Source organism: Zingiber officinale, chromosome 4B (assembly GCF_018446385.1).
Source record: "Zingiber officinale cultivar Zhangliang chromosome 4B, Zo_v1.1, whole genome shotgun sequence".
Lineage (NCBI taxonomy): Eukaryota > Viridiplantae > Streptophyta > Magnoliopsida > Zingiberales > Zingiberaceae > Zingiber > Zingiber officinale.
In genome coordinates this window covers 117,174,898-117,246,986 of record NC_055993.1, presented here as the reverse complement: position 1 = coordinate 117,246,986, position 72,089 = coordinate 117,174,898, and the positions used below count along the sequence as shown (strand labels likewise).

The window sequence follows — 72,089 nt, the reverse complement described above, 5'->3', positions numbered from 1 at the left end:
AGGATCGAAGGCAGCAGCTGGATCAGAAGGTAGGCCTGGTGTCAACTCCTGATGCAGGGCTTCCAGGACAGCAACTGCGGGCGTCTCTTGGCAGGCGAAGGAATGGAGGATAGCAGCCGCTACAAGAATAAAAAAGAAAAGGCACCTCAGTTAGCGAAGAGCGGCGTGCAAGAATAGACAACTTACCAAAGGGAGCTCCGATTTCGGCAGGAACGGGACTAAGACCGAAGGTGTATAAGATGCCTTCCAGCATCAACACAGACAAGCGAACAAGAACACCGGTCAACTTGTCCGCAGCTGCAAAGCAGGCAGATTCATGAACATGTGGGGGAAAAGCCGAAGTCGGGAGGGGGCGCCACTGAGAAGACCCAGCCAAGGGGGAAGGCGGTTTAAGAAAGAAAAAGCGGGACCTCCAACCCTTATTGGAAGAAGGTAGGCCATCAAAGAACTTAAAGCCCGGCTTGGCCTGAACGTTGAATATCCCCGCCTCGGCTCGCCGGAAAGAGTAGAAGTGCTGGAATAGGTGAGGCGTCAAGGAAATTCGATAGATACGGCATAAGATGACGGTTCCACAGATAGCTCGAAATACATTGGGAGCAAACTGGGAGATGTCGATGCCGCAATACTGGCACAAGCCTGAAATAAAGGGGTGCAAAGGAAAGCGAAGACCGCCCACAATCTGATCTCTAAAAACAGTGATAAAACCTTCAGGAGGAGACGAAGGATTCTCATTGGGTGATGGGAGTCGAAGCTCATATGAGAAATCCAATTGCAGAAGGGATTGTAATACCGACAGGTCACGGTGGTCCAAATCCGGAAGATAGCATGAATACCAGGGGAGGTCCTTACCAGCCATTGTCGCGAGGGAGAAGCAAGCAAGAAGGTTAGAGGCGAGAAGGATCACAGGCCAGGAACGATCAGAAAGGCAGAGGGGTCGCGAGCTCAGGCCGGAAGATGACAAGTTGCACTAGCAAGGACGAGCACGGAGGAGGAGGGGAGGAGAACGAAGCGTTGGAAAGGAAGCGGCAGATGACCTTTAGGGTTTATAAAGCCCATTCATGCCTAAGAAGCATCAAGAATCGGGCCGAGTATCTTTTTGGGTAACCCGCCCCGCGCCGTCTAAAGGGAAGTAAGCACGGAGGCGTACGAAAAAGGTATGGAAACTGACGTCAGGAAGCGTGGACCATAAATGCAACGGACAGGTGTCAGTATAAGAATAAACCTATTAAAGATAGGCGCGGCGGAGTAATCATGACAAGGTATGGCTCTAAAAAAGAGGCATCCCTCGGTAAGGTCGAGTGGGAGATTTTACAGAGTTGCAAGGGCCAGGCAGTCCAGTAGGGGTCGCGCAGGGAACAGGGCTGATCAGCGGAGGTTAGGAAGGCACGGGTTGGCAGTCAGGGGAGCTGCTTACTCGGAGTAGCTAGGCAAGCATCTCGGTGGAGACAGCCCCCAGGCCGGTTCGTTACCACACCAGCATGCAAAGGCACGCGAAGCTCCCACAAGCTAGAAGAGCGTTGCGTGCCCAGGGCAGAATAAGGTTCACGTTCCCTCTCTCCCGCCCACATCCTATACTATGCATGATATGCTTGCAGGAAGACGAGGGATGCGGCAGAACGAGCGCAAAACTGGCGAATAACGCCCAGCCGGTAGAAGTAATTAAGGTGGTTTAGATGAGGCAAATGGAGGCTGAAGAGTGCGTCACATCTGTGCTACTAGCAAGGAGGGTCCAGCAGGTCTCGGACCAGCGCCATCGCCACCGGTCTCGGACCGGAGTACCCAGACTCTCGCCCCAGTGTGAGTTATAAGTGAGCTCTGTCCTCACGCCCAACGACCTTCTTAGGTCGGCTCCCATGCGAGAATTAAAAGTGAGCCCCGTGCTCACGCCCAACGACCTTTTAGGTCGGTAGTCCCAGACTCTCGCCCCAGTGCGAGTTATAAGTGAGCTCTGTCCTCACGCCCAACGACCTTCTTAGGTCGGCTCCCATGCGAGAATTAAAAGTGAGCCCCGTGCTCACGCCCACCGTCACATTCAACCGGCAGGCCCGCCCTCTCGCCCCAGTGCGAGTTATAAGTGAGCTCTGTCCTCACGCCCAACGACCTTCTTAGGTCGGCTCCCATGCGAGAATTAAAAGTGAGCCCCGCGCTCACGCCCAACGACCTTTTAGGTCGGTAGTCCCAGACTCTCGCCTCAGTGCGAGTTATAAGTGAGCTCTGTCCTCACGCCCAACGACCTTCTTAGGTCGGCTCCCATGCGAGAATTAAAAGTGAGCCCCGCGCTCACGCCCAACGACCTTTTAGGTCGGTAGTCCCAGACTCTCGCCTCAGTGCGAGTTATAAGTGAGCTCTGCTCTCACGCCCAACGACCTTCTTAGGTCGGCTCCCATGCGAGAATCAAAAGTGAGCTCTGTCCTCACGACCAACGGCCTTTTAGGTCGGCCCCATGCGACGAGTTATAAGTGAGCTCTGCTCTCACGCCCAACGACCTTCTTAGGTCGGCTCCCATGCGAGAATCAAAAGTGAGCTCTGTCCTCACGACCAACGGCCTTTTAGGTCGGCCCCATGCGGGAATCAAAAATCAGCCCCTCTTTGAAAATCATAAGCGAGCTCGGTGCCTATGCCTAACTACCTTGCTGAGAGATGTGCCTCACCTTGAGCAGGGCGTTTTCCATAATCAGGTCAGCTACATCTAACTTTACTTTGCGTGAATTTCAAATATGCAGCAAATACGCAGGGCAAGGGATGCGGAGCACCATCTACCCTACTCCTACAGCGCCAATATTAACTACGAAATCAGGTTTTACACGCTCATCACAGTTGCAATTTTTAAGCACTACATTGACTTTATTATCCAAAATACATGCATGAAAAGAAATCATGAAGCGACTCTAGGCTCTTACACAAGGGCCTATTTCTAAAAACGTGTTTGCTAGATGAAAATTGAGCAGGAGAAACTGGGCCAAAAGGGGACGGATCTACAAGCGTAGTAGCGCAGTTCAGCAAGGGAGGGATACAGCCAAGGCTACAGGCAGAAACGCCTCCTGACAAAGGAGCCACCGCGACAACTATTCCCCAGGCCAGCTTTGACTCGTGGAAGGAATTGGTCCTGGGGAACGAGCACTCCCGCGTGAAGACCTGTCGGGAGATTCAGGCGCGCTCACGGCCCGGGCCAGCTCCGCGTGAAGGGAGTCGATGACTGTTTGTTGTCGGGCGAGCGTGTCTTGTTTGTCCTCAAGAACCGCACGGAGGAGAGATAACTCTGTCTCATGCTCTCGTTGCAAACGGTCTTGGCGGCTAATTTGGTGCTGCAGATCAAACTGGTATTCGTCTTTCATCGCCTTTTCTGCATGCACGCGAGATTTTGTAAGACGATACAGGGCGTCCATGTTATGCAAGGCAGCCAGCAGACGAGCTCGGTCCCTGGACAGGCGCTCCAGTTCGCGTTCTTTCTCGGCAAGTTGCGAGGTGAGCTGATCTATCCGCATTTGGGAAGGTAGTTGATCAACTTCGTCAAAGGAAGGAGAAGGCATTTCGGGGGAAAAGAAGCAGTTAAAGCGCGGGTGAACAAAAGATAGTAGGGGAGCAGGAATGAAGAAGGATAGAGCGAAGAAGTGACCGTGAGGCTCTTTATAAAGAAGGCGGGTGACCAAGTCAAAGCAAAGGCATGGGCGCGACACCCCAAGCGACTGGTAAAGTAAGGAAGAAGGCATGGTATCCCAAGCAATGCGACACAAAAGCTGATGCGTGACGCAGGAAGCAGGGTGCGCAGAGATATGCTGAGATCATAGAGATACGCTGAGGCAGATACACGGAGATCTGCTGAGATCACAAAGATATGCCGAAGTCACAGAAAGGTGCGGAGGTCTAGTCAGTCAGACTGTCGTCCTCCTTCGACTAGACTTGTGGGGGAGGCTTGTGATACGGTTAGTGATGGAGGGGCCCAAGAGGAAAGGATTAGAAAAGTCCAGGCTATGTGGCGGTCAAAAGTCACGAGGAGGTGGCGGTCAATAGTCATGGCGACTTGGCGGTCAAAAAGGCAGGCTGACAGGGCAGTCAGGGCTCAGCATAGGTAGAAGCGGGTTGGGATCGGCAGAGCTGAGTGGAGTCAGCTCGATCCACAGGCCTGCAGTAGAGGGCCCGAAAATACAGAGCACATAGGCCGGTTAGGATCGGCAGAGCTGAGTGGAGTCAGCTCGATCCATAGACCTGCGGTTGAGGGCCAGGAAGTACAAAGCGCAGGATGCAAGTCGGGATCGGCAGAGCTAAGCAGAGGCCAAGAACTGGAAGTATAGGCCAATGGGTCGGAAGCGACAGAGCTGATCAGAAGTAGCCCGAGCTACAGACCTGTGGTTGAGGGCCAGGAAGTACAAAGCGCAGGATGCAAGTCGGGATCGGCAGAGCTAAGCAGAGGCCAAGAACTGGAAGTATAGGCCAATGGGTCGGAAGCGGCAGAGCTGATCAGAAGCAGCCCGAGCTACAGACCTGCGGTTGAGGGCCAGGAAGTACAAAGCGCAGGAGGCAGGTTGAAGATCAGCGTAGCTATGTCTAGACAGTTAGGGCTGCAGGTCTGCGAGTTGGAGGCCTGGAAATACGAACCACAGGTGCAGGCTGGTGCGGGGACACAATGGATAGGAGGAGCTAAGTAATACGGGAGCGGAGAATCTCAACGGTCCGTCAGGGGTAATCATTACATACCAACGATGCGGGCGAAGGCGAAGGTTCCTGAAACGAAAAGATGCCCTCATAGCCAGTAGTAGCCTGCCAGCTGTCCCTCATTACAGGACAAAACTCAAGTGCGAAGGCGGAGTTTCCTAACAGAAATATGCTTTCACAACAAATAGCAGCGCGACAGGTGTCCAGGACTAGAGGACAAAGCCGGGCGTTTAACGTTTTCTGACAGAGGGGCAGGTTCCAGCAGGAGGATGCATAAAAGGGGAGAAATCCCTCGTACACAGGTACGCGCACACACTCCCCCGTCACTTTTTTCCGCAACTGTTTTCCTTTTCTCCTTCTGTCTGCTTTTTTCTGGGGAAAAAGGACCTGACTTGAGCGTCGGAGGGCCGGATCCGGGGACTTTTTCCCTGGGTTTTGGTCTCTAACGTGAGGGGGGGGATCGTCTGAGTGTGCGCAGGGTCCTGCAGCCGCATCAGCCACCCGTGGGGAGCCTGCACCGCCCGCGACTTTCCGTCAACGCCCAGTCCACCGCGACCGGCCTCCGTCCGACTCAGCTTCCGGACGGGATCAATACTCATGCTCTCCTAGATATAGGTCTGAGCTAGAGAACTTAATAATACTAGCTCACACTTTGAACAATGTAAGTTTGTTATGATAACTATTCCATCTTAAACGAACGTTAAAAATTCCATATGCTCATCTATATCTTGATCATGTATAAATTTGTACATGATGGAGTCCTTGGACGTCCTCGGGTGGCTCCTCTCCTGTCCTCCTTGGAGCTACAGTTGAGTCTGTCCTTTGACCGACTGAGCCTTGGCACTCTTCAAGTCAACATGTGTCAGCGGGCATAGCCGACGTGATCCTCCAATGGTCAAGTTAGTACTGAATTGAAAGTTGGGGTTCGCACAGGTGTGCGAGAGAAGAAAGCAAGTAGCTCAAGTGAGAAGACTAAAGAGTGACCTCTACCTATGAGAAGAAAATTATGCCGTTACTTACTCATCACTAGACTTCATATAGCTAACGGAAGAGGAGATTCACATGGATTTATTAGAAATACAATCAAAATTTTACATTGAAAATATATGAAAAAGATAATAAGTTATAAAGATGAAAGATATTTTCATTGGTATAAAGTATTTTGGGTAGAGCCCAAAAATAAATCTATTAACGCTTAGGTCTAAAGTGGACAATATCATACCATTGTACTGAGCTAAAAGATATACGTATGAGATGAAAATCATGCCTTTACTCATACATCGTCTGACCTTATATACCTAATTGAAGAGGAGATCCACATGGACTTGTTAGGTAAACATGAAAGATATCTCTATTAGTATAAAATCTTTTGGGTATAGTCCAAAAATAAATCTATGACTTAGGCATAAAGTGAATAATATCATATCATTATACCGAGCTAAAAGATAGGATTACACGTGTGTGAGAGAAGAAAGTAAGTGCCTCAAATGAGAAGACTAAAGAGTGACCTCTACGTATGAGAAGAAAATCATGTCTTTACTCACCCATCGTCTGACCTTATATACCTAATTGAAGAGGAGACCCACATAAACTTATTAGGAATATAATTAAAGTCGTATATTGGAATATATAGAAAAGATCATGAGTTTAAAAAATGAAAGATATCTCCATTGCTATAAAACTTTTTGGGTAGAACTCAAAAATAAATCCATTAAAACTTAGGCCTAAAGTGGACAATATTATTAGGATCCTCGACGGCTGGCTAGCGGAGAGAAGGGGGTGGTGAATAGCCCCTGCACAAAAACAAACAAAAATACCTTTCTCGAACTTATAATTTAATATAACACTTGCATAAAATCATAATAAAGAAATTAAAAAGAAAGAGTCACCGAGAAGTTATTTGGTTACAACCAGAGAGGTTGTTAATCCAAGGAAGTTAAAGCGTACTAAAAAAATCTTTTTCGGGCGAAGAAGTCTCTTTACAGCAATGAACACACAACAAGACGAAGCTAAAATAGAAAAAGAAAAGCGCACAAGTGTTGTTTGGATATTTCTAGTTGTTGTTAGCTTCTGGGAGCAAGGCAACTTATATAGCTCTGCTCGGGGCACCTGGAAGAGTTCCAGACGCCTAGAGGGGGATACAATTTTATCCCCTTCGTAACGGATTGCAGTCAAACATGATCCGGATAAAATCCGATTCCGGGCGGCCGAACTCAGTCCGGGTGCCCAGACTAGGAAAGTAAATCGAGTTGACTTTTTCTAGTCCAAGCCTTCCACTCCGATTTCGCTCACCTCGGTTCAAGTCTTCCGCTCTAGTTCCTCTTGCTTGAATGATCTTGGTCATCCGGAATAGGGCTCACCCAAACCCAACTTCCAGTCTTCTCGAGCAAGCTTCCGCTCCTGGCTTCTCGTTCCTCGAAAATGTCGCGCACCTCCTTCTCGTCCACCCGCATACTCTTCTGCAGCACCTCGTCCCTCAGACGCACCGAGCTTGTCGGCTCTCTCTCGTGCCGTTCTTCTCGCTAGCTGTGTCTTTTGCTCGACATCCTGTGCTCCTAAGTTCCTGCACACTTAGATACAGGATTAAACACAACATGACCTAACCTAACTTGTTTGATCACATCAAAACAACCTTGGGGTACCAACAATCTCTCTCTTTTTGATGTGAACAACCCAAGTTAAGTTAAGGTAAACTAACATAAAGTAAAAGAGATAACTTTTGCAATAAAAGTGCAAAAAATTGAAAAAGGTCAAACTACCTCCCCCTAGACTTAATCTTCTCTTCTCCCCTTTTTGATCACATAAAAAATGGGGTACCAAAAGAAATTTAAGGGTAATTTTTTCAAAAAATAGGAAAGTTTTTTGTTGAAAAAAATGATTTTCAATATTTTGAAAAACTTATCGAGTTTTTGAAAATTTTGAAAATAATTTTGATAGCACTTAAAAAAATTACAATAATTTTAGAAAAAAATTTCTAAGTAAAAAATATTTTTGATATCACCAAAAAAACATCAATAATTTTCTAAGTTAAACAAATTTACAAAAACTAATTTTGGTAAGTAAAGCTGATACTTCCAAAAAAACTTTAAGTCTTTAAAAAAATTTCAAAATATTTGAGTGACTATTTAAAGCATTATTTAATTACAATTAAATGCTTTATCAGTTAGTTAATTAAATATTTTATTTCATTAATTGACTTCCAAATTGTGGTGAAATACTAAGTCTTCTTAGTTATTAGAGTAACAACCACTTTCTAGATAAAACCTCTTAAGGAAATTCAAACATTTAATTTTCTTGTTGAAAGCCTTAAGTCTAATTAAAGTTCAATTTAGACAAGACTTTGGAACCCAATATAGGTTTCTGCCAACTGGGTTAATTAAAAATCTCTTAGGAATATATTGTTGGTGTGGGAAGCATCCGACGATCGAACCTATGTTTTGATTATGTCAAATGGTTCAAAGTTAAGTTTGTGAGGGATCGGTGGCCGGCTTGAAGGAGAGTTGGATAGCTAGGTCACCCTCAATTCACTTTCTTCTCTACAAGGTGTTAGTGCGTAGCGGAATATACTAAACAAAAAGAATAAGAACAAGCAAGAAAGAACAAACGCTAACACAAATCCTTTACGTGGTTCAGAGATTGCTTGCTCCTACTCCACGGCGTGTCCTTGAGGCGGACGAACCCTTGATCCTTCGGTGGATCAATCCCCGGCAATCTCATGCTAGCTCTTACTCCTTCTCGGTGGAGTACAACCTCTCACAAGGTTCTCTTCCTCTTACAAGATAAACTTAGGTTTAAGACGAAGAGAATAGGCTTGGAAGCTTTTAGGCAATGACAAGAAGTGATTCAATAATAAATCGGTAAGTTGCTTCTAGCCCCAAAGCTTCCTTTAAATAAGAGGAGAGAGTTGATCATCATATTAACTCATCTCGGCACCAGTCGACTGGAAAAACCATCAGTTGATTGGTGCTACCGTTGGAGGTAGCCAACGGCTACTTTGCAGCACCAACGGTCTGCTAACGGTCATTTACCAGTCGACTGCTAAAACTAGCAGTCGACTGGTAGCTGTTTGCTGAGCAAACAGAATGCTTCTGTTCGCTGCCAGTCGACTGCTAAAACATGCAGTCGACTGCTAAAACATGCAATTGACTGGTGCAGTTGACTACTAAAAGTTACAACAGACTGGACTGCACCTTGTTACAGACTCACACTCATCCTCTCCGGAGTCGCCCTTAAAGTCCTCTTCCTCGGCCTTCGTCCCTCAAATGCACCCGAGCCTGCGGCTCCTCTCCGTGCCATCCTTCACGTTGCCTTGAAGTCCACTTCCCTCAGCTCCACTCGGTTGCTCCTCGTCCGGCGATCCCTCGGATGTCTTCCATACCATCCTTCACCGACTCAAGGATCTGAGCCCTAGGATGAGCTTCCCAAGCTTAATTGCACCAAGCTTCTCATGTGTGTTTCACCAAGTCCTGCAAGACTCAAACACACATATCGAATACATATGAAAGCCTAACTTAAACTCTTTGACACACACATCAAAATCATGATCATACTGATCAAGCATAGGTCGATTGCACCAATAATCTCCCCCTTTTTGATGTGTGGCAATATGTTTAAGTTAGGCATAAATAGCAACATGAAAATTAAAAGCAATAATTAAACATGAAGCATAATACCCAAGCTCCCCCTTAACATATGCTCTCAACCTTAATTTTCAAGTTTTGCGCACAATTAGGTCACACAATTAGGTTTCTAACTTAAACCTTTCCATTTCTCCTCCTTTGACACCATCAAAAATTATACCAAACATGTACACATACTAAGGTATCAATGTGGACTTAAAGTTACCCAAAATCAGATCTTGAAGATGCTGAAAAAGAGCCACCAGTCGACTGCTAACTGTCACAGTCGACTGGCACAAACCCAAACTGATTTTCAGCATTCTGAAGCCAACTTCATAAATGCATAAAAAATTTCAGAAAATTCAAAAAATCATGAAATTTTGAACACATATTTCTTATAATGTTCTTTAACAAGGAAAAATATGTTTTCATGAAAATTTATCATATTTTTGAAGTTTTTATAAAAACTCAAATACCTTGAAAGTCACTCAAGTTTGTATCAAATTAAACCTTAGTTTTGAATTCATATGTTTCAAAAATAACTATTCATTGTAAATAAAACATAAAATTATTTTCAAAACATTTGAAATGTCCAACTATAATCTATGGGCAAGATGTCAATTAATTAAATATTTGTTTTCCCCATAGTTGGTTTATGATCACTAAAAATTGATACATTTCATAACTCATCAAAAATGTCATAAGCATATGTGAATTATTTGTATCATCATAATATCTCACATTTATGGTTAGAAAATAATGGGAATCATTGTGAGATAAAGGTAACCTCTACTTAGTCATTTTGATCATGAATTTCTATCAAGGCTAAGTGCTCCCCCTTAAGGTCTCAAGTCAATCATTTTTAAGGATTTGAAATATGATTTCCATGGTTGACTTGACATAAAATCCTCTAACCCTTGAGGATTGATTTTGGCACCCAATAGAAATTCTTTCTAATTGGGTTAACCAAATATTCCTTGGGGATCCATTTTCTATCTATGGTCTTGATTTTTGATTGCCCCTAGCAAGTAGACAATGGTAGGTCTTTTCATTGTTGGGTTCATTGTATCCTAACTCATTTTTATTAAAACTTGCCCTTTGGCTCCCAATTATCATATTTAGGGTTTTAGATCCAATTTTAAATTTTCTAAGGGCATTTGTAAGGTATTCTACCTTTTCCCTTAAAGCCTTATTTTCTTCTTCTAAACATGAATCATTTGAATTAGTAGAAGAAGCATGCATATCATCATCCCTAATAGACATGGATTCTAATTTTTCTTTAAGCATGCAAATGTTATTTTTCAAGGTTTTATTTTTCCTTTTTGCCTTGAACAAATCATCATTTGTACTTTTAATGATCTTAATTAAAACATGAGGAGGAAGATTGTATACCTCAATTACCGAGACGTCCGAATCCGAAGTTTGTCCTCCCCCTTCACTTGAGCTCCCTTCTTCATCTTCACTTGAGCTCCTTCCTTCTTCTTTTTCGGATGAGGTGGAGGCTACATCATCAATTTCCATGAGAGAAAAATGGGAAACATGATGCTCTTCTTCCTCCGATGACAATGGATCATCCCATGTTGCTTTTAGGTTTTTTACTTTCTTCCCTTTTTCTTTTGACTTCTTCTTCTCTTCCTTCTTCTTTAAGAGGGGACAATCATCTCTTATGTGCTTCTCCTTGACAATTGTAGCAAATGACCCTCCTTGTTCTACTTTTGCTTCTTGAGCTTTTCTTGACATGAGATTTGTTAGTTGAAAATTTTTTAAATGCTCTTCTCATTTTCCTTACCATATATGCCTCTTAATCGCTATCCATTGAGGCGCTTGATTCTTCGGGGTCGAAGGATGGTGGAGATAAAGATTTCTTCTTCTTTCCCTTTCCCTTGTTTGCCACAAGGGCTACTCCTCTTGATCTATGAGCTTCTCCATCTAATCCTTCAACTCTTGTTTCGTGAAGCTCCATTGTTGAGAAGAGTTCATCTAGAGATGATTTCTCTAGGTCCTTTGATATGTAGTATGAATCTACAATGGAGCTCCAAGTTGTGGTTTTTAGGAAAGCATTTAAGGCTTTCATCACCATGTCTCAATTTGAAAGTGTCTCACCTACACTTGTTAGTCTATTAATAATTTTCTTAATTCTAGAATGTAAAATTTATACATTTTCTCCTTTCTCAAGCTTGATATTGTTGAGTTGAGTTCGAATGAGGTCTCTTTTTGCAAATTTTGCTTCCAATGTCCCTTCATGAAGCTCCACTAGCTTTTCCCACAAATCTTTGGCACTTGTATAGTTTTCAATTCTTGTTACTTCTTGTTGTGGAAGAACATGTAGTAGGTGATGCATTGCCTTGAAATTTACTAGATGCTCTTCTTTTTACATTTTGGTCCATCTTGTTATGTCAATTGTCTCATTGTGTTCATCCTTGGGCTCTTTAAAACCACTTCTCATGATTAGCATAATGTCAAAATCGGTATTGAAAAATACCTCCATTTTCTTCTTTCACCAAGAGAAGTCCCCTTCGAATTTGGGTGGATGAATGTTTGAGCCGGCCATTTTGATGAAGTGCTCTTCTTGGCGATTAGTCCGTTGAAGGACATCCTTGCTCTGATACCACTTGTGAGAGATTGGTGGCCGGCTTGAAGGGGGGTTGGATAGCTAAATCACGCTCAATTCGCTTTCTTCTCTACAAGGTGTTAGTGCATGGCGGAATATACTAAACAAAAAGAATAAAAACAAGTAAGAAAGAACACACGCTAACACAAATCCTTTACGTGGTTCGGAGATTGTTTGCTCCTACTCCACGGCGTGTCCTTGAGGTGGACGAACCCTTGATCCTTCGGTGGATCAATCCCTGGCAATCTCCGGCTAGCTCTTACTCCTTCTCGGTGGAGTACAACCTCTCACAAGGTTCTCTTCCTCTTACAAGATAAACTTAGGTTTAGGAGGAAGAGAGTAGGCTTAGAAGCTTTTGGGCAATGACAAGGAGTGATTCAACAATAAATCGGTAAGTTGCTTCTAGCCCCAAGGCTTACTTTAAATAAGAGGAGAGAGTTGATCATCATATCAACTCATCTCGACACCAGTCGACTGGCAAAACCATCAGTCGACTGGTGTTACCGTTGGAGGTAGTCAACGGCTACTTTACAGCATCAACGGTCTGCCAACGGTCATTTACCAATCGACTGATAAAACTAGGAGTCGACTGGTAGCTGTTTGTTGAGCGAACAGAATGTTTCTGTTCGCTGCCAGTCGACTGCTAAAACATGCAGTTGACTGGTGCAGTTGACTGCTAAAAGTTGCAACCGACTGGACTGCACCTTGTTATAGACTCACACTCATCCTCTCCGGAGTCGCCCTTGAAGTCCTCTTCCTCGGCCTTTGTCCCTCAGATGCACCCGAGCCCGCGGCTCCTCTCCATGCCATCCTTCACGTTGCCTTGAAGTCCACTTCCCTCGGCTCCACTCCGTTGCTCCTGGTCCGGCGGTCCCTCGGATGCCTTCGATACCATCCTTCACCGACTCAAGGATCTGAGCCCTAGGATGGGTTTCCCAAGCTTCTCATGTGTGTTTCACCAAGTTCTGCAAGACTCAAACACACATATCAAATACATATGAAAGTCTAACTTAAACTCTTTGACACACACATCAAAACCATGATCATACCAATCAAGCATAGGTCGATTGCACCAACAAAGTTGTCTTGTTATCTAACAAACTTTATTGAGCTTGTAGGAAAATCCTAAGTTATCTTAGGCAAAAGTCCTAGTGGATTCTAGGCAGGTAGAAAATCTTAGGGGGTGATAACCCTAAGTTCTAGGGGACGGTAATCGTTATAGTTGAATTTCACAATTATATATTATTATTATTATTTTAATAATTCATATGTCTAAATTTAGTTGATTAATTTTGGAGTTAAATGGTCTTTTTTATAGTTTATTTAGCGGATAAATTTAAAACATAATTTATATTTAGAGGTTTCGATTGAATTAATTTTTTTATTTGTTTACTTAAATGCTTTATTACTTCACCATGGCATAGTAAAAAAACTTTTAATTGTAAAATACAATAGTATTATTGTATACTATTGAAGAAGACACTTAGCCATTTAGTGCTAAAATAATGGAATGGCAGGCAATTAAAAAACTAATAAAAAAGATTTTATTTTTTCATCGTAAAAATATATAATATATAATTAAACTAATTCACTTTGCATTAAAATCTGAATGGGTAATTTATAGTGGACAAAATATTTAAAAAAACACACATAACGATAATATTTACCAAACAAGTACTCATTTTTCAAATACTTTTATTTAAACAAAATATATTAAATTATTGTTTAAAAAAATCTCAGAACAAGGGATTGGCTATGGGAAAACCACACTCGACAGTGAAATTGTAGCCAATAACAATGATCAATATAACTGACTCCTCGACGACTATCCGTAACAGTCAATCACGGTAACATTGCAAAATTGCGATCGACGACGACCACAATCTCCAAATTGTAGTTAGGTCCAAACTGTGACCGGCCTTTTTTTTATAATAAGTTTAATTTTTTTAAAGAAAAATAATATCTAAAAAAGATTAATGTAAAAATTAAATATATTCTTTTTAAAAAATTGGGTGCGACCTTGAATAGATTTAAATAGATGGTTCCAAAAGCCCCCATAATGCTAATCCGGATAATGGTATAGTGATAAAAGGTTTTTTTTAAGAATATAAGTGGATGTTATTACGATTGAATACCTATCCTTTCATTTTACCTTGATTAATTTTTCATCTCTTTCTTTTAATGTTAAAAGATATATCATTTCATCTTCTCTTCATTAATGTATTGTGTATATTCTTAATCCTATAAATAGGATATGTACAAAATTATTGGAATATACTTAATTGGAAATCAAATAAATATCTCCCCCTTCTTTTCGCATGTTCATCTATTACTCTCTCGTTATTATGCTTTTAATTTTATAATACGTTATCAACGAGAAGCTTTCTTGTCCGAGAAAGTTAAGTTGCTTGAGGTAGTCAACAGTAATTTTAAAAACATTCATTTCTTTTGTTTCTAAAGTCATCACTAATATTTCTTTGAATTATCATGTCGAACCTTATGAAATTGGAGTTCATGGCTCTTGATGTTACCGGCAAGAACTATCTCTCGTGGATATGAGATGTTGAAATTCACCTTGCTGCCAATGATCTTGGAAACACCATTAAAGACAAAAACACGACATCCGACCAAGAAAAGGCTAAAGAAATGATCTTCCTTCGCCGTCATCTTCACGAAGCTTTGAAAATTGAATATCTCACCATGAAGAACTCACTTGTTCTTTGGGAAAGTTTGAAAGAGACGTATGATCATCTAAAGATAATCATCCTCCCAAAAGCTCAATTTGATTGGATGCACTTGCATTTGCAAGATTTTAAATATGTGAGGGAATATAATTCGACCTTATATTAAATTACTTCTCAACTGAAATTATGTGGAGAAATTGTTTTTGACAGAGATATATTAGAGGAAATATTCTCCACTTTTCATGCATCAAATGTGCTCCTACAACAATAATATCGTGTAAAGGGTTTTGAAAAGTATTCTGAATTGATCTCATGTCTCCAATTGGCCAAACAAAATAATGAGATTTTGATGAAAAATCATGAGGCTCGTTTGACTAGATCTACTTCATTCCCTGAAGTGAATGTGACAACATATAACTTTGGAGGTCAATCTCGAGGTCATGGTCATGACCCTGGTTGTGGTTGTGGACATGGATGTGGACATAGTCATGGTCGACAATATGTTCATAATGATCATCCTTGCTATATGAAAAGGGGAGAAAGTACTACAAAGACACATGAGGGAAAAAGGGTCAATGTAGTAAAAATGTAGAAAATTTATGTTATCATCGTGCATAAAAGGTCATTGGTCGCATACTTATCGTACGTTAAAACATCTTACTAATCTCTATCAAGAATCAGTGAAAAACAAAGGAAAGAATGTGATAGAGACAAATTTTGTCTCTAATGATGACAAAGTTGATCATTGTAATGATGACAAAGTTTATCATTTTTATGATGATATCTCCTAATTTGATGTGCAGATTATGACAATGATACTTGTCTCGTAGATAATTTTGGAAGATTATTGGTGCAATTGTTGTCTGTATAAAGGTTGACTAGTTTGACTAAGCTCAAGTGTAGTCAAACTTGAGTTTCAATATTTGGACAATATGTTGTGGATAACATGTTTGGACAATATATTGTGGGGCATATGAGAAAGAAATCAAGTAGGTCATGGAAGACCGATACTTGACTGGTAAAGTCTTAATTAGATATTAGGCAATAGTAAAGTCCTAATTAGGGATTAGATAGTCGCAAAGTCCTAACTAGGAGTTAGACAATGGTAAAGTCCTAACTTAGAGGTTGGCAAGGAAAGTCCAAGTGGTCAAGGAGAACTGCACGTTGACAAGGAAAGTCCTAATTGCGGTTAGGCAAAGGAAAGTCTAAGTGGGTCAAGGAGGCCCGCATGTTGGCAAAGGAAAGTCCTAATTATGATTAGGCAAGCAAGTCCAAGTGGATCAAGGAGGAGCACACGTTGGCAAAAAAAAAAACCCTAACTACGGTTAAGCGAAGGGAAGTCCAAGTGGGTTAAGGGAGACTGTACGTTGGCAAAGTTAAGTCTTAACTGTAGTTAGGTAAAAGAAAAATTCAAGTGGGTCAAGGAGGATCACAATTAATGATCGGAAGTCCAACGAAAAGTTGGCAAAGTTCAAGTGGGTCAAAAAATTAACCAGACACTTGGTGGAGAAGTCCCAACAAGTCATAGTTGATCAGAGATTGGACAAGGGAATCCTAGACTCCGGTTAAATGAGCTAGAGTTGGGCAATCGATTAGATAATCAATTGTGTCAAATCTAATCGATCAGTGGATCAATTGGGAGCATGAGTTCGCGAAGCAGAAAGTGTTCGGATCGATTGGGCAATTGATCAAGGTCAAACCCAATCGATTAGGTGATCGATTGGGAGAAGTTTACGAAACAAAAAGGTGTTGGATCGATTGGGTAATCGATCAAGATCTACACCAATCGATCAAATGATCTATTGGGCATATTTTCTTCTCGACGCACAAAATCATGTGAATTGATCAGGTGATCGATTCACCTTGGATCCAATCTACTCGATAATCTATTAGGAAAAGTTTGTGACAAATAGAGAGCTTCTAAATCGATTAGGTGATCGATTGGAGATACTTGATTGATTGGGAGAAGCTCGCAAGTTAACAAAAGACTTCGTAATCGATTAAGAATGCTCATAATCAATTAGCTAATCGATTAAGTGACAAAGAAAAGAGTCGTTGAGAGGTTTGGACAACTAGATGCGCTCAGATCTGGTGTGATAATAGATTGGGAATAAAACTAATCAATTGGGGGTAAGGTCAATCGATCGGGAGCCCTAATCAGTGGGATATAAAAGCGATGACAAAGATTCAAATGCAACACTTATTCTTTGATTCTTTCTGCTAGTTCTTGGAGCAAAGTGATGTTGTATTTCCAAGCATCAAGAGGCGATCCACAACAACAAGAGATCAAGAGCAAAGGTCCTTTATTATTTTATCTATTTCCTTGTTATTTTTGTATTTCTTGTTGTATCTTGTATTCGCTTGTACAAGGCTTTTCCGCCTCCTAGAAGGAGGATTTCATAGTGTACTATGAGTGATGAGAGTGGACCCTTGGATTATTCACCTTAAGGAGATGGATACCAAGTAAAATCAAAGGAATTAGCATTTGCTTCGAGTTTCTACTATAACAAATCATCAACAAAATCATTGGAGTGAATCACCTCCTCTAGCTCGTCGGAGTGTCCTAACAAGTGGTATTAGAGTGACACCACTCTTCATTGAACTAATCGCAGAGAGAACAATGAGCTAGAGGAAGAAGAAGATATTGAAGCTTGAAGCCCGAATTTCAAAGTTAAGAAATTATCATCAAAAGAAGTTAAGTTCAAAAATGAAGTTTAAAGATGGATTCGGATATGATATCCGAGCACCTCGACCCTACAGAATTGGAAGCTTCGATCTTTGGAAATCAAAAGTTGAAAAAAAATTCATGATGAAGATAGAGCAATGATTTGTTTTAATGGACAAATTTCAAGCTCTAACAGATAATAAAGGAAAGCTCCTCAAGAAAAGAAAGTGGACCGAGGTGCAACTAAGAAAATCCGAGGCCAATGATGAGGTAACTAAAATTTTGATCAATTTATTACCTAACAATATCTTGTGTAATATAGGAAATTATAAGAGTGCAAACGAGTTATGGAGAAAGTTGGTCAAGTTCCATGAAGATCCCTCCACTTTGCCAAATCAAGAAAAATCCAAAGAGATAGACTCACTGGATCAAAAAGATGAGGATTTGAAAGTTGAAAGGTGTTTAACATCTGAAGAAGAAATTAAAGAAGCATCCACTTCAAGGATTGAGGGGGAGAGATCAAGCAAAATTCATGAAGGTATAACAATTTTAATTTATAAGGATAAAAATCATATAATTTATTTTGAGTGTAGAGAAAGAGGGCACTGCAAGAGTAAGTGTCTAAAGTTGATCAAGAAAAAGGGTCAAGTGGCACCCAACGACAAAGAGAAGTCAAAGGAGGTCAGCCTCATGATACACAAAGGTAAGAAGCACACTGTGTTAGGATCGATGATCGCGGCTAGAGAGGGGGGTGTGAATAGTCGACCCCAAATTCTTTCGTTTCTTCCTACGATTAGGGTTAGCGCAGCGGAAATAACTAAATAGAAACGAAAGCGGAGAATAGCAAACCTCAAACTCGTCGATGTAACGAGGTTCGGAGATGAAACTCCTACTCCTCGGCGTGTCCGTAAGGTGGACGAAGCCTATCAATCCGTCGGTGGATGAGTCCCCGGAAAATTGGCTAATATAAACTCCTTATGGGTGGAGAAACCTTGCCACAAGAACTTTGCAACAGCAATAAGGAGTACAACAGTAGAGAAAGCAAACAAGAACAATCGAAATGTAAAACCCTTTGCTTGCCTTCTCGTTGTCGACTGGAATCCTGATGAAGCAGCAACTTCTCGGATCCAAGCTCAGCTAGAAAACCAGCAGGAAGCTCACCCGAAGCTTCGGCAGTGAGAGATCAACAAAGCTCGCAGAAGGAACCAGGAAGAACTTGCAAGAAGCAAGAAGAAACGGAGAGAAAGAAGAAGAGTTGTAGTCAGCAGCCCTCGATCTCTTCTTATAACCTCTGATATCCTGAGCCAACCTGCGAACCTGCAAGAAAAAGAATGAATACGAAGTTCGAATAACCCAGCCGTTGAGTCACAACGGCACTGACCGATCAGCTCCAACCTGATCGGTCCACACTGTCCCTGATCGGTCTTGGGACCGATCAGCAGGAAGCCCGATCAAGCTATGTCCTGATCGGTCCAAGGAGTCTGATCGGCCCCTTGGACCGATCAGCCTTTCTCCTTCTTCTTCGTTGCTTCCGATCGGCCTTCGCACCGATCGATAATCCATGAGCAATCTGTTGATTACCGATCGGTCACCGCATCGATCAGCAGATCACCGATCGGTCCCGATCGATCCAGAGCTTGGTTTTTGCCCAAACCAAGTCCCAAACCTTCCAAACCAACATCCGGTCAACCTTGACCTGTTGGTACATCATGCTTAGCATCCGGTCACTCCCTTGACCTGCTAAGACTCCCCACCAAGTGTCCGGTCAATCCCTTTGACCCACTTGGACTTTTCTCTTCGTGTCAAGTATCCGGTCACTCCCTTGACCTACTTGACCTTCTCAACACCAGATGTCCGATCACCCTTGATCCATCTGGATTTTCCCTTGCCCGGCTTCACTCACCAGGACTTTCACCTAGCTTCACTCACTAGGGTTTTCACCTGGCTTCACTCACCAGGATTTCCAATCTGCCCGGCTTCACTCACCAGGACTTTCCAACTGCCTGGCTTCACTCACCAGGACTTTCCAACTGCCTGGCTTTACTCACCAGGACTTTCCCACTGCCTGGCTTCACTCACCAAGACTTTCACCTAGCTTCACTCACTAGGGTTTATCCGTCTGCCTGGCTTCACTCACCAGGACTTTCCACATCCGGTCCAGAGAACGAGCTACCGAGCCCTCTCTGACCACAGTTCGGAGAACGAGCTACAGAGCCCTCTCCGACTTCCATCCGGTCCAGAGAACGAGCTCCCGAGCCCTCTCTGACCACAGTCCGGAGAACGAGCTACCGAGCCCTCTCCAACTTCCCATGTGCCAAGCTTCCATACTTGGACTTCTCCGTGCCAAGTCTCCATACTTGGACTTTTCCCGTGCCAAGCTCCCTGCTTGGACTTTTCACCATGCCAAACTCCCTGCTTGGACTTTTCTCATGCCAAGCTCCCTGCTTGGTCTTTTCCGAGTCAGGTCAACTCACCTCGGGTCAACCAGGTCAACCTTGACCACGGGTTGCACCCACAATCTCCCAAGCTTGTATCCTTGTAAAACATCAAGGTACAAACATTGTCAAACATAACTCGTCAAACATCAAAACACAACTCGAGTCAAGTCAACTCGAGTCTGGTCAACCAGGTCAACCTTGACCTAAGGTTGCACCAACACACTGCATGCTTTTCTTGCAATCAAAAGGGATATTATCGAATCCAATAACCAAAAGGAAGATATCCGACCAAGAAGAAAAGAGGAAGCTTAAGTTAAGGGGGAGTTTCCAAGAATAACACTAAGGTACTATTAGTTAATGATATTCCTTTTTGTCATGATAAAGAGTATGTTATATCTAAATTTTATCATTTTAATGTAATTTATCATGAAAATAAAAAACATGAAAACTCTAGGGTCAATTATAAATCACTTCATGCTAAGACTACCTCATATAAGGTTAGGAAGGTAGATAATATTACCTCCTCCGTATTGGTCCTGTGATAGATTGGCGGGGGTGAACGTATTCACCTTTTGCCACTAGGAAGGTAGATAATAATTTAGGCAAGAATTCTAAGGATTTTAGGTATATACCTAAAAATAAAAATGGCCAAGGAAACCAAGAAAAATCCAAATTTAAGGATTTAAGGAGAGAAAATCAAGTCTTAAGGTCAAGACTTGATAAATTAAAAAAGACCCTTAAAAGGATGAAAAATATTTTTAAGAGGTCAAATGAATAAGATCTAGGGGTAGATAGGCAAGAGTCATTCAATAACAAGAGAGGTTTGAGATACAAACCAAAAACTAAGAAGAATGTGGTCTCATACCATAGAGTTCCATATACCTATGAAACTAATCCTAGGTCTAGGAGTCAAGTCAAGGTAACAAGGAAAGTTATCCCTACAAGTAACCTTGAAAAGACTAGTGTGACTAAGGCTTCTAAGAAGCTTAAGAAAGTCACTAAGAAAGTCACAAGGGAAGTTATCCCTAAAGTTGACTATGAGGAGTCTAGTGTGGCCAAGGCTTCTAAGAAGGCTAGGAAGGTTATTAAAAAGTGTTAGACCCCGTGGTAGTTTTGATGTGATCAACCAAGTTGGTTAGGTCCTGCTTTGTGTTTGATCCCTATGTCTGAGTGTGCAGGAGCTTAGGAGCACAGGAAGTCTAGCGGAAGACGCAGCTAGCGAGAAGGACGGCACGGGAAGGGAGCCGACGGGCTCGGTGCATCCGAAGGACGAGAGAGCTGCGGAAGAGTACTCCGGTGGGCGTGAAGAGCGTGTGCGGCGTTCGAGGGACGTTAAACCGGGACGGAAGGCTGCTCGAGGAGAAGACCGGGAATTGGGTTCGGGTGAGCCCTATTCCGGTTGGCCGCTATCACCCAAAAGTTCAGAGCATAGGAAGCCCACGCAAAGGAGTTGGAAAAAGGAGCTGTGTTGGAAAATCCAGCTCAAGGCGCCTTCAACAGTCTTGAAGGCGCCTTCAAGGCTTGTTCAAGGCACCTTTAACAGTCAAAATTGACCGTTTGCGCAGCGGATAAAGTTTTATCTGCTGACCGAGCTGGAGGCGCCTTGAACCCAGTTGGAGGCGCCTTGGACTCTCGGGATAAGATTTTCAGGACCTATATAAAGGCCCCTGGAGCTAGGAATTAAACAACAACTCAAGCAATCAACTGTGTACTCTTTCCTAGCAATAGTTCTAAGCTTCCAAAGTGTAAAAGGTTTCTCCGCCTTCAGCAAAGGAGATTTTTCTAATGAGCTTTTTCTATTACCCTGGATTAACAACCTCCTTGGTTGTAACCAGGTTAAATCCTGTCTACTACTTAATTTCTATTTCCTTGCTTGTTTTAATTTTACTATTGCTTTTCTGAGTTGAAATCCGAGAAGGGTATAGTTAATTTTTGTCTACAGCAATTCACCCCCTTCTTGCCGGCCTCCGCTGCACCTATAATTGGTATCAGAGCATGACCGCCTCAGAAGGACTAACAGCCGACTGAAGCACAACGATCAAGACTATGGTCGGAGCAAATATTCATCCCCCAAAGTTCGACGAAGACTTCGTCACATGGAAGCGTAAAATGGAGGTATTTTTTAAAACTGAATTTGACATTCTTTTAATAATGAAATATGACTATGCAGTTTTGAAAGATAAGGAGGAAAACACCTGGACGAAAAAGGAGCAAGCAGATTTCGTCGCCAATGGAAAGGCTGAGTTCCACCTGCTCAGCGTTCTGCCGCCTCAGGAGGTAAATCGGATCGGAAGTTACGACTCCGCAAAAGATCTCTGGGAAAAATTCCTGGAGCTTCACGAAGGTACCTCCGAAGCAAAGCTAGCGAGGCGCGACATCCTCCGGACCCAGTTGACGAACCTCTGGATGAACCAAGGCGAGAAGGTAGCGCAACTCCAAGCGAGGATCAAAGAGTTGATCACTCAACTCAACAACCTTGGAGAAGAAGTAACGAACCGGGACTCGATCTGATACGCGCTCAACGCCTTCCCGAGAACTCTCGATTGGGCTTCCTTAGTAGATGTGTACTACATCTCTAAGGATTTTCGAGGTAAGTACCTTAGAACAATTGTTTTCGACTTTTGAACTTTACGAATCTCAAGTTGCAGAGCCCACTGGAGTAGAGAAAATCAGTCAGAACATTGCCCTAAAGGCAAAAGTAAACGGTTCTGACTCTGAAGCCTCAATCGACGAATCCGAAGCGGCACTACTGGTAAGACACTTCAATAAGTTTTTCAGTATTAATAAATTTAAATCGCAGAGGCATCATCGAAAGAAGAGGACGGTTCGTTGCTACAACTGCAACGAAGAGGGGCACATCAAAGATGACTGCCCAAAGCTAAAGAGAAAGGAGAAAGAAAAGGAAAAGTCAAAATACAAGAAATCAGAACCCTCCAAGCTCAAGAACCTGAAGGCTGCTTGGTCAGATTCCTCATCCTCTGAGTCAGACATCGAAGAATTCTCGGGGTTAGCGCTAATGGCGAACCATCAACCGGAAGAAGACTCAAGCTCAGACATGAGCATGGATGAAGGGGGAGGTTCATTAGAAGAGGAAAGCTGCAGTGAAGGGGGAGCGTCACCGAGTAAGGTAAGTAAGGTACGTAATCTAACCTCAACTTAGTCTTTTCGCTTTATTAAAGCACTTTCTAAAGAGTTAGATCAATTAGAAAAAGAAAATGAGCATTTAAAATTAGAAAATGCAAAGTTGAAAAATGAAATTGAAAGTTTGAAACATGATGCATGCTTAAATAAATTTCCAAACTCAAAATTAAGAATTTATGGAAAATTGAACTGGTACATTAGAAACCATCAGGGGCAACTTAGAAAAGTACCCAAAAATTATGTACCCCCTAAATATCTTATTAATCCAGTAGGAAGGAACCTTTATTGGGTTCCAAAATCTGTGCTAAATTAATTTCTTTTAAGTTAAAAGCTTTAAAGAGAGAAAATTAAACATTTTCTTTATGAATGCTTTGTCTAAGGAAGTGGTTGTTGCTCCAATAACCAAGAAGACCTAGTGCATCGCCACGACCTGGAAGCTGAAATATTGAAATAAAATATTTAATTAACTTTCTGAAAAAGCATTAAAAACTAGAATTAAATAATGATTTGAAAGATTATCAAACATTTTTTAAAAATAAAAAAAAAATTCTTTTACTTAGAATTTTTTTTTGAAAATTCTAACTTAAAATTTTTTTTTCATATTAGTTAGAAATTTTTTCCTGGAAAAATTCTAAAAACCTTCATTTGGCTTAGAAATTTTTTTGGGAACATTCAAAAATTTAGTTTACTTAGAATTTTTTTTTTAATTCATTTTTGCTTAGAAAATTTTTCTGAAAATTCAATTTAAACTTAGAAATTTTTTTTGCTACCTTAATAATTTGCTTAATTATCTCTTATTGGTACCCCATTTTTGCTGTAATCAAAGGGGGAGAGATAGATACAAGTTTAGGGGGAGTTAGGAAAATTAAAAATTAAAATATTTTTAACATTTTTTACTAAAGTGTGTTGCAATTTTAGTTATTGCAAATTTATGCTTAAATATGTTAGTTTGGTAATTTCCTTTAAAATTACTATTTATGTCTATTTTAACCCTAACTTGAACTTGGGTTGATACATATCAAAAAGGGGGAGATTGTTAGACCCCGTGGAAGTTTTGATGTGATCAATCAAGTTGGTTAGGTCCTGCTTTGTGTTTGATCCCTGTGTCTGACTGTGCAGGAGCTTAGGAGCACATGAAGTCGAGCGGAAGACGCAGCTAGCGAGAAGGACGGCATGGGAAGGGAGCCGACGGGCTCGGTGCGTCCGAAGGAAGAGAGAGCTGCGGAAGAGTAATCCGGTGGGCGTGCACGGCGTTCAAGGGACGTTAAACCGGGACGGAAGGCTGCTCGAGGAGAAGGCCGAGAATTGGGTTCGGGTGAGCCCTATTCCTGTTGGCCGCTATCACCCAAAAGTTCAGAGCATAGGAAGCCCACGCAAAGGAGCTGAAAAAAGGAGCTGTGCTGGAAAATCCAACTCAAGGCGCCTTCAACAGTTAAAATTGACCGTTTGCGCAGCGGATAAAGTTTTATCCGCTGACCGAGCTGGAGGCGCCTTGAACCTAGTTGGAGGCGCCTTGGACTCTCGGGATAAGATTTCCAGGACCTATATAAAGGCTCCTGGAGCTAGGAATTAAACAACAACTCAAGCAATCAACTGTGTACTCTTTCCTAGCAATAGTTCTAAGCTTCCAAAGTGTAAAAGGTTTCTCCACCTTCAGCAAAGGAGATTTTTCTACTGAGCTTTTTCTACTACCTTGGATTAACAACCTCCTTGGTTATAACCAGGTTAAATCCTGTCTACTACTTAATTTCTATTTCCTTGCTTGTTTTAATTTTACTATTTGCTTTTCTGAGTTGAAATCCGAGGAGGGTATAGTTAATTTTTGTCTACAGCAATTCACCCCCCCTCTTGCCGGCCTCCGCTGCACCTACAAAAAGGTATTAAGGGAAGTTATTCCTAATGAGTACCTAGAGTACTCAAGGAGCACCAATAGATTTTGAGTTCCTAAGAGTGTATTTTCAGCACCCTAGATGGGTTTAGAGAGTATCAACTCTAATTGGAATGATAGTTAACCTAATCTTTGTGAAGTTGATCCTTTGGGACATTTTCAAGGTATTGCTACACCTTGAAAATGAAGGTTTAAATGTTTACTCTTTAGAAGAGTAAAATATGTCAAAATTTGAAGATTTAGATTTAATTAAATTGACACAATTATGATAGAAGTCAAAGAATTACCAAGTTGAGTTTTTGATAAATTTCTTAAAGGGATAAGGACAACTTAGGTTTATTTTTCAAATTTAGCGATTAGTTAGTGATACTTGGATAGATAATCTAGGTATTTTCTTTATGCTAAAATTGCCATGATTTTATGCCCTACGTATGTTGGTACGGGAAGCATCTGACGATTGAACCTGTGTTTTGATTATGTTAAAGGGTCCAAAGTTAAGTTGTTTTGTTATCTAACGAGTTTGAATAAGATTGCAGGAAAGTCCTAAGTGTACTTAGGTAAAAGTCCTAGCTGCAGTTAGGTAGGTAGAAAACCTTAGGGGGTAGTAACCCTAGGTGAGGAAAAGTCCTAGCTACGGTTAGGAAAAGGGAAAACCCAAGGGGGCAGTAACCCTAGGTCCTAGGGGGTGGTAACCCTAGGTGGAAAGTCTTGACGGGTCGAGAGCTTCGGGCAAAATCTTAGGGGGTGGTAACCCTAGGTTGAAATCCTGGTGTCGCGAACTGAGTGGAAGACCAGACGGGTCATAGAGCGGACGTCCAGCATGAAGACCAGAAGCTTCGGACGCTGAGTAAAAGTCCAGTTGGTTTGGAGCATCAACTGACAACAGGTAAACTCTCCTGAGTAGAATAGGTGAGGACGTATTCCCCGAAGAGGGAACAGTAGACGTCTATTCGACCTAGAGTTTTGACGAAATTCAAAGTCAGAACCGGATAGTCAGATATTGTCATAACTTCATATTATATGTATATTATTTTTGCATGGACTAACTTTATTTTGCAGAAAACTAGGAGCTGGAGACAGATGGTCCGGGCGCCCGGAAGGAGTCCGGGCGCCCCGAGCTGGTCCGAGGCCCAGAGTCGGTCCAGGCACGCAGAACCCAAAGGTTATCGCTAAGCTGATGTGGCACGAGCGGAGTAGCCGAGCCACTTATTCCAGGCGCCCGAAACAGCCTATAAAGGCAACTTCGACCAAGAGCTTCGGAACAACACAACGAACGACTTCCGCTTCTTCGAGTTGCCCAGAAAACGCTTTTACGACGTCCAAAAGCTCCGACAACTGTTTCACTGAAGATTTTCTGTTGTCGGTATTCTTTAAATTGCTAATTATTTGTAATCTTTCGATTGATTAGTGATTACTCATCGAAAGCACTCTTACGTACGGGCCTTGGAGTAGGAGTCGACACAGGCTCCGAACTAAGTAACCGATCGAATATAAATAGGTGTTTGTGCGTAAACGGAATGAGAAAAATGAGATTGTCATATATAAGGCACAACTTGTTGCTTAGGGTTTCTTTCAGAGACCATGAATTGATTATGAGGAGATATATTCTCCTGTGGTACATGCAACAACATTTCGATATTTGTTAGTTTGACAATCCATGAAAGATTGGAAATGCGATTAATGGATGTCATTATAGCATATTTCTATGACTCACTTGATAATGACATATACATGAAACTCCTTGAAGGATTCAAACTCCGAGAAACATATGATTCATGTCACCGAGAATTATACTCGATCAGGTTATGTAGATCTCTATATGATTGAAATAATTTGGACGCATGTGGTATAAACGTCTTAGTGAATATCTGTTGAAAAAGGGATATCTAAATGATCTCATATGTTTATGTGTATTTATTAAGAGATCTGGATCCAAATTTGTTATAATCACAGTATATGTCGATGACCTAAACATTATTTGTACTATCGATGAGTAGATTACCTAAAGAAAGAGTTTGACATGAAAGATTTTGGAAAAATAAAACTCTGTCTTAGTTTGCAAATTGAGCACCTTGAAAATGGATTATTTGTCCATCAAACTGCTTATACATCAAAGATGTTACATCCATTGAGTAGTCCAATGGTCGTAAGGGCTATTAATGCAAATAAGGATCCATTTTGACCTCGAATGAATGACGAAAAATTTATTGATCCTGAAGTATCATATCTTAGTGCTATTAGGGCACTAATGTATCTTGCCAGTCGTACAAGACCCGATATAACATTTGCTATAAGTTTATTAGCAAGATATAGTTCTTCTCCAACAAGAAGACACTAGAATGACATTAAACATATATTTTGATATCTTCAAGGTACGATAGATATGAGATTATATTATCCTCGTATGCCTGAAGCGGAATTGATTGGGTATGCTGTTGTTGGTTGTTTATCTGACCCCATAATGGTAGATCTCAAATAGGTTATGTATTCAGATGTGGTGACATAGTCATATTTTGGAGATCTTTGAAACAAACGATTACTGCTATGTCTTCTAATCATTCTGAGATCATAGCAATTTATGAGGCAAATCGAGAATGTGTATAATTGAAATATATAATACATCACATTCGAGAGACATCCAGTTTACTTTTAAATAAAAATGTACCGATGATATTATATAAGGATAATGTTGCATGCATTGCTCAACTAAATGGAGGCTACATTAAAGGTGATCGAACAAAACACATATCATTAAAAATTTTTTATGCATAATCTTCAGAAGAGAAGTGATATCAATGTTCAACAAATTCGATCATCAGATAATTTGGCCGATTTATTTATAAAAGCTTTGTCTACTTCAACATTTGAAAGAATGGTATATAACATTAGAATGCAAAATTTGAAAGATATAAGGAAATGTGATAAAGAGGGAGAGTAATTATATTGTACTCTTTTTTCTTTTATCATGATTTGTTTTAAGGCTTTTAATGAGACAATATCATAAATAACATCTAAGGGAAAGTGTTAAGAATATAAGTGATTATAACTGAAAATATATCCTTTCATTTTACCTCGATTAATAATCGAGACTTATAATTTTCATTTCTCCTTTAATATTCAGACCTATCACTTTATCTTCTCTTCGTTAATTTATTATTTACATTCTTAGTCTTATAAATAGGGCATATAGAGAATTATTGATTTGAAAATCAAATAAATATCTCCCCTTATTTTCTCATGTATGTTTATTTATTACGTTCTTAGTTTTATAATATCTTTTTAATTTTCTAAATATAAGAATCGAGTTTTAATTTGTCACTTACTAGCAAAATTTCGAGTGAGGATCCTTTCGTCTGTAAAATGCGAATAAAAAATGAGTCACTTTCTATCATTGATCGAGATTGAGGACCCTATTCATCACTCTCCATTAATATGATGGAAAATGACCTATCTTTTAATTCACGTTTTACGGATCAGAGATATGAGCTGCAAAATTTGTTGCATGGACCGAATCGGTCGCACTCGTGATTAATCGGCGACTAAAAACAACGTGGATCACGAACGCGCGCCACATTTACCACCGAAAGATGACAACATTTGGTGGCACTCTTGCTGCAAAGGTTGGAACCGTCAACCCAGCGGTCCCCTCATCCCGGTCCCATAAATATGAGAGGGAGTAAATCACGGTGAATACGGGCCCGGCTATGACATAGTGATCTCAGGTGTTTAACACGGACAGATATTGATGTTATCGCATTTGCTGTCGCATACCTTCGACCTCTCGACTCATGCTGCAAGAATCCATGTCATAATCGGTTAATCCCGCCCGTGGGGGCATTTGGCGGCACTCTTGGGCCCACCTGGAAGAGAGAGAGAGTGTGCGCCGAAGCGGACCGTTTGTGGAAGGCGGCGGCTCCGCCGAACACGTCAGTTAGCCGGTTGGGCTTCGCCTCTCGCTCTCTCTGTCTATCGCCCTCGCCCTTTTCCACTTTTTCTCGCTTTATTTCTTTCTCCTCTTCTCCTCGCCGGGGATCGGAAGCGGATCGCCGGATCGGAGTTGGTACTCGGGTGGTAGAAGCGGAGCGGAGAGAAGCAGATAAGAGGATCGGAGGAGGATGGACTTCTACCAGGAGCTTCTACTCACCGGCCTCATCTCCGTCCTCATCGCCTTCCTCATCCGCAAGATCGCCTCCGTCGCCGCAGACGACGGCGACGGCGACTCCGCCCTCGCCTCCTCCGCCGGTCCTTCTGCACACGGAGCCAGTGCGCATCCGATTGCGGGGGAGGAAATAGCGCGCAACTCGCCTCCTGCCCCGCCCTTCGATGTCGAGCCACAACGGCTTGATCTGGAGAAAGAGGAGATCGCGGAGGAGGTCCCCCAAAAGGGGGATTTCATCGAGCAGAAAGAAGGGTTTGCCCGGGATGAGGAAGCTGAAGAGGACGTTGTGGAATTGGGTGGAGCAAATGCTGTAGAAAACGAAGATGTGATCGCAGTGGAAGAGAAAGACGGCCTTCTGTTGGATGGGGAGGACGATTGGGAAGGGATTGAGCGGAGTGAGCTGGAGAAATTGTTCGGGGTCGCAGCGGAATTCGTTTCTAGTGAGAAAGGTGGAGATGCTGTGTCGAAACTGAGCGATGAAGCACAACTTCTGTTGTATGGGCTGCACAAGGTTGCCACTGAGGGGCCTTGCTATGAGCCAAAACCCATGACCTTGATGGTTTCTGCTCGATCCAAATGGTCAGTATGTGGTAGCCTCTTCTTCTTTTACTTTCTTTCTTTGTCTTTTTTCTTAGTTTGGATTATTATACTTATCTTAAGGTATCAAATCATTTAAGTATGACTGGTCCAGGGTTTGAAATCTCAAGTCATACTGTATTTTGATCTTTGACTAGAAAGATATTATTTGTAGATGGTAAATTGAAGGTGGAAGTAGGAAAGAGATTAAAAAGGGAAAAAAAAATAAGACAACTATATATAGCTAAGTTCATTATTTGCTTTTCATATTGAATTTTATAATTTTGACAGTATTTTGTATTGAGACAAACTCAATTTTTGTATATATACTAAGGGGTGTTAAGTGGTGACATAAAATGATGCTCGTTGTCGACACGATTGAGATAATGACAGAGGAGTGTCTCAATGCCAAATAGTAATTGTATTTTGTCAATGTCGTTGGAATTGTATGGTGTTGGTGGTAAATTGAAGGTGGAAATAGGAAGGAGATGAAGAAGGAAAAAAAAGACAACTATATATATAGATATATATATATATATATCAAAGTTCATTATTTGCTTTTCATCTGGTATTCAATATTAGCATGCTAAGGGGTGTTGAGTGTTGACATAAAATGATACTCATCATTGGCACGATTGAGACAATGACACATGAGTGACTTGGTGCCAAATAGTATAGAATTTTGATAATTTATCGGAATGGTATGTTTTGACCATTTCATCCGGTATGGTATGAGATTTCAAATCATGGGTGCATTGGATTAGTCTTATTTTAGTAACATTTGAGTAAGAATAGATATGATTATCACTAAATTTAAAAACCCTATCATGTTAAGTAGACGATTTCATGAATGTCAAATGGATCATTCAACTATGAAACAATGAGGGTCATTATATCAGCCAAAAAAGTGTTTTCTTTTACATCGTTCAATCGTGTTGTCTAAGTGATGGCTTTCTATTGCTCCTTTGTCTTCTTCCTCAATGTTTACATTTTTGCTTGAATTTGAGTCTAGAAGGTTACTAGACACTATACTAGTTGAGAAAATAGCAGAAATTACATATACGGAGATATGTTGTTTTTAAAAAATAAAGTCTATTGGATGGAAGTACCAGCCAAAGTGGGCTTTGCTTTCTCTGATTGATGATGACTTTGATTATGTACCTCTTTTACTTACTTTGGTACCAATTTAATGATGGTATAACATAGGTTGGTCAGAAGTATGAAGAAGCTATTATGAAAAGAAACATACCCAAGTTATCAATTCATAGGCATATGCTTTCTTTGAGTAATTTTGATGATTGTGATCATCATGTGTCTCCTCTACATACTTTGGTGCCAATTTAATGATGGTATGACATAGGTGTGTCAGAAGTATGAAGAGGCAATTGAGGAAAGAAAACATACTCCAGTTCTCTCAGTAATGTCAGTTCCGATGCACCTCTATTGCATACTTTGGTACCAATTTATCATGGGTTTATATCTGGAGAAGCTAGCGAGAAACAGAACATGACCTAGTTATGGTTCATAGGGTCATGCTTTCTGTCCGTAATATTCTTGATTTACTGGTTACTTGTCCATTTTTAAACTGCTTTATATTGTACGTTGACACCGAAAAGCTTGGATACGAATATTAATGCAAGGAAAGAGAATGAATTATGGGGCTTCCATGAGGAAATCGTCTTGCATAGATTTGTGAATTAGGCTGCAGGATTTGGTTCTTCCAATTTGTGACAAGCCACATAAGAAAATTACCAACCTACTTCAACTTCCCCTCCCTTTGGCATGTATTTATCTTCTCATTCGGAGAATTGTGAATTTCAGCTTTCCTTAACTTCAGAAAACTGTTACATCATGCTTTCCTCTTCGTCCACTACGGGATGGTTCAACATTGTAGCTTTGGTTACATATTCTTGTTTCTAAACTGACAGAGTGTAAAAATGAAATATGCATCTAATGGGGACCTTGGTTCTTCTACATTCCTAGGTATGCTTGGCAAAGGCTTGGGAACATGAATCCAGAGGCTGCAATGGAAGAATATATTGGTCTTCTCAATAACAGTATTCCGGGATGGATGGTACAAGAACCTGTAGTAAGTTAAAACGATACAGATGTTTCTTGTAATCGACACCTAACATGAACTAATGCACTCTCGTTATGAATATCTGCTAGGAACAAGCCAAAGGAAATGGTGGCAAAGACCCGCAAGCAGTAGAAATCACTCAAATAGACCAACAAGGTAGAAATCACTCAAATAGACCAACAAGGTGGAAATTTCTAGGTACTTGGTTACAGATTAGAAATTTAAGGGATTGGTGGAGATTGACCTCTGGTTCGCAGGTTAGTGGGAGATTCTTGACCAGTGTAAGAGACAACTGATTCTGTAGCTGCTGGTCCCAAACTTTTCAAAGAAGGTACATTCTTTAAATTATGAATATTTAGATATAGACATGCTTATAGATATTCCTTCCATCTCAAATTAACAAATGAACATGTTATGTATGTCATGCAACACTTGTCTAGGGTGAGAAAGGAAGGTGCTATAGAGAATCTATTCTCTGTTATTGGAAGCTTTCTATAGTATGCACCTCCCCCTGGACCAATCTGACTAAATAGTATTGCTCAGTATAAATTAGGCTTGCTGATTTTTTCCTTGTAGTAAACCATGTAAAAAACATGTTATGTCAAAATAATCATATTCTTATGTGATTTAGTTGATCTTTACACCTTCTCAGAAAGTTGATTTCTTAATCCTTGATAGAAAAAATTGTAGTTAAGGAGAATCATTATACTCATGTCTATCAAACTATGATGTAATACTCAATGATTAATGGGACTAAATCTATACTCATACGACTATTAACTCTAATCCTCTTGGTTGAACTGCTTCACAAATATTGATTTGCATTAAGACACTCTCTCCTAAAATTCATAAAATCACCTTGGGTCTTACGACACACTGCTTCATAATTTTTTTTTTTAAATAGATGATAATATAGTAGGAGATCGAGCCCAATGGCATAGGATGATCCATATAACCAATTGCACTTGGTAGGATAAAATCTTTGATTGTTATTGTTGTATTGATTTTCTGATGTAATACTCAATGATTAATGGGACTAAATCTATACTCATACGACTATTAACTCTAATCCTCTTGGTTGAACTGCATCACAAATATTGATTTGCATTAAGACACTCTCTCCTAAAATTCATAAAATCACCTTGGGTCTTACGACACATTGCTTCATATTTTTTTTAAAAAAATAGATGATAATATAATAAGAGATCAAACCCAATGGCATAGGATGATCCATATACCCAATTGCACTTGGTAGGATAAAATCTTTGATTGTTATTGTTGTATTGATTCTGAAAGCAAAATAAAATTTCCCCTAAAATGAAATTTCTTGCATTGAATTTTTTTTGGCCTAATTGAAGATTACAATATATATTTGTTACAGGACTGACAAAGGCGTTCCTTTTCAACCTGCTCTCGCCAACAAGAGAGGCATTCTGAAGTCACTTCTGGTAGATCATTTGGAGTTTGGATGTCTCTACTACATGTGTGTTTGTGTTCTAATCCTGCAGTGTTTCAGTTCCCATTATTTATGATGGAGAAGTCTAATCTCATGTTGGTGCTTTGTGGTAGGAAAAGCAATGTTCATGCCATTTGTGTCTAATTTCTCTCAGATTTAAAATGGAATAGAGTGTAAATATTTGTCAAGTTTGTTTCCTGTATTAATTTGCTTCGTGAGTTTATCGTTATCTCAAGATCATGTTTAAAATTGCACTTGCCTATTATAAAGAGTTTATACCCTGTTTATTCTAAGGTGCAAATGAGAGAAAGGATGAATTGCACAATCAATATACTTTTCTTTGTTTACCTATTAAACTTATTTAAAAAAATAATAGATTTTATCGCATTTTCTTGTTCAACTAGGGTGGAATGAACTTTCTACCGGAATGATGAATTCTAAATTCACGATGTGGCCATGAATTTGAGGTCGCAATGATGCATTGTAGGAGTGTCTCAATAATTGAAAGAGTATGTCGAGAGTGTAGATGAGATAAAGTCCATGTTACTATACTGAGCTCTATCAATTTGAGCGTTTGAATTGACTGACTAGACCCAATTATTGGATCAGTACCAACTCAACTGACAATCTATAGCAGCAGTGGTAGCGACTGCAAACTCGCAGCAATGCTGCAAGAGAGGCCGTCAGTTTTGCGGCATTGCCACGAACTCGCACAACCTCGCATAAACTGTAGTTGAGTTCACATTTCTTTCCTTCCACTTTCATTTCATGTTTTAGCCTTCTTTCTTCTCTCTTTCCAAACACCTTTTGCGTTCAACTCCCTTGGAATATATTTTGTTCACTGTTGATTCCTTTCTCGAAAGTTTTGAAATTCATATAATTTTTGTTCTTCATTATCATCACTTGGCTGGGATATGTTAATCTTACGGCAATACAAAAGGTTGAAGATTCCGTGTAAATTTAATAAATTTTAGAGGTTGAAACACCAAAAGGCTAAACAAAATTAGAAAGCAAAAAATTCTCATGAGAACAATGTAAAATATAATTATTTTAGAAAAAATAAATATACCATTCGATTCTGTGAAAGAGAAATATTATAAGTTACAAAGTATCATTAATGTAATATAATGGTTCTTTACCCGTAAACAAATTAAAATATTCTAATCGAAACTCCATGAACGCATCAAATTTAATTTTCAGGTCAAAGTTCCTTGGTTTAGGTCTTAAATAAAAACACCTTCAAAGAGCTCTAGCTACACTAAATCTGTTATATTCTTATCCTACTAAGAGAATATTACGACTTGAACTGATGACTATAGTATAGAATCATAGGGTAACAAATGCTACACTAAATCTGTTATATTCTTATCAATTGCTACCTTAGTATTAAAAATAAAAATAAATTCTAAAAATATAATCTGTTGAGTTAGAATGAAACGTCCTTTTAATAATAAATAATAAAAAAAAATCCTTTCAACAATTTCAATAAAAAAACAACCTTTTTAAATTTTTTTCCCAACATTAATTATCGTCAAGATAAAATAAAAGAAAAAAAAAGTAATACATGATAGAACTTGATAGAATTCACTGCACATAACAGTTCAAGCCAATAAGGAATTCTCTATCCTGCACAAATTTGGCATTAAGAAACGACTTTATGAAGAAAGAGACTTCCAACCAAGGAATGAATGATCAAAAGCCTCATGGCTCTTGCCATGCACCTGGAACTACAACTGCTAATCAATGACAATGGAGGCAGCATTCGTTATAAACAAACCAAAACCTACAGATAAATCAATTTTGCATTACCGCTATATCTATAAACCTTATTTGTTTCATCATCTTGTCATCGCCACATCATCTATCTATCTAGTTGGCCCTAGTATTCGAGGGCCGGAAAGGGTAAGCGACTAACTATTTAAGCTGGTTTATCGAAACAATCATGGTCGCGATGACATCCACTTGTAGCCATTCAAAGGAGGCGGCGGCTCCCAACCTGAATCTGGTTCTTTTCGCTTTAATGGAATTGTAGAACTAGAAGGCTGGGTAGGGTCTTCCATCCAACCTCTATGCCCTTGCATAAACAAAGGATGATGACCGAGAGCAGGATGGTGACCGAGGCTCTCGCTTTCTCTGATCACACTCTCTGGTGGTGTCATCCCATTATTTAGGTCAAAACCAGGGTGTGCGCCACCAAAACCAGCTGTATAGTGCATATTAGCTGCACCAAAGTGAAAAGGCCTAGGAGTAGACATGCCGAGACCCGAGTTGGTAACTTGCGGTATATGCGCCATCATTCCTCTGGTCTCGGCCAAGTAGGAAAAGTTTCCAGGTGAATAATATGTTGTAGGAACCGCCATGGCAGGCCCGGTTGGAAGGCCGCCAAACCCATAAGCTGGGGTTGATGCGCCGGGATAAGGAAGCAATGGCCTGGTAAACATAGCAGGCTCCATTTGCATCATCCCATTTGGTACGACAAATTGCTGTGCTTTGTTAGTGTTGTCTTTCCTTGTGAGTGATATTTCTGCTCCCATGATTTTGATGGCAGGTTCATGTGCTGCTTTCCATCCAAGCGATTCAGTAGTCTTCATTGTTGATTGGATGACGCTGTGAGAACCAGCATCTGCCGATGATGGGTTGTCATTCAGGTCAAAATCTCGAAAAGAAGAATGCCTATAAGATGAAGAAGAAGCTGAAGATAGGCTCCGTTCCCCATTTTGAAAATTCAATTTCAACGATGGGAATAAAAGTGCAGAGGTGTCCTCATCCCCAAGGCGATTAAGATCCAAATTCAACAACTCAGTTTTTGAACCGACTTCGACACATGAATCTCCGGATGGAAGACTAGAGGAAGCAGGCAACTCTTTCACCAAAGTGGGGTCGTCACCAGCAACCTCATCGTCACTCTCAGCTACATTCAGATCAATTCCAACAAAAATTGACTTCTGCTTGGGACCAGAGGAGGCCCGTTTGCCATCTGGAATTCTTCTAGGAGATGCTGGTCGAAAAGCACTGGTAGCAGCAGACCCCTTCCACCCCATCTCACCTCCAAAATGGAGAGAAGGCATTTCTGGAGCACCTTTCGAAGAAGCCACAACAGCTACAGGAGCAGATACATTGATAGGCAATTTTGGACTGTTCTTCATTGAACACTCAGGTTCATCGCTGCAAATATTTGCATTCAGATCAAAGGTGTATCGATCCAAAATGACCTTGCCAAATGATTCTTGCGTGGGAATTTTTGGCCCAGGCGAGACTATATCTTGATCAGTGTTTTCTCGTCCAGAACTAATGTTCTGTGTGATCTCTGATCCCTTCTCAGGTGACGATGACCTAGTATGCTCATTTACAATAGAAGAACTGTTTCTATCGACTTGTTCAGCCATTTGTTCATCCTGCTGTGCATCAGAAACAGGGCTATGAGAACCAGATGCTTCTCTGGAATTGACATCGGGTGAGCTACAAGAGACCTCTCTATAATCAACTACCTCTCTTTCCACTGCTATAGCCACTTGCCTTGCGACCTCCAATGCATCATCCAAGCCCTCAAGACCTGGTCCAGACCTTTGACTGATCTCTTCATTGGCCTTTGTTCCCACAGCTTTTAAGAAATCAGAGGATACTGAAAAATGATTTTTGCGACTCTTAAAATTGAGCTCGCGTTCAAGATCCATAATGACACTACTGACAGCATCCTCCTGAGTAGATAACTGAGGATTGTTAATATCGTTAGGGATGCTAGCATTGACAGAATGATCTTGAAGACTAGTAGTGAGATCTGCAGCTGGCATGGACTCCTCGACTTTTATCAAATGCCTGTCCGGCCCATAGTCAGCAATCCAATTCACTTGCTGATGTTCCATTACCTTTGATGCAGAAGAATCACTGTTGAAAGAATCTAATTTGGATGAGACAGTAGGTTCTGCAGATGCTAAAGAATGATAACCAGTTTCTTTTTGAGTGGAATTACTTGGTTTGACTTCTGTAATATTCATATTGATCTCTTTTACACTGTCAGCGACATCCTTAGAGCCTATCGCATCACACTGATCATCTGCATCTTCTTTCTGACAAAACTGCGAACAAGTTTCAGTGGTGCATTTTTCTTCTGTTTTGCAAACAGATAAATTCTCCTGACATGAGTTTGAAACAAGTGGTACTCGGGATGAACTTATTTCTGCTAAAACTGCATTTGAATCAATTAGATTCAACGATGCAGAAAAAATTTGATTGCATGTTGGAACTCTCTCCTTATTTGGGGAATCAAGGGAGCAGCCTATGACATTAGATACCTGTACTTTACTTTTTGCAGATTCTACTTCACATTTGTCTTCACCAACTTGCATGGAGCAAAGAGGGATGCTGACAGATGGATTTCCAGAATGCAAGCCATTTTCATTCATCTGCAATTCCTCAGCTGGTTCAGATCCATCAAAATGAATATCACCATTCTTTGCAAGAGTCAATCTATCGTGCAATAGCTTAGCCTTATCTTTAATTTTACTGCTTCTATAATCCATGAGAAGTTCAATAGTTGCTCCAAATCCAGATGCATTTGTTTTTTCAGGATTCACAAGAAGCTTCTCACATGATGTCAATAATGAAAGGATCAGTTCCTCCACAACAATTCCGTTGTCATCAGTATAATTGTCTAGCGCTTCTTGAAGCCATTTTTTCAGATAAGAAAGACCATTTAGCTCGACAAATTGATTAAGACATTCCTTGTGGTCGGTAGCTGCTAAAACACTAGCAACTGTAGACCATTGCCTAGCTGCATCGACCAAGTTACTTGTAGAAGAATCATTTAGTTTCTGAATCATGGATATCAACTCTTCAACCCTACCAAGGCTCGAGAGTCCATCTCTCATCTCCGTTAGAGTAAAGAAGTCCTCAAGCATCATTATAAATCACTAGATAAATGAGCAAGATTCAAATTCCTTAGACCATGTTGTCTCCAGGTTCACATCGCCATCGGTACCAATATGAGAATGTAATTTGAATTCTCAAATACCTAATGAAAATATTGTTTTATAGAAGAATAAAGAAATTAGTAAATAGCACAACCAAAAAAATCAACAAATACAATTCATTTTCAAATTCACTGGCAACTGCTTTTGTAACTTTGTTATCAAAGAACTCGATAATGAACATTAAAATAAAGTGGTAAATACTGAACCATTCTCATGATCTTGTTAGTTTTTGCTGCATGAAACAGAATACAAACACTTTCAGGATTTGAAAACAATCTTATACTTATTAGACCTGTACAAGCCTATTATGCCAAGCTCCTAGCTATGACAGTACATGGGTCAACTGATAGAATTATAAACTCAGAGCACATCGATAAACTCAAATAGTAACTGAATATTCATTTGCAAAATATGATAACAACCACAAATACTGACATATACTACAGTCGAAGGGTCAAAGATCTTAAACACTAAAACAATTACCAGGAAAAATAGCAATCATTATATTCTGTCGAGTAAATAAATGTACTGAAAATAAGAAATATTAAATTGTGTTGAATGTCTATGCGGGGGAGTAATTTGGTTCATCCTCAAAATCTGAACCATATCAAACCAAAATATTAGGTTTCACTATTTTTACACTAACCTAAAAAACCCAAATTATTTTACTGGAATTAATTGATCGAATAGATAGCTAATATTACAATAATATTCCATCTCCTAAAACTTATCACTGTCTATGAGATTTCCCTAATGGATATTACTATTTAAGCCTGCTCAAATTCACATTAAGGATTAAATGCAAGCTTTTGCTCCTAGCTTGGCATCCTACCCTTACCATAACTATATCTTATCTTGCAAACTCGAAATTGTTCTGCAACTATTCGTCTTCGCACCTTTTACAAGTCAATGCTAGATGAATGTGAATCAAGTCAATATGAAGTATAAATAATTCTTGCTAATTTTTGATGGAATAAGATAACGATACGAGGGGCTTTGGTTCATGTAGTCACTATAGAAAATGAGTAATATTTCTTATTAATTTGGTTTTAACCAAACCAAACCAACTTAACAATTTTGAATTAGTTTTAGTTCAATTGACCTTTTTTATAAGGTTTAGTTCTGTTCCAACAAGATAAAGGCAAATTCTCAATTTCCTATACGAAGCGCAACTCTAACACCAATGTCAACAACAAAAGTAGCTTCAGTGCAAGATAAGATAGAATAACCTAGATAACCACAAAAACTCTTAAAAGAGTATAACCCAGCCATCTTGATATCTACACTTGAAGCTCAAACCCAACACAAAGAATTAGAATAATTCGGATGCATGATCATCAACTAGCATCAAAAGTGTATTCTGAAAATCCTAGTAATAATGCATCTTAATCATCAGCATGAAAGCATTAACAATACTATGAATATTGTGGCTTACCAATCATCATCAAGTGCAATGACACTACCACTCAGGAATATACAGCTGCTATGAATAACTATAACAAATAACACTACAATTAATGCAACCATACTCCAACAATTGCACTAACAATAAACTAATGCAATAGTGTCAACACTCCACATACACGACGGTTGCCTCACAATATAATATCTCAATCTAGAAAGATATTATGTGGGCACTTATGACTCCCATCTCCAAACTAAATAAATGCATACATAAAATGTAATCATCAGCCTTAAATACAAACAAATTCATCATGCATTGACCACTAGTATTAGCATGAATGACAACATAACCATATTCATCATGCAACATGCAAATGAAGTATGTAGGCACATTATATGAATTCGTAAAATGATCAAAATGATATGCAACTAGTAACAATGTGACACCTCAATAGCATGTATTAGAACAACCAAAAGTCATAAAAGAACACAATAGAATTAAACATTGAGGAAACAACCATATATTTGCATTTTATGCAAATGATGTAGATAAATTATATGAATTAATAAAATGATCAAAATCAATTAGAACAAATTCATATTAACCAACATTGCTTCAATTTGGCTCAAACTTAACCTAAATTGGTTCGGTTCAAGCTAAGTCAGAGTCCAACTCATGTCCAAATCAAAGCCTAATCAATTTGATCCTAGTCCGTCCATTAGACGATTCAAATACATCCTTATTTTAACTCAATTAGATTTAATTTGAATTTTGAGCAATCATTACTAAGTTCAATTTAATAAATCAATAGCCACAGTAATTAGATTAATTAAACACTAAGCATTAGACATAAGACAACATCTAGTTGGTTCCAGAAAAGAAAAAGATATTTACACATATACCTACAAAATTCTAACAAGTGTTTTAGCAGATTATTCTTCTTGCATATCGACTACCAACTTAAGCCATTAAAACTCATTGAAAGGTTAAATCTGATAGCCTCAACAACAGTATATGATGCTAGTCCAAAGGACATGTCAGTTGATTTTTTAAAAAACAAATAATTACCTTGCATACAGATAGAATATGTTTAATTTTTTCAACCATTGGGGTCATGATTGCAAAGACCCAACCCAACTACAACACCAAGATGCAAATTAAAGCAAACTTATCAATGCAAGTCCTTATTAACTCAGATATCATGAGACAACAGTATGAAAACTCAATCAACTATAACCTATATAGGGCGAGTTGGCTCAAAATTGGCCAAGTCTAATTCGAATTTGGTCAATTTATCGCACGTCTTCATTAACTCTAGAAGATAAGGAAGAATAAATGGTCAAAATCCCCTGAACGACTGGTTGGAATGAAATTAAAATCCCCTGATCAACCAAGCTGGAAAGGAATTAGCTGAGTATGATTTGATTTTGATCAATTTCTTGAATTTCCTTGGCCATAGAATAAGAATCGATAGTAGAATTCTTTTTAAGAAAAAACTATCATGGGGCAACCATGGAAAATTAGAGGATTTTGGGTGTACACGAGTGAGACAAGTGCTGAGGGTGAGGACAGGGAATCAAGGGTTGATGAAAACTAGATATCTAGCAGTGAAATATTTGTTGCTTATGCAGCTTTCACAGGGTCAGAGACCTCCTATTGTGTTTGATCATTTAGGGGTGAGGATGTGGTAAGATGCAGAAATGCTACAATAGTTTCAACAAATCCACGAGATCATAACACACATCTTAAGCAAATGGGAGAAATTCACAAGTACCAAGGATATCATCCCAATTCCTATGCATCCTTCTACCGATCAGTAATCTTTACATCAAAAAAAAGTAAGACCGCAAAAAGAGGCTAATGGGCCTATAATATAATATAACAAAAGTAACTAAATTGCACGGAACAAATTTCGATCAGATGAAGATTTCCTGCTAATAAATAAACTCACACGAGCCTAGTGATCTTACCATATTATCCAACCATTAGCAATCACAAAAACATCAATAAGAACTAAGTTAAACCGGTTCAAATATCTAATTTTAACAACTAAAAAGCAACAATTTTTCTAAATAAACAAGACACGAGATTAACATCAACTTACCTTGCGACGAGAAAAAAAAATACAAAAGGAAGGAACGCGTCGCACAAATTAGGAAGTAACAAAAGGATGAAAATAAATCCCGACAAACTCGATTTGAAAACAGAAATAAGAGATCTAAAAAAACGCAACCAGTGAAATAAGCCAGCCTCTCACCATTTCCCTTGGAATCGCCCAAAGAAACCCCGAATCGCCAAAACCAGATTAAAATGAAATCATCGGGGCAGAAAAGAGGCAAACCGGATCAAAACGAGGTTGAAGACGAAAATCGGAGGGCGTCACATCAAAAATTGACAAAACGGGGGGAAGGGCGTCCAGGCGATTACCTCGTCCAAGGTGCTGACGAGGACGAAACCCTAGAGTCCAATCTGGACAAGGAAGAAGAGGAAGGCAGCAAGGAACTTCGTCTCCTTCCGCCTCTCTCTCTCTCTCTCTCTCTCTCTTCTCCTATCGAGCCTCCTCCTCTCCCTTCCCTTCCCTGCTCTCTCCTCTCGTCTACGAACCCTAATTTTCTACGGCGCCTGCTGTGCGGTGGCTGGCTCCGAGCGAAGTCTCTTTCTCTCTCTTTTCTCTCTCTATCTTGTCCAATTTCATGTAATATGATTATTAAATTATTAATGATAATTATATTTTTTTTCCGAACCGTACGATTAGGCGTGTCTGGCCGGTTTGACAGTACGGATGGGCTGAGGTCAGCCCAATGAGCCCATCTTGATAAGAGCAACTCGGGTTTTTGACTTTTTCTCGTGGCTTTTATTTTTGATACCACAAAATAAAATGAGAAAAAAAAACTGAAATAAATCTCAGTTGGAAATGCCCTAAACTAACACACATTTATTTTCAAAATTTAAAATTAAATTACACTTTAAATAAAATATTTTTTGTAATTTTAGAATCTGTTAATGATAAGACAAACATAAAATGATCCAATAGATTTTTAGCAAAATATATTTAAAAATATTGTAATGTTAGAGATTATTGAATTTATTATTAGTTTTCATGTGTCTTACGATTTTATAGAATAAGAACTCATTATTTTTTTAAAAGATCTTTACCTACTATATTATTTCTTTTATAATTTAGATGTGCGAACTTCATCCAATTTAGACGTAGACAATTTTTTCTCTAAGTCATTATTAGATAAATTTAAAATATAATTTATGTATACTCAAACAAGGACAGAGAAAAGAGTTAGTCTACATGGATTTAATGCAATTATTTAGGGTTTTCAAATCTCACAATTAGTCAGGGTCCCTTTTTTTATATGTAATTTTTATCATTAATCAATCCGTCCTAAATCCCTAAATTAAATTTCACTAAAGCTAGATTATAATTCTTAACTCCATCGCTACTAAAAATAAATTTTCAGAATAGTCATCTCAATTTCTTTTTTTATTCTTTTACTACTTTACGCATAACACATGCGGAGGCACCTAAACTATTTTTAGTTAAGTAGCAATTGAATGCATTTTTAGTTTATTAATGATAGCTAGATATTTTTTGTGTAAAAGTGTGATTATCTCAATAGATTCAAAATAAAAAAAGAAAAGAAAAATGTTTCCAAACTCAAAAAATTATCCAAGGTGAGATGGTATATATTTAATACGAATCTAAGATTTATAGCAATATTAGACACGAACCTGAATATTTTTAAGATCATTGGGTATCCGTATCTTTTAGGCTATGTTTACTCTAGAGGATGGATGAGGAAAGGAATCAACGATAGAAAGTTGTCTTTGGAGGAAGAGAAAAGAAAGGGTGAAGAAATCTTTTCCTTTGCACACTTATTTATCTTGATAGAGGAAGGTGAATACTTATGATGTAATTTTGTAAATAAAAAAGGGTGCATGCGTCATTTTTTTGGGTACATAGTGTAATTTTGTGAGTTAAAAATGGTACATGCGTCATTTTTTTTATATATGGTGTAATTTTGTGAATGCAAAAGGGGTACATGCGTTATTTTTTTTCCATCCGTTACTTTCCGTCCTATTTTGAGGTGATTGATTTTGGCTCTAAAATTATCCGCGGATGGATTACATTACTTTTCCTTCGGAAAATTTTAATGAAGTAAACGATGGAAACTTTTCCACCGTGAAAACTTTTTCTTAATTTTACTTTCCACTCTCCCAAGTAAACAGAGCCTTAGTCTCAAATTCTAATAAAAATATTATTTACAAACTCAAGTGCAACATTAAATATAAAATTTATCGGATCTATATTTTTTTAATATAAAATTTAAAATATTTAAGGCTATTAAATAATTTATAAAAATAATATTTATAATGATGTATAAATCTTAAAATAAATACAACTGTACTTTATTTTGAAAACTAGTATATATATATATATATATATATATATATATATATATATATAAAACGGCGGATCCAAAAATTCAAGAATGAAGAGGTATTTTTTTACATGGAACAAAAGACGATATCCTCTATCTTCATCGGTAAAACTTCATAATATTAAGTGTTCCTCCCGACTGGATCCGTCCCTGTATAGTAATATTGATTTTTGAAATGTAATATTATAATGTCTTATTCTTGAAATCAAACATTACTATATTGTTCTTTAAATCTCACTAGCGGTCAGTGATTGACAGGAAAAATACAATGGAAAACAAATATGACAATTGAAAGTTTTACAACTTTAAATATCTTCTTTGATCAAACTTTTGAAATCATGAAAAAATGGCATATGTGGTAGCAAAAAAGTGAACCCCCAATGTCCCTATCAATTCATCTCAGAACTAATATGAATGAGGTAAATCATCGACTGCTAATTTTTAGAATAGTGAATGAAAAAATGACATATGTGAACTATATAGCAAGCATATTGATGTATATTTGATACGAATTTAAAATTTATTTTAAAATATTTTTTAAAACAAAATGTACGTTAGGCATAAAAACTTTAATTTTTATATGCTTAGGAAATCGCTAGCAATAATGATATTTATTTGTCACATTTCTTAAATCATAAAACAATTTAGAAAAAACTATTTGATAATTTTATAATCCTTCAATAAGGAAATGACATAAATAGATTCTGTAAATTATCACGAATGTAATGAATACTCATTTCGCATGAAAATGTATATATATTTTTAGAAAAATAAAAATGTAAGAATATCTTTACTTGGAGAGCTATGGTAATAACTACCACTAATATAATGTATAATAATTATCCATAACTAGATAAAATATAATATTTTATTCTAATTAAAATTATTATATAGAGAACATTAATATATTAAAATATTTTTTATTAATTTACTCAAAATTACTTAAATTATATAAAAGATTATTTTAACTTGTTTAAAATTACTTATTTTTTTATACTATAATTTTGTATTAGTTATTATGGCAACTGTAGCAGAAAATCAAATTCCCTATTCCCATATTCTTATCTCCCCATGTTTCATTGTCGATCGGACGGGTTAAATGATCCTGTGATGTGCACTATATCCTTGAAATATAATTTAACTTGTCTGATCTACGATGAAACACGAAGATATAAAAATATGTGGACAGAAGATTTGATCTCATAACTTACCTTCCTATATTATCGTAACAATTACCTAAGCTGTTGATAAATGTAATAGTATTGTATTAATTATTATAATATAGTAGTAACTACTAAATAATTAATATAAAAAAATTAAAATAATTTTAATGAAGTTTAAATGATTTTAATTAAATTAGTAAAAAAAATATTTTAATATAATAGTATTATATGTATAATAATTTTGATTTAAGTCAAATATTATATTTTATTATATTGTAATAGATATAGATCAGATTCTCCAAAATATTCTAGATTAAAAAAAACTCTACAAATTCATTGGTAAGATGAACATCTCATCCCACTAATAAGTAATGGACGGAGATTCAGAATTGATTATAATGATTTTAAAAATAAAAATAATTTTAGGATAAAATATGTGATGGAGTTTTGATGTACATTTGAGATTCGTTTTAAACCTTATATTTTTTTCCAAAAGTGGTAACTAAAATCGGTGGGGCTTATAGTATTTAATTTAATTCTTGCCACTTATTAATTTAATAGGGAAAAGGAATTTTCCCAAAATGGGGAAAAAATATCTCCGAAGAGATAACTCCATCTTGCGAAATCAAGCGGATTAAGTTGCACCACGTGTCCATTCCAGCGAGTGGATCCGGACGGACAGGAGCCAGGAAAATCCGTGGTCAGCCCTATTTCAGCCCTCCGCTTCATTCGCTCCGCGGAGTCGCGACGCCGGCGATCGTTACAGCCAGAGGCGCGACGTTGATTCGCCAACTACATTTTTCCGGTGGGCATGGCGGAGGATAAGTACAACTGCAAGAACCCTGCGGTGAAGCGGATCCTGCAGGAGTTGAAGGAGCTTCGTACCAACCCTTCCGATGAGTTCATGAGCCTGCCGGTTGAGGTGATCACTCCAATTCGCAATACTAACCCTAACCCTATCCCTACCCTTGCATTCACTGCTCTTCTTGACGTGGTTCAGAGGCATTAGATCTCTGCCTTATCTACCCAATAATACAACTTTCGAGATTTCGTCTCCGATGCTTTGATTTTGGGTGATCTGATCCGGATTAACAGTGAAATCACTCCATTGATTTGGGGATGATTCGTTATCTTGCATTTCCTTTCCTTCTAGCATCTTTTCCCCCTTTAGATTTTGGGATGATTTCTGCATTTTATTTTAAAAAAATGGTTCTTTGATTGAATACTAATTGCAGAATGTAAGGAATTTACTTGTTATTGTAAAAGGCTTAGATTTATGTGTATTTAAATTGCAAGTTTCTATGATTAAGAGCTTATTGGAGTACTTGAATGTGGTATATCTCATAGGCATCTTTAGTTTTTCTCATCTTTTTCGTTTTCAATCTGTTACTAGGAAAATATTTTTGAGTGGCAGTTTGCTATACTTGGCCCTCGTGATTCAGAGTTTGAGGGTGGGATTTATCATGGAAGGATCCAGCTACCCGCGGATTACCCTTTTAAGCCTCCTTCTTTCATGTTGCTTACAGTAAGATTATTCTTCACATGATCTATGATGAGAATCTTTATGCATTTTTTGTACTATCCTTTTTCCAATTGATTGAGTCCCCTTTTTATATACCAGCCAAATGGTCGATTTGAAACACAGACGAAGATATGCTTAAGCATATCAAATCATCATCCTGAACACTGGCAACCTTCATGGAGTGGTGAGCTCGATATGCCTCCATATGTTGCATTATGTTACGTGTTTAGTTAGTTAATCATGTCTGTTTGGTATTTTTAATTGTATTATAATGAACCGTCAATAATTTAGACAACCATTGGTATATGATTTTTTTTCTTTCTAAATCTATCATCATTCATCACATGTGTAGCAGTTAGATTTTTGGTTTTTTGTTTGTCAGTTCTCATAGAAGCTTGCTATTGGACTTTGCATGAATCATAGATAGACCATGTTTTCGTTTAGCGATGATTAAGATAATTTTAGCAATGTTATGGCAAATTAAATTCTATTGAATCATGCTTCTATTTTTGGATAAAAATTGGTATTTATAGAGAACAATCATTAAACAAGCTCCTACTTAAGCCATCTTCCAACTTGGTTATGAACATTCTGTTCGTCTATAACCCTAAGTGCTTCACCATTTTTTCATAATCTACTCTTAATTTTGGGTTAGTAGATTACACGAGCCTGGTGCCAAAGTAATTTCCTTCAGTTTTCAGTATGTTATTTGGCATTTTGTTGCCCTATGACAAAAAAAGTGGTGGCATTCACGAATTTAACTCATAAGTGGAGTTTGAGTGATGATAGTTATCCTGTTTGACTAAGTTCTTTTGAAACTGTTTCTTGTTTTTTTGTTTTTTTAAATTAAGCTAATTTGTAGCATTCGTGTTGTCTAGCATTTTACATCAATATGGGAAATGTGCGATGTAACTGTCATAATCACACTCTTGATGCCAAAGTCATAGTATGAAAATTTTCTGTTAAATTGAGCAATGACTCACTAAATATGCAATATTTTTCAAAAGCTTGGAGGTTCAAATTTAGTGTCAGTAGCAATTTGCACTTGAGTTTGTGAATGATTTCTTTACCACTGCTGGGCTCTATTTTGGTCATGGATCATGCAGAGTGCAGGAATAACTTGTATTCCAAGAGGTTAAAATTCTTGCACCAAGAAACAAAAATCATAACTTATTATTATTGGATAAATTTTTGGAAGAGTTTTCCTCATAGCACTCTTTAGAGATAATCTTTTTGTGTGATTAAAAACATGAAACCCATGTTGCTAACTTTAGGTCCTATAAAAATAACTCTCAGTTTATTTCTACCAAGCTCATCGCACTAGTCAACAACGTAGTGCAGCACAAATTTTTCATAGTCTAGTCTTAATTTTGGGTTAGTAAACTACTCAAGCACAGTGCTATAGTAATTTCCTTGAATTTTTAGTATGGTATTTGTCATTTGCTTGTCTATAACAAAATGTAAAAGCTACATTCCTGAATTTCAGCTGTTTAACTCTTCAATGGAGTTTGATGACTAAGTTTGTTTGTGATCCGCCTTTTATATTTAAGTTAAACTATAGTGCAATTCATCAGTATGGATTATGGTTGATATGACTCTTAAAATGTCATAATCATGTTGTGAATATCAAGTCACAGTATGAAACTTTAATCTATTGAATTGGGCAATGCTCAAGTGAATATGCTATCCATGTTTGCTCAAAAGGTTGGAAATTTGAATTTAATGTTAGTAGCAATTTACTCCTGAATCAATATGTTAATGATCGCTTTGCTGGTCAAGCAAGAGGGGTCTTTCTGGTTGCTATTTTTTGACGAATTTGGCAGTGTGGCGTTAAAATCTTACTGCTAATAAAGAATCATCATCTTAAAGTTATTCTGTAAATTTTTGGAAGAGTTTTGCATATCGCATCTTTTCGATATAGCACAATCCTTGATAATTGGACTCCTCAATTATCCCTATTGTACCCATATCAGAATGCCACATTCTACCTTGGCACTTTGAGTGTGCACATATCTCATTAATTACTTGTTAAACCATTTTTGTAACGCACTTTGATCCACAGTCACACTATACAAATGTAGGATACTCGTACTAAATTCCGATTAACATAGCTCACACTTATATTATGTTTGTCTAAGTAGGCATGCCAATTCATAATATGTCAATTGTGCCACATTTTTCGGTCAGATATTAATTGAATAAATTTGCGGGTTTCAGTTCGGACGGCATTGCTAGCATTGATTGCCTTCATGCCAACAAATCCTGATGGGGCATTAGGATCACTAGACTACACCAAGGTAGAAAGGAAAACGCTAGCAATCAAGTCGCGTGAAGAAGCTCCAAGATTTGGTAATCCAGAGAGGCAAAAACTCATAGATGAAGTAACTTCGAGCATCTCGTTTCCTTTTTATTGTAGGCATCAGTACTTGATCTAATGTTAGCGATACTTGTGTGTTGACAGATTCACCAATACTTGCTCGCCAAAGTTCCACCTGTTCCTCAGTTGATCGAAGACACATTTGGTGAAGGCTCGTCTTTCGAAGACACGCATGAAGTTCCTATTAGCTCTGATGTTGCAGCTCCAACTCAGGAACCCCATGCTCCAGAACCTGACGGGGCAGTGGAGGATGTTCGCGAGGTGCATGTTAATGCTGCAGCTGGTTCAGTAAGACTCAGCTTCAGTGCGGGAGTAAGGCTGACGAGAAGAGCACCAGCTACATTGCTGAATGAGCAGCCTGCGGAACATGACTCTAGAGTTCAGAAGCCATCTATCGATGACCGCATGTTTACTTTTGCTGCCATTGGACTGGCTATTGCTATCCTTGTACTCATAGCGAAAAAGCTCCTGCGGTCGTACGGGCTTGATGGATAGGATGCATTCGGATGCGGCATGGATAGATCTTATGACAGCCTGCCTCGACAACGATTACCTACAGAACAGAACTCTTTCACCTTTATTTCTATCCGATAAAGTGTTTATAGTCATACGAATGTGGATAAATTGGCATATAAACAACATATCCTCTAGGCATTCTGTTCATTCAAATATCGTACTCGTATAGTTGCAGTAATTCTCGGAGTTCATAGCAGCATCAAAAGTTTCTCGTCATCTCGTTCATCCTGTCCTATTAGATCGGGTCACACGACTTGCCCCATCCATTCGTTTAGACTGTTCGGATTGCTAGAATTGTATAGTTTGTCTGATTCATGCGACTCCCTCAATTTGCCCTAATTGCATGGTATAAATTTTTTAATTTAAACATATAAAAATTATATGATATAATATTTATTTATAATATGTTAAAAGAAATATAAATTTCATAAATTTGATAAATGTTTAACTAATTTATAAATACAACAACATTTGTTCGCCGTGCTCGATTGAATTTTTAATAAGCAAAGTCGAACAAACTCAAAAGTAAATAATCAAGTTTAACACAGTTAAAATCTGTTTAGCTTGGTATATATGCGTCTAATCTCTCTCTTAATCATAAACAACATAATTAATTGACTGGCTTAAACATAACTGATCCAAAGAGCTCTAACAGCGCACACAAATCCATTGCCATGATTCCTTTGTGGCTTGCACTGCACATGGCAACAACCAAATGGTTCTGGTTGAAGAAGTCTCACAGTCGAGAAGAAGGAGACTTGATGGTTCAATCAATCGACTAAGAACCCCGAGTCGATATGATGTGTTTAAAATATTGATGTTGAGGTTTGCGGTTCAATGTAGCCCGATACAATGAAACATTTGGTCTAGTTGGTCAAATGAACTGGGTGCATAGTGAGAGTGTATTCAGGTGAAATTAACCTTGTTCCAATGTTACATGTTCCCGACATAGATGTTCGATATATCTAAATACAATGGAGCACGAATGAACATGTTTTTGAGAAGAATGAGAATTTTCTTATGCCAATCGTTTAGTTGACCTTTATTAAGGCCTCAAAAGATGATTGCAAAACGATCTCTCACAACTAATGCACCGTATCTGGGCATGCTTGAAGTGGCAAATGTCTCGACCAACAGAGACTCGTCTCTTCTTCGAGAGGTTTGTTTAGAAAGGAAAATAATTCTCGATCTTGTCATTCCCGATCAAGGTCATATTCTCTTTGCGCGAGAAGTTATGGTTCAAGCATCTAATTCTATGTCACGTTGTTGTCCAAGTGGCCATGTTCCTATCAAGCCTCATTTTGTAATGGATTCAGTTAGACAACCATGGCCCTAAAGATAAAGTGACTAGTTCAAATTTCAAAATGTAAACTAGGAATCGAAAGTTTAGTCCAATCCAACCAATAGAGAAAGCTATACTCAACATCATTTCATGACATTCGTACTCTTTGAATAGAGATAATCTCCGCATCTAATGTGATCAAGTTTGTTTGTTCGTTCGGTTCGGTTAAAGAAATTAATAACGGAAACAGGAAGAAAGGTGCGGTTAACTAGCATGTTATGCATCCTAAAATGTTGAACCAACCGAAAAGGCTTCTGGCCAAAGGGCAAAGGTCAAGAGTTTGAATCCATATAACGACGCTATTAAAAGTATACTTTGTCATTCGTGCTCTTTGAATAGAGATTATCTCCACATCTAATGTGGTAAAGTAAGTTCGTTCGTTCGGTCGGTTTAAGAAATTAATAGCGGAAATATGAAGAAAGGTGTGGTTAGCTAAGCATGTTATGCATCCTGAAATTTCAGACCAACCGAAGGGTCCTCTATACAGGGCGGCAAAGCCTAAACTAAGGGCTATGAGGCTATCACATTCATCCAACTTAGCCACAGCGTGCATGGAAGCTCATGTGCATCCATGTGCTGCTACCTTAGTAGAACATGCTTCGCTTCTTTTATATAATCTTCCATGGAGAAGCCTCTGTTTTTTTGCTTGCGATGGGGGAGAGGCGGAGAGCGATAGGAAGTGGACGTCGGTGAGGCAAGTGATCTGCGAATGGTGGGCCAGGGGAGCAGGGAGGGTGGGATTGGGAGGAGGATAAGGACACTGAAGGGGTGGTGCCAAATGGTGAGGCAATAGGAGTAGAAGGGCTGTTCCGTGAGGCGGCTAACTACATTGTGTGCCTGCAGGTACATGTGAAGGTGATGCAGATGATGCTCGGAAAGTTGTCACCGGAGGAGGTCATCTCCGAGCTTTGATAGAGAGAGAGAGGAGGAGAGATACATTTGATACATGTTATTTGTAGGTTTTATTACTTTTGAGTTTGTTGATATCGGATTCTTTGAATCAAGTAAACTTGAGTTACCTTTCGAATTCAAATTTAGTTATAATGACCGGTTCGTTTAGCCAAATAAATCAAAGGATATATAATAATTATTGGTGTTGGCATCCATAATTTGGAATCGAAATTCTAGTGTTCATCAACAAATATAGGAAGGATGCCTTTATTTGCTTTAATTAACTAATGCAAAATAAAATCAAGTATTGGGACACAAATCAAATTTCTATAGGGTCGAATATTCTGAAAGTGACTTCTAAATGTGCATATGTTGTGCTCCAGATTTAATAAGTAGGCAAACCAAGAAAAGGGGCTCTCTCTCTCTCTATGGATATATATTTTTGGGGCAGACACTGAAGGATCACTCAAATAAGGATATATAAGCTGCCAAAGCAGCAAGAACCAATATTGCACTATGAGAAAGAAAGCCAAGAAGAACAAGAAGTCGACAAAGACTGATCTCTATAAATACAATGTACAAGAGAGATCCATTGAATGAAGCTATGTACTCAGATGGTGAAAGGTAAAAGAAAAGGAAACGTAACAAACCTTGTCTTTGGTTAGTTAAGTAATAGAACTGAAACTCTCTATAGGATCTGATTCTTCTAACAATGACGCCGCCTGGAAACAGTCTGCTGCATCACTCAGACGACCTTCCTCCTTGTGGATCAAGCCCAAATGATACCATGCCGACTGATTTGTTGGTTCGAGCCTTAGGGCTGCAGAAAGAAAGCTTCTAGCGACAGGCAAAGATTTTGAGCCTTTTTTGGCCAGTAGAGCACCGATTGATACTTTACATGGCACATGGTCAAGCTCAGCTGAGAGGGCCTTGCAGTAAGTACCCAATGCTCCTTGGTTGGTCTCTTGACACAATTCAAGAATACGACCTGATGAATTATAGATAGCAAAATGACATACTTTAGAAACTCGAAAGATGGTCAAATCTGTGTTTTGTGGATTCAATGCAACAAAAAAATTTCTATAAATTCTATAACTATACAGACATCTAGTTAAGTCGATGCCTGCACATTTTGATGCTGAAATTAGACCACTAAACTAACATTTCAAGTTTCTCCAAGTTAATCGAATGTCGAATGAAACAAACTAGAAAGTACGAATGAGACATCAGGTGGATTGAACACAAGGTGTGAGTCACAATGCAATACATGCCTATTGGGAGCAGTTCATGGAGTTAAGGTTCTACAAGGAACTACCTGTATTTGGACCACAGAGCTATTGGCACATTCCATATGTTGATATCTTCTATTGCCCTATTCCTATGAGAGCTTAACAAAAGTTGTTATCGGAAATTAAATTTGACCTAACTCACAAAAATAATATCGTACAACCATATTTATAGATGATACCACATTTTAAAAATAAAGAAACCTTATCAAATCTCCTTGAAAAAAAAAGAATAAAGAAAATAGGAATATATATATATATATATATAAGGAAGTAAGAATATTGTAGAATATTCTACACTCCCCCAAGCTGGGTTGTAAATGTTGATTAAACCTAGCTTGGAGTTTGAATCTTCAAAGTTCTTCCTTGGTAGAGCCTTAGTGAGGATGTCACTGTCTACTATCTAAAGACTAGTTGGCAGATGCAGTGACTTGATTCTTCCCTGTTTGATCTTTTCCTTTGTGTAGTGATGATCAATCTACATGTGCTTCATTTTATCACGATGCACTGGGTTCTTTACGATATTGATAGCCGATTGATTGTCATAGAACATCTGCATATGTTCGTCAACAATGATCCTTAACTCCTTTAAAATCTTCGTAGTCACATCCCTTCGCATAAATTTCTGAACCGCTTCTTGACACAATGGACTATTTTTTGCTACACAATTTATCTAATTTTCCCTATACATATGTACACTAGCTAGAAGTTGATCTTCGATCTACTAATAATCATATCCAATCCACATCACTGCATATCTTAATGCTTTTATCTGTTGATTTCTCAAAATAGAAATATTTTCTGGTCTTAGTTTTAAATATCTCAGGATCCTATAGACTGCCTCCATATGTCCTTCATTTGGATTGTTCATGAATAGACTCACTATATTAATTGAGTAGTCAATGAAGGGTCTTGTGTGATAAGTACATGAGTTTGCCCACATGTTTCTGATATTGCTTTTATCAGGTGGTCCATAATCCTCTTTGATTCCTAATTTGATTGTTGAATCCATGCGAGTCTCTTCTAGCTAGCATCCAAGCATTTGAGTTTCTTTCAGAAGGTCCAAAATATATTTTTGTTGAGAGACTATGATTTTTCATTCCATGAAAGTACCTAAGACTTCTCAAATCTTTGATTTTGAATTCTTTGGCTAGTAAGCTCTTGAGTGTATCTCTTGTGGATTGTTTGAGTCCAGATAATAATTGTTTCAACCTACAAACATTATTGATTGTGGCTTGTGACTCAAATACAGGAGGAATGCTCATGTAAACTCTTTTCACTAGGTCTCTATTGAGAAAAGCATTTTATATCTAATTGATGAAGTGCCCAGTGTAGATTTACAGTCAGAGACAGAAGGACTCGAACTGTGTTCAATTTGGCTACAAGAGCGAAAGTTTCTTCGTAATCGATTCTATAAGATTGTGTGAATCTTTTGCAACTAGTCAAGCCTTGAATCAATCGACATTTCCATATTCTCTATATTTAATTGTGAAGAATCATTGCAGTCTATAGAACGCTTCGATTGATTAGTGTTGGGGAACAAAGGCTAACAGTTGGAGAAGAAGAAGTGTATTTGGAAGTTTAGGCATTTCTGCAGGTGAGTCAAGGTATGGAACCATGGGTTCATCTGGGTGAGTAGGGACAATTTCTATCTAGGTATTGACCGAATTTGATAAAGTGCAGAGAATATCTAGGTGACTAATCCTTGTATTGATCTTCAAAATTGATATTCTTGTGTGAAACTATTCTCTCCTTGAATGTCATATTTGAGGTAATACAGGAACACTCATGGAGCTATAGAATTTTCTTGCAATTGGAGAATAACATTTGTACCCTTTTTTACGAAAAGAATATCCTAAGAAGATACACTTAATGGCTCTAGGATCAAGTTTTCCCCATGTTAGATATGGAGATGGACAAAAGTGGAGCAACTGAATAACTTGATAGGGATAGAAGATATGAGATGTGGTTGGGTGTGTTTTAAGAAGGATGTGACATGGGGGTTCTTCAATTTCGGACATGTTTTGGGAGTTGACAAATTTCACATTGAAACTCATTTGGATTTTTATTATTGGAAAGAGATGGAAAAAGGTTCTTGAGATATATTTGGATGTCCTAACCTAAGTGCTATAACATAATAGCATTGTCCTCTTCTGGAAAAATAAAAACTAGATTTTGACTTACTAAATAAGTGATATTATGGAAAGGAGAATCATTTGTCTCAAGTAGATAGAACCTCGAGTATTCTTTAGCATTGTCAATCATATTTTCCGAGTTCAAGACCTGAAATTAACAACATTTAGAAAAAATTTAATGACACAATAGTGATTTTGAGTGAATCCTAACTGATAGTAAATTGCAGTTTAATTGAGGCACTAAAAGAACATCATTTAGTTGAGTGTTAGGTCTCTTGAAATTTTTACTGTTTTAGTCATAACTACTTTAGAGAGCAATCCATCTGTTATACTAGCTGTTATGTTCTAGCATGGGTTGAAAATTTGTTAGTCTCTCTATCTCCAATCAAGTGGGCTAGAACTCATGAATCTACAATTCATAAATTCAATTTATAGACACTTGTAGAATTACCTTTTGCATTAAAGATTTGGTCCTAATTGTCAAAGTAGAATCAGTTGCTTATGATTGCTTGATTAATTACTTTTAAATCTCCAACTCTTCTTTGCCAAAAGGATTGGACCCAACAAGCACAAAATTTTCATCTCTGATTGCAGTGTTACCTCATTTTTGTGGGTGCGAGGACTTGCAATCCATTGGTTTCTCATGAATCTTCCAACATATTTCCTTGATGTGACCAAGCTTGCTGCAATGTTTACAATATGGATGTTCCCTCCTCTGTCAATTGTCAGTGTCTTGATTTTGAGGCACACAAGCAGCTAGGGCAAATTTTCCACTTGAGGTGTGGTGACTAAAGTACCCAATATCATCTTTTTCATGTTTTCTTCTCTCTGGGCATCTAAAAAATCTTCTCTAACGTTGAGTTATGGCCTTATCCCCTGAATTGTTCCTCAAACTTCATCAAGATTTCCATTGAGCACGAATAAAAATTTGTACACTATTTTCTTTTCAATAAACCTACTTAACTCTGGCAATTCCATAAATATTCTTTGCACATATCAACTTGCTGCCAATAGTGTGAGAGTGTTAAAATATTAGGTTCACCATCAAATCTTCTTGTCGCAAATCATGTAGAATCCTTTCTATTTTGAGCAATTTTGAGGTATTTTCCTCATTTGAATAAGTCTCCCTCACTACTTCTAAGATTTCTCTTATTGTTCCATATAGGAGAAAATTTTCTCCTAATGATTCATGGAATTAATTAACCATGACATAATGATTTTAAACTTCTGAATCGCGAGCCGTCTACCTTTGGAGGGGCTGCTTCCCTAGATAAATAATCATCCTTTTCTGCCTTTGTCACATATGAACATCATCACTGATTGGGACCATTGGAGATAATTGTTCCCATTGAGTTTGTCATGTAATGAAGATTTGATGGTCATGTCATATTCCACTAAGGTTGGAAACGATAGAATTTTAATGAGAGGCAACGTCAGATGTTGTGGAGGAGGAACTAAGTTTTTCTGTAGTCATTCTGAATTTCACTGTGTATAGACAGAATGCATTGTATGGACAACACAGGTTGCATGAACGACCAGTAGAGAGTAGAGAGTAGAGAGTAGAGACAACGATCAGAAGATACTATACAATGGTGGCAAAAGGCGATTACGCTCACCCCCAGTGCCCCCGCCAACCCATCTCAGGGCTAACACGGAGGAGATAAATCACAGGTGGCTACTAGTCTTTGGAATAGTGACTGCCACATAAGAGAGACATTTACCTCGACTATGCCGAGATTCGAACCCCATACCTCATGGTGGTAGCACTTCATGTGCTAGCCACTAGACCGAGGGGACCAGAAGATACTATACAAACTTTTATGGATGATGGTCAAAAGACAATGAAAGAAGAAGCTACGGTTAATGCTTACGACAGGAGAGACAATAAGGGTTTGGAGAAATGGCTAGGATTGACTTTGATACCATGTTTGAAATTAAAATTGTATTAACTCACAATAATAATATTGTATAACCTTGCTTGTAGTTGATACCACATTTAGAAAATAAGGAAAGACAACTTATCAATCATTTAAGAAAAGGGAAAAAATAATTAAAATAGAAACATATATACATATATAAGGAAGCAATAATATTTTACAATATTCTACAGTTGGAAATAAGAGGCATTTTTTGTGTACCACCAAATTTAGAAGTGAATAACCTTGTTACTAGAGGATATAGTCTCTTGAGAGCCACAAATCTCAAGAGAAATTGTAAACCTTTTGGATATCCGGAATATAATGAAATAAAAAATATTTCTTCGTAATGCTAGAAATACTGCTCTGTGAATATAACATAAAGTATTAAGCAGCTCAAAAGGAAACCAACCAATACAAATATGGTCTTCAATACCTTGAGCATGTAGAATAGAAGCAGAAAAGGGTTTCATTTCCCTAGCTTTATCCAAGCATATCTCAGCATCTTTCCAGTGGGAGAGGCTCGAATACAGATTGGCAAGACCTTGCCAAACTTCAAACTCGCTGACTTTGCCATCCTCAAGCTGAAAGAAAAGTCAGAATTTAAAGATAGAATATATACACACAGAGACTTGGATCCAAACAAAACATACAATAAAAGGAAACCATTTATATTATAAATTATATACTACAGACCTATATATCCACCCAACCAAGCTATTAACCTATTAGCTATCTAATGAAATTTCATCAATACAACATATCATGTATCATAATTAACATACATCAGCAACTTTGTTTCTTCCAGCACTGAAAGATAAAATAATTGCATTAAGCAAAGGGCACTAAAAAGTTAGCATATGATCCTTAATTTCTCTCAGGCTCATCCTGTGAATGATGTAGAAATACTTGCACTGACAGGTATGTGTATTTAGTAGATTTTTTTACTTAGTACTTATTAATGATCGAATGCAAAAACATGAACGCAGAGGGTGTGTTAAAGAAGAATACTGTGATAAATGAGTTGCCAACTTCAAGCTTCAATGCATCCAAAATTAGCTATAACTTTAAATTAATATCCAATAGCAGCATTGGATGCTTTTGTTGTGAGGATACTGCAGTTCTGCTGTGTAGCATATTTTCCTTTATCACTTTTTGCATCAAGCCAACTTGGATTATGATTTTGTTGTGTGAATCCTAGCAAATTTTAACAACATACTGTGACTTGAAAGTAGAAGCACATGTGCCACGAACAATGAGCTAACACATCCTAGAATTGTGTTATGGCCTAAGTTTATCTTTATTTGAGCAAAGAAGAAAAGGGAGCATAAAAAAGATCCTGTGCTGCATTCTCTGGATGCCTAATATGCACACTACTTAACAATAAGGATGCTGATAGAAATTAATCTGAGAATCCATCATTAGATATACTAACAGGACAAGCTGACATCAATTTCATTTCCTGTGTTACTTTGTTGGTGAAATCTTCACTCTGTAAATATATTCTGATACTTCAAAAAGGTTCATTACAACAAAGAACAAGGTTTAAGATTTAGGTGGCATTTGGTTAAATGATGAGAATGACTATGGATATGGGTTTGATAGTAAGGTAGAATGGGAATGGGAATGGAAATGAAACCCACCTAGTTATATGGGTTTGGTTGATTCCCATAAATCTAGAAATCATTCCCAAATTGTCATTCCCAACCCCACAATCCAAACATTATCTTTTACTATCATTCCATTCCTTCATTCTCAAACTCATCAACCAAACACCCCCTTAAGGTTTAAAGTATCTATGCCAAAGTTTTGTCTTCAGCTAAGAGGTACAGTTTCAATACCATGCCATGTTGACACTCAACATGCTTTAAAGTGTGCTAACATGATTAGAGATCAAATCAGATTATTGGTTCTTGTACCATCCTCGTGAAATCAGTCAATATTTTTCCAAGACCCAACTAAATACTCCAACAACATCTAATATTAAAATTGATTTTGCCACATGTCTATAAATATATCTTGGTTAACCATTAGGAGTTCAACTTGCACTAACATAATTGAAACTATAACAAATGTAGGTATAAAATATAGATGCATCTAGATTTCTTCGACTTTGGAGTTACTTCTCTTTGTTGTCGGTGGTGGTGCTTCCCTTCTTTCACTTGACTCTATTTTTATAATGTCTAATCTCCTCCCCATGATTAATAAACAAAATTAAATGAAGAGTCGTTGGAAGAGAATAGCAGTCTACATATCAATACCACTGAAACTATGTCGGCACAAGTGGCACAACAGCATTTACTCATGCCACCACAATATTAGCATTAGGATTTAGGTACCGATCAGTAATGAGCTCACAATAGTTGCAGTCATGTTGATTGATACTGACCAGCACCTTGAAATCATGACAAGGTCATTCTTCCACTTCTTTCCTAAACTTTACCAACTGTTATCCAGATCAAGGTTTCCAGCTTCTTAGTTACAAGTTGTACAAATGCAATTGTTATTCTTGTCATCACATGCAAAATCATCATTTTAAAGCAACAAGAAGAGCAAGCAAAAAAATGTAGAATATGAGTAATTTCATGATAGAATGAAGGTAAAGAAAACCTCTGTCCTATTATTGAAAGATACAGAAGCCTTTCTTTGGGCCTGAACAAGCCCGAGAAGCAAGCGGTATGCTTCAACTGCATCCACAGGTAAGGACTGAACGACTTTTAACTTTGCCTTGAGTCTCAATAATGGTCCTTGTTCCCATTTAGCAGTCTCATCAAGAGCTGCATCTGTTACAATTTCAGCCTCAGAGTAACGTTGCTGAGCAGATAAAACCAGAGCAAGCAATTTCCATCCTTTGGATATTGATCCACCAGTTGCATCAATATATTCTTTTGCACATCGAAGTGCACAACTAGTATTTCGTTGCTCAGCATATTCGAGTCCTAGATCAAAAAGGATATCTGGGTTATGGCGGTCATTAGACATTGCTTCATCTAATGATTTCAACGCTTCACTTTGCAATCTAGACCTTTCATGATCTGAGGAAGCAGTCTTAGCTTGTTTTCCAAGACAAATACCTAGAAAACGAAGACCTATACTTTTTAGATGCTCATCTCCAACTCGAGCATTTTCTATAGCTCTCTGTGCGTATTCTACTCCTTCAGAAGAAAGAGAATGGCGCTTACTACAGATCATAGCAGCCAATAGCAACACCATGATATCATTAGGACTTTCATCTTTGTTTAATGACTTCCTTAATAAGTTCAATGCAGAAAGACTTTCACCTGAAGCACTATAGCAAAGGGCTAATCTGTACCACCTATCACACCGTGGATATATTCCAGGCATGACCTCTTCAATGTGTCTAGCAAGTACAGAAGTTTGGCCACATAGAGAGAGTGCAAAAGAAAGATGTTCAATTACTGATGGATCCCACTGGATCTTGCCCAGATACCATTTTCTTAACACTAGCATTAGAAGTAAAATAGCCTCTTCCAAATTATTTTTTGGAACAAATGCACCATCAACTTGGGAAGCCAAATTAGGTGGATTAGCCTCCACTCCACCATACAATAAAAGAACAGCGAATCTTTTCTGAATCCTTGCACTGCAATCATCATCAAGATTCCATTGACTTAGGAGTGCACGACGGTATGAAGCAAAAGCTTCCTGATAGCACCCAGCTTGCTTATAGAGCTCTGGAAGTAGCTCAACTGCCCTACTAACAGTTTCCTGTAACTTCTGCTCAACTGAAAAATCTGGTATGCCAGGTTGGAACATTTTTTCCACAGCATCAAGGATGCTGCTACATTCCTGAGCAGCTTCTGCAAGATGAAAGGCAACCTCTTTGTAACTCAAGATTCAGGGTTAGAAAGTATCAGAAACTTAGACGACAAATCTAACATAAAGAGAGTTAAAAAAGGAAGTCCAAGTGGTCAATGTTTAGAGAGCCTTATGCAATCTGCACAAATCATAAATGATGAAAAGAAGATCGTACCAGCAGCTTTGCCTAGTTTACGTAATGACATGGACTTCAGATAGATGGCTTCAAGTACAAGACTAGCAGCATGTTGCGATGGCATATGTACAGATTCATCATGTGATCTATTCCTCTTTGAAGGAGGCTTCTCATCGCTGGAACTTTGTAATCGCTGAATAGCAGCTTGAAGGTCTATTCCATCGAATACCCGAACAGCAGATTCAATATTACCTCTTTGATATTCAAGTCTTCCAAGGAGTGCTCTTGCTTCCTTTATCATGCAATGGACAAACAAATTTAAGTGATGAAGCCTAATTATCTGATAAAAAGGTGAAGCATGCATCATACAGACGGTCATTCCATAATACTCAATGGCATCAGGCAGATCTAACATCACATTGTAATTTAATTGTTATCTGTAAATCAAAGTCCAAAAGCCAAACAACCATCATCGAGCATTTAGGTTGTCAAAAACAATTATTTTCCTAACAAAAGTTTCACTGTGCTACCAAGAAATTCTATGCAAGAATCGGAAACCAATCATATCTTAGAGTTCAACAAAATTAAAGGAAAACCAAATAGATTGAGATACCGCACAGGAGCTATTACAAGAATCAAATATTCAATTTTTATTTTTCACTAGTCACATCGTTTTGATTTCTATGAAGTTCAAAAATGCTTCATAAACGTTATCGGAAAAATTTGCGTAGCGATTCCGAAACCTAACAACGTCCATTTGAGAAAAAGATAACGCCATTGCAAGAGACAATGCCTCGATATTGGTAGATTACAGCAAAAGGGGCCACTCTACGAAATCCAAGCAGGGAGACAACACGAGGTCTATGCACAATAAAAGTTCTACATAGAACAGGAGCAACGAACAAATTAGGAACTCGAACAAGAAGGCGATAGGGACCGAACCTCGTAATTGAGCGAGAGCCCTTCCTGGAGCGACGACTCTGCCTCCCGAATGTTTCCATCATCGGGCTTGGCTTCCACTTCATTCGCCTTCTCAGAGAGGCCGTTGCTCGGCGCATCCTCCTCCTTTGTGGACATCACATCCTCATCGCCACCGCCTCCCTCACCTTCGAGATCCCCCATATCCACGTTCCTAGACGGACGCTTCCGTCACGAATACGCCAACGGGCAGCCCGGACGGTCGCCGCTGAAGGAGAAGGCGGCAAGCCTCTACGGGGGTCGGATCGGGAGGCGGTAAAAGGGATCAAGAGGCGATGGGATCGAGATCGGCGGCGAATCCACGGGACGGTTCCATGGTCCGGAAGGAAGGGTGGTTATGGTAACCGGGATTTAAAGTGGGGAAGGTGACCGTGACCGGAATCAACGGTAGCGGAAAATGGATTGTTTATTATGTAATTTATTTCAATAAAAATTTATATTAAGGTGAAAATTATTTTAAAGAATATTTTATTTGTTTTTTTTAAAGTTTATTTCTCGTATTGTAGTTTTGTTATTAGTTTCGGTTAAAATGACTTTAAAAGTATTATTTTAATTTTATATAAAATTAAAAGGTGTTCCCATTCAAATAAAATCAGAATAACACTCCATCTTATTTCTCATCTCAAAACTATCCTTATTCCATATGACTATAACAATTACAAAAGTATTGGCCAAAAATAATTAAAAAACACCTTTATTGAAATCATAAAAAAAAAAATCCAATCCTTTTTTATTTATTATCAAAATAGCACTCCATCCATTTTTAGTTTCATTTATTTTTTTAGACTTCACCTAGCAATTGCAAAAACATAAGTCTTATAATACCTCCTCGAATGAGTCTAATGGCTAGCACGTGAGGTGTTACTATCATGAAGTCTGAGGTTCGAATCTTGACAAAGTCGAGGTAAATATCTCCCTTATGTGTTAGTCACTATTCCAAAGACTAGTAATCGTCCGTAATTTATCTCCTCCGTGTTGGCCCTGGGATGGATTGACAGAGACGCTGAGGACGAACGTATTCGTCTTTTGCTACCAAAAACATAAGTATTATAACATAACACTTCAACTTTATCAACTCTAATAATATTATGTTATAGTTCATGATTACTTCATCTTACCCCCACAGACTTAGTTAAGTTGATAAGTGATAGGTGGATTATCATGTAAGATTTTAGGTTTGAATTTCAAGGTTGACGGAGCATAAATCCCTACAACCCGTATAAACTCATTCCACCTATCACTTACCTTTTTAATCATCATGATTTACCTTCTCCGTAGAACGGGCTGGCGAGGGCGCTGGGACGAACATATTTATCTTTTGCCACACATATAGTTACTTCATGTTGGTTAATAAATCAATATTATATTGTACAACTACAAAGTGTAACGATTACAATATAAATAATTTTTTAAATCTCGGTAAAGCTGAAGAAAAAAAACCCTCCTTGCACTTGCCAATTACAATTTTTCAATTTACCTCCTTACAGATAGTTATGGGACTGATCATGTGAGGTCGTTGGAGTTACGGATTCCACTTTTTATTACCATACAATATAAATAATTTATTTTTGTTCAACACTAATCAATATACTAAGTAAGATACTAATGAATTTTGATTATACTAATGAATAATTTATTTTTGTTCAATACTAATGAATTTTGATTATACTATATTTAGCTACTAGATTGATGGAGGAAAACAAGTCATTTGCATTCCTTTGTAAATCATAATGCCATGAATCTCATCTCAAAGTCAAGTACTAATGCCCTGAAATATATTTCAAGTTGCAGATGAGAAAGGGATAAATTGTATACAAAGTAAGATACTTTCTTTTATTTACTCGTAAAAATAATCAGACAGAGAGAAATTTGTGGATTATTTTTTAATATATATTTTTCATCCATGTGAAATTGAACGGAATGAACAAGTCATTAACATCTCTTTTCTTCTCCTGTCGCCAATAGCCTCTCTCGTGCAACAATCTCTTTTGCAGTCATGGCAGCATGCTCACAGCAAGCTGCTACAAGTGACTTGTGGCCGCCTTACAGAGCTCATGAGGTCGCTTGCACTAATCTACCATGAGCGCGAGATGGAGCCAAATTAGCTAGGCTCGTCCCAGACAATGGCCCACTAATTTACACATTAGGCTCGTCCTGGAGGTCACTCTAAGTTTTTTTTCAGGCCCAATAACCTGGGGTGGCCTTTCTTCTTAATACATTTGAGATATAGTTGGAGTATAAAATAAATATTTGGAGGAAAGTGATTAAGTTATTGAGCATATAATTAAAGTCTCATATTAAAAATATATAAAAAATTATAAATTTAAAAAATAAAAGATATCTTTATTGATATTAGATATTTTGGGTATATCCTAAAAATAAATTCATTAGAATTTAGGTTAAAAGTGGATGATAATATTATACTATTGTAGAGATATGTGAATTTTTTTTGACCACTAGGTCCTAATAAATAATATATTGATCTAAATCAGGGTTGATTTAATTTTAATTTGATCAAGTTATGATTAAACAAAATTTAATTAGATTAAATCGATTCAATCGACTTAAAATAAGTTGGGAAATTTTGAGAAAACCTAATCTCTTTTTCTTATTCTTTTCCATGTACACAACTCCACCAAATCTCCACATGTTAGCTTCGTTTTCTTCTAATCTTCTCTTTGTTTGTTTTTCTTCTCATTACTTAGTTGTTTTTCTTTTCTGCTTGTCCAACATCTCTTTTATTCTTCATGTTGACATCATGCCGCAACAATCATGAAAAAATCATAAAAGAAGAATCAAAGAGAAATGAGAGAGGAGAGAAGACAAAGAGTTTATCATGGTTCGATGATGTAACTACTCCACAAAATAGTCAAAGAAGATTTCAATAAGAATTCTCTATATGTTTTAAGGTTACCATGATCCTATATATATAGCTAGCCCAATCATATATGGTATTTTGGACCAAAAATATCAAGTAATACCAAAAATCCCGCATCAACTCAGTGCCTCCACAAGAAGCACCACCTAGTCGTGCTTCTAGGCATGCCCATGGCACGAGCATGGGCATGGGCATGCCTATTCCCTCTTACCTTAGCATGACCCGGCTATGTTTGGTGGCATGGTCATTCCCTATAGCATGGACATGTGACTGACTTCTATGATGCACTCATCAAACCCACAGTGGTTGACATGGCCTAGTCGTGCCTTGTGTCGGCCAAATATGAGCCATCTTCAACCCTTCTTCTTCTCAAGAGCAACAACCCTCTATCTTTCCTTCCTTTTGTTTTTCAGCTGACTAATTGTAACCCTAGCCCTTCTTCCTATTCAACAAGAACAACTCTTCTTTTACCTTTTCTTGTACCGTCGAAGCTAGTCGAGACAGTTGGAAAAAAAGATAAGACTTTCATTTTCTTTGCATTCCATCCTTGTCATCTTGTAGTTGTTTTGTTGAAGAGGATAATGTAATGTAATAATTTTTTATTATATATAATTTATTATATTTTTATAATAATATAAAGGGGAACCTTGATGTAATGGTAAAATTGCTACCATATGACATAGAGGTTAGGGGTTGGATTCTCGAAAATAACCTTGTGGAAAGCAATATAAAATTGCATACAAAACTCTTCTTCGTGACCCCATGTTGGCGCGTGCACCAGGCTATCACATTAAGTTCAAGCTCACCTAAACTATAATTTCTGGATTCATCCCTACATTAGTGTAACACTAGACATAATAATAATTATCCTGAGGGCTACTGAGAAAGGAAGATTGAGGATAAAATAAGAAGATGATCATTCTTAAACAAAGAGAAATACGTTACTCTCTGAGTTTTACCATAATAAGAAATTTTATTATTAAAGGACAATTCCTTAATATCTAAATAAGACTTATATAGACAAGAACCTAAGACCCAAATAAAGAAAACAAATTATAATTAACATATCTTAATTTCAATTTTCTAAAAAAAGAAAATAGATCTTTTACCTGAAAAGAAATTAAAATACATAACTAAACGATCTTAACTCAAAACAGGACACGGATCCCATTTCTACTTATCTTTATATATAGGAGCTGCCAGCGAGATAAATAGAGAAATCAGGGAGATGAATGAACGAGCCAACCTTGGTAAGATATAATTGGAAAGCAGAAGGACTACAGCTGTACAGAGAAGAACTGAATGAGCGCCTCACGAGAAGTTCACTCATGAACAGAGATGATACCAGGCAATTGCCTTTCGCGTAGCACCTTTTCTCTACAAACTTCTTCTACGAAAAACAAAAATAGTGCCACATCAAATCCTATTCTTTAATCTATCCTATAACAATTAAGAGCAGGAAGAATAAGACAAATCCTCTCCTATAAATACCAGGAATACTGAAATTATCCTAAATACCCTAAAAATAAAAATTACCAAAAATGGTGAAAAAGCTCTAAAAAGGATTATATTGGGCTTCATCATAGGTTTAGTCTGCATCAGAGTGACCTCATGGTTGCCTCGTGCGGTCACAAGCAACCATATAGCCGCCTCATGAGGACATAGACAACCTCGTGACAATCTCGCGATGACCTTGCGCCAACCTTGCATCAACCTCGTAAGGTGTCAACCTCGCAAGGTCTTAGGTGATCTTGTTGTAACACCCACGAAATTATAAGATAGGCATATAAATATTATTTTCTTTAGAGTATAGAAAATAAAAAAGGATAAGAGAAAAAGGGAAAATATAAACCCAAAAATAGAATAAGAAGAGGTGAAGTCAAGTATTGAACCTTGAACCTCCCACAAATAATGGAGATAAATTGATTGTATGATAACCACTAGGATAATGAATAATATATGGAGGGAAAAGAATGGAAATTTTAGTTAAAGGTGAGAAGAAAATAAAAAGAAAACTAAGCAAAAGAGCAAGAGAAAACCAAGTTGCTTACCTTCTTTTCCTCTTGGTTAAGAAAAGGAGCAAGCAAAAGATGAGTTGTCTACTTCCCTCCCTCTCTCTATTTTCGTGGGAATTAAAGGAATGAGGGAAAAGAGGAGTTGAGGGAATGAATGAAGACATGTTTCATTGGCAAAAGGAATAAATAGTTTGGGAGAAGAAAAATAAGAGATTAAATCCTTTTCTTTCTTCCTCCTTCCTCCTTCTTCATTCTTCACCGAACCAAGAACCCCTTCCCTCTCCTCATTCCAATAGCTAAGTTAAGTTCTTCTCCAAGAAAACTAATTTCCGAGAAGAAGCCTTCAAGTTCTATTCCTTCCAAGCAAAAAGAAGCAAAAGGAGGTACAAGAAGAAGAAGCTTTCTCCTTCCTTAGCACTTAGGATACTTTTCTCCTTAAGAAAAACCACAAGCGAAAGGATGTAAGTTTCCCTCACCTGTGGTACAATAGCTTTTGTGTGTTCTATGAGATTTGGTTACATAAAAATCTAAGAAAAACCTCATGAAGAATTTCGGCCAAGATAAGACCAAAAAGAAAGACCTAGGAAATGTAAAGATCTAAATTTTGACATGCTCAATATGTTCCTTGTAACATGTATTTTATGGTAGAGATTTATCTCATGTTTATATGCTAGAATGTTGATTAGAACTTAGAATCACACCCCTAAGACTCTCGGATAAACATGAATAAAAAATAATAAAAAAAAAAGAATAGGTAAGCTAAGACTCAAACCAAGCATGTCTTCTATTGTTGATTTATGATAGGTGCCTCATGATGAGGAAGTTATTAACTTGTTATGCTCATATGATGAATTAACTTCATTCCATGCTCATATGTATTCGGCCACATTATATTTAAGGGCCTAGGAAACTTAGAACCTAACTCAACTATGCTCATGTTGTTCCTTGAAATAATTGCTATGAAAGTTGTTTAAGGTTCTCATGCTTTTATGACACTTGAACCCTAGCTTTAAGTCCTACAAGTTTCGGCCACATTATGATTAAGGGCCTAGGAAACTTAGAACCTAACTCAACTATGCTCATGTTGTTCCTTGAAATAATTGCTATGAAAGTTGTTTAAGGTTCTCATGCTTTTATGACACTTGAACCCTAGTTTTAAGTCCTACAAGTTTCGCCCACATTATGTTTAAGGGCCTAGGAAACTTAGAACCTAACTCAACTATGCTCATGTTGTTCCTTGAAATAATTGATATGAAAATTGTTTAAGGTTCTCATGCTTTTATGACACTTAAACCCTAGTTTTAAGCCCTACAAGTTTCGGCCACATTATGTTTAAGGGCCTAGGAAACTTAGAACCTAACTCAACTATGCTCATGTTGTTCCTTGAAATAATTGCTATGAAAGTTGTTTAAGGTTCTCATGCTTTTATGACACTTGAACCCTAGTTTTAAGTCCTATAAGTTTCGGCCACATTATGTTTAAGGGCCTAGGAAACTTAGAACCTAACTCAACTATGCTCATGTTGTTCCTTGAAATAATTGCTATGAAAGTTGTTTAAGGTTCTCATGCTTTTATGACACCTGAACCCTAGCTTTAAGCCCTACAAGTTTCGGTCACTATAAGACATTAGGGTTAGAAATCTAAATATGTTTCCCATGTATCTTATATGTCATGTTTTATGAGCTTGCTATGCTTTTATGTTTAATTATGCACACTTATGATCTATACATGATGGTAACCCTTATGCTATGCTGTGTGTTGTTTATGATGAGCTGTGTGCTCAATTTATGCATGATATTTATGATGAGCTGTGTGCCCAAGTTTGCATGCTATTTATGATGAGCTGTGTGCCCAAACTATGCATGTATTTATGATGTGCTGTGTGCCCAAATTTTACATACCATTATGATGAACTGTGTGCCCAAATTCTATATGGTATGATATGATAAGAAATACGATGTGCATGAAATGATAAGAGCCATGATATGTATGACATGCTACTTTACTTTATATGGCTTGTACCAAGGGTGGGTTCCATAAGCGCCCCGGGGTCGATGGACTAAGAAACGGGCCTCGTTAGGGATGGACTCCATAAGCGCCCCGGGGTCGATGGACTAAGAAACGGGCCTCGTTATGGATGAACTCCTAAGTGCCCCTAGGTCGATGGACTAAGAAACGGACCTAGTATGTATGCCTTGTAGGGTTCAAGACTTGCTACCTTGGACCTACATAGGACGCGCGCATTTATGTATGTGGTACAAGCCGGGGCCCTAACCATGTTATGATTATGTTTAAGTATGTAAGTAATAAGTTTTCAAAGGACATGTTGCATATATTATTGCATGAATCATGTTTTTGAAAGTCATCTCGCATAACACTTTATGATTATGTTACGATATACCATGATACTCATGATTATGTTATGTTATGTTAGGATGAACTTTATGATTATGTTATGTTATGTTAGGATGAACTTTATGATTATGTTATGATATGTTATGATCATGATTATGTTATGCTAGAATGCACTTTATGACTTCATTAGGATATGCCATGATACCTTACGATTATGTTATGATATGATGCTTCCATACATGATATGATGAGTTGCCTTTATGCTTTATGCCTTGAAGTTTTATTTATGCTATACGGTTTTTGTGAGTAGGAAAGGATCTTACTGAGCCTTGAGTGCTCACAGCTTACTTTCCTTGTACCACAGATAAGGGCAAAGAATGGATGTACTAAGGGAGCAGCAGGAGGGGACAAGAAGGACGTGTGTAGTAGTGACTTGGCTAAAGAGAAAGACCTGCTTCTAGTTAATAAGAATTATATTCATGTTGTTCTTTTATGACTCTATGACACTTCATCATGCTCTTTAGTATTATGGTTTAAATTTATGTTAAGCATGTTATGTGACTCATATGATAGGTAGTTAGGGATGATGATTTGAAAAGTAAAAGAAAAGTTTAAAGAAAAAAAATATATATACTATAGATAAGACTTCCGCTGTTTTAAGAAGAAAAGATAAGTAACCCCCGTCAGCTTAAGCAGGAAGGGGCGGGGCGTTACACTTGTGGTTGCCTCGCATGGGTCAGGTACCTTGCGAGATTGCTCCCAAAAGCATGTATACACACTATTATAAGTAGTTATGAGGCATCAGTCAAAAATTTTCCTTCATGAAAAATATAAAATAAAATATGGTAATGTTATGAGTCCATAAATGCATGGAAACATCATCAGTAATATAAAAGATTATCGAATCTAGAGGGGTTGCTGATTAAATAATAGAGATGTCGCAAAATAAGATATCTAGACAGTCGAAAGTTGGCTTTGACTCTTGCGAACTAACGAGAGAGACTGAAGAGAGGGAGAGAAGATTGAGAGAAAGAGAGTGAAAGAGGGAAAATAGAGTAGAGAGAGGGAACGTAAGTGAGTAAAGGTGAAGTTGAATTTGGGGGTGAGAGATGTTAGGATTTTGGTTTAATTATAATACTAGTTAATGTCTTTATGCATTGTTTATCTACCTAACTCCATGCTTATACTAATGTAGGAATTCTAATAAAGTTATCGGTACAACCACACGACGGTCTCACCGGAGTGTTCTCCCTATTGACATTAAATGCTACTAAGTAAAGAAGGTAATGTAGAAAATTCGATTAAAGGGTTACCCTTTGTCACTAAGGGCCCCTCAGTCATACGGTCTAAATTACACAAATCACTTCCTAGCACATAATTGGTGAAAATCCATTAAGCTCTAATTAGTTAATCCCTTATGGAGGATTAGCCCCAATTCAAGGTGATACTCTGAAAAGTATGGTTAAAAGTATTACTGAGCCCCTGTCATACAATCCAAAGTACCCCCTTTACATTGTAACGAATCTCTCACATTAGCATATTTACACCATTCATACATTTCATCAAATACTTATAAAACATAAGTCACATAGAACATGACATAAGCACTTTATTGAATAAGAAAATGTTCAAATACATAGTTTATATATCACATCACATCACAACTACTTCCTACATCCCAGATATGGAGAAATACTCCATTATGAAGGATTTACAAATAAGAGACAGGAAATTAAGCATCCTATAATCCAAAACACAAGATAGAGAAGAGAGGAATGCTTATCTATGTGTCGTCGGTCTTCTTGTTTACAATCTTGCTCCGGAGGTGGACGGATCATATGGATCAGCAAAGATGGAAGATTTAGGGTTTCCCCCTAAGAGGAGAACCCTTCCCTAAGGAGAGGGATGAAGCTTCAAACCCAAGATGAGTCAAAGAATGAGTTTCTTGACCCTTTTATGCCTCCTTCAAACTGTCCAGATCTACCAAGTTTATAAGGCTCCGTCAAAATAGGGTTTTCACCCCTTAAGTCTAGTTTTCTCATATTTTATCCTGAATTAAAGTTGTATTCCTTGAAATTATCTACATTTTGATATTTGCATTAAGCCACGGGCCCAATCGAGCCAAAATTTATGGTGGTTCAAGTTTGGTTTGCAGTCTGAATGAAAGGTATGACATGACCATGGGTGAGAGGCATGACTGTGCATTTTAGCATGGCTCAAATACATTTTCTTGTTGGGACCGAAAAGTAGCTAGAGGGGGGGGGGTGAATAGCTCGTCGCGTGCTTCGTGGTTGACATTGCTTGTTTCTTCGAAGATGTGCAGCGGAAATACAAGAAACAAAAACATACAACGCTAACACTTGGGATTTTACTTGGTATCCACCTCACAAGAGGTGACTAGTCCAAGGATCCACGCACACACACACACCTCCACTATGAAACACTCCTTTTCGGTAACTACCGAAGGCGGAGAAGCCCTACAAGACTCTCAATACAAGAAGAAAGGAAAGGGAAACAAAATACAAGCGCAAAGCTTACAATGAGTACTGAAAACCCTAACCCTAGCTTCTCTTCTTGGCTTTGATCCGCCTCTTGACTTGGAAACCTCCAAGATCCTTCAAGAACTGGCGATCTGAGCTTTGAGAGCGCTGTGGAGGAGCTGGCGAGAGATCTGAGATGAAAACAGTGGAGAACTCCCGAAGGAGACGCCCGCCTGCAGCTCAAATACGACGCAACGGTCGGATCCCGATCGATTCGAAAATTCCCAATCGATCGGGGAGGCTTTGGATCGATCCACGGATCGATCCAGAGTGCCTCTGTGCTCTGGAAAAACGCCTGGATCGATCTACGCATCGATCCAGCGCTTATCGCGCGAAGCAGCAGCGTCCCAATCGATCCACTGATCGATTGGGACCTCTGGATCGATCCACTGATCGATCCAAAGGCTTTCTATGCGCTGGGAAA

General features: G+C 38.3%; 4 protein-coding genes across 6 annotated transcripts; 2 read left to right on the top strand and 2 right to left on the bottom strand.

The window, feature by feature from the left end:
• Positions 1–28,529: 28,529 nt before the first annotated feature.
• LOC121976169 (acyl-CoA-binding domain-containing protein 3-like) lies at positions 28,530–33,199 on the top strand. 2 transcript variants are annotated; one of them, XM_042528205.1, is made up of 5 exons: positions 28,530–29,437; positions 31,418–31,523; positions 31,604–31,698; positions 31,772–31,845; positions 32,896–33,199. In XM_042528205.1, the coding sequence occupies exons 1-4, from the start codon at positions 28,815–28,817 to the stop codon at positions 31,788–31,790; spliced, it is 843 nt and encodes a 280-aa protein (XP_042384139.1). In that variant the 5' UTR covers positions 28,530–28,814; the 3' UTR covers positions 31,791–31,845; positions 32,896–33,199. The 2 variants fall into 2 exon arrangements, with proteins under 2 accessions (XP_042384139.1, XP_042384140.1); XM_042528206.1 differs by having other exon boundaries at positions 28,532–29,437; positions 31,604–31,670.
• A 1,371-nt stretch (positions 33,200–34,570) lies between these two features.
• LOC121976168 lies at positions 34,571–42,041 on the bottom strand. 2 transcript variants are annotated; one of them, XM_042528203.1, is made up of 2 exons: positions 41,773–42,041; positions 34,571–37,981 (listed from the first exon to the last, which is right to left on the bottom strand). In XM_042528203.1, exon 2 carries the CDS (start codon positions 37,869–37,871, stop codon positions 34,911–34,913), a length of 2,961 nt encoding a protein of 986 aa, XP_042384137.1. In that variant the 5' UTR covers positions 37,872–37,981; positions 41,773–42,041; the 3' UTR covers positions 34,571–34,910. The 2 variants fall into 2 exon arrangements, with proteins under 2 accessions (XP_042384137.1, XP_042384138.1); XM_042528204.1 differs by lacking the exon at positions 41,773–42,041 and adding an exon at positions 41,603–41,754.
• Positions 42,042–45,673: 3,632 nt separating this feature from the next.
• LOC121976167 (ubiquitin-conjugating enzyme E2 32-like) lies at positions 45,674–49,552 on the top strand. The gene is made up of 5 exons (XM_042528202.1): positions 45,674–45,881; positions 46,353–46,484; positions 46,581–46,665; positions 48,699–48,862; positions 48,943–49,552. Exons 1-5 carry the CDS (start codon positions 45,771–45,773, stop codon positions 49,351–49,353), a joined length of 903 nt encoding a protein of 300 aa, XP_042384136.1. The 5' UTR covers positions 45,674–45,770; the 3' UTR covers positions 49,354–49,552.
• Positions 49,553–52,069: 2,517 nt separating this feature from the next.
• LOC121976166 (protein NPG1-like) lies at positions 52,070–62,220 on the bottom strand. Its single transcript, XM_042528201.1, has 5 exons — positions 61,842–62,220; positions 60,939–61,191; positions 59,555–60,765; positions 57,381–57,528; positions 52,070–52,595 (listed from the first exon to the last, which is right to left on the bottom strand). Exons 1-5 carry the CDS (start codon positions 62,019–62,021, stop codon positions 52,273–52,275), a joined length of 2,115 nt encoding a protein of 704 aa, XP_042384135.1. The 5' UTR covers positions 62,022–62,220; the 3' UTR covers positions 52,070–52,272.
• Positions 62,221–72,089: the final 9,869 nt, after the last annotated feature.

Bases quoted from the DNA above. Each gene is read 5' to 3' on its own strand.
- LOC121976169 (XM_042528205.1), top strand. From the start codon at position 28,815: ATGGACTTCTACCAGGAGCTTCTACTCACCGGCCTCATCTCCGTCCTC. The intron at 29,438-31,417 runs GTCAGTATGTGG...CTACATTCCTAG, and splicing joins GTTTCTGCTCGATCCAAATG to GTATGCTTGGCAAAGGCTTG. The intron at 31,524-31,603 runs GTAAGTTAAAAC...AATATCTGCTAG, and splicing joins GGATGGTACAAGAACCTGTA to GAACAAGCCAAAGGAAATGG.
- LOC121976168 (XM_042528203.1), bottom strand. From the start codon at position 37,871: ATGATGCTTGAGGACTTCTTTACTCTAACGGAGATGAGAGATGGACTC.
- LOC121976167 (XM_042528202.1), top strand. From the start codon at position 45,771: ATGGCGGAGGATAAGTACAACTGCAAGAACCCTGCGGTGAAGCGGATC. The intron at 46,666-48,698 runs GTGAGCTCGATA...TGCGGGTTTCAG, and splicing joins CTGGCAACCTTCATGGAGTG to TTCGGACGGCATTGCTAGCA. The intron at 48,863-48,942 runs GTAACTTCGAGC...GTGTGTTGACAG, and splicing joins GGCAAAAACTCATAGATGAA to ATTCACCAATACTTGCTCGC.
- LOC121976166 (XM_042528201.1), bottom strand. From the start codon at position 62,021: ATGGGGGATCTCGAAGGTGAGGGAGGCGGTGGCGATGAGGATGTGATG. The intron at 61,192-61,841 runs GTTCGGTCCCTA...TGCATGATAAAG, and splicing joins GGCTCTCGCTCAATTACGAG to GAAGCAAGAGCACTCCTTGG. The intron at 57,529-59,554 runs GTTTTCTTTACC...CTTTTCTTTCAG, and splicing joins CTTTCAATAATAGGACAGAG to CTTGAGGATGGCAAAGTCAG.